The 72,089-nt window shown below is 39.2% G+C and overlaps 2 protein-coding genes and 1 long non-coding RNA gene across 5 annotated transcripts; 2 read left to right on the top strand and 1 right to left on the bottom strand.

The window, feature by feature from the left end:
- Positions 1–931: 931 nt before the first annotated feature.
- LOC104117706 (uncharacterized) lies at positions 932–19,442 on the top strand. 3 transcript variants are annotated; one of them, XM_018778094.3, is made up of 17 exons: positions 936–1,184; positions 1,263–1,448; positions 2,150–2,329; positions 4,745–5,153; positions 5,371–5,489; positions 5,554–5,631; positions 6,172–6,312; positions 6,822–6,866; positions 7,714–7,880; positions 8,041–8,119; positions 8,239–8,321; positions 8,885–9,014; positions 9,310–9,442; positions 12,038–12,104; positions 12,135–12,204; positions 17,814–18,006; positions 18,672–19,442. In XM_018778094.3, exons 1-17 carry the CDS (start codon positions 1,065–1,067, stop codon positions 18,875–18,877), a joined length of 2,406 nt encoding a protein of 801 aa, XP_018633610.1. In that variant the 5' UTR covers positions 936–1,064; the 3' UTR covers positions 18,878–19,442. The 3 variants fall into 3 exon arrangements, 2 of the variants coding, with proteins under 2 accessions (XP_018633610.1, XP_009627084.1); XR_001973553.3 differs by having other exon boundaries at positions 932–1,184; positions 12,038–12,204; positions 17,882–18,006; XM_009628789.4 differs by having other exon boundaries at positions 12,038–12,204.
- Positions 19,443–20,659: 1,217 nt separating this feature from the next.
- LOC104117708 (pentatricopeptide repeat-containing protein At1g79080, chloroplastic) lies at positions 20,660–22,940 on the top strand. Its single transcript, XM_009628791.4, has one exon. It carries the CDS (start codon positions 20,900–20,902, stop codon positions 22,634–22,636), a length of 1,737 nt encoding a protein of 578 aa, XP_009627086.1. The 5' UTR covers positions 20,660–20,899; the 3' UTR covers positions 22,637–22,940.
- A 1,982-nt stretch (positions 22,941–24,922) lies between these two features.
- Positions 24,923–27,206, bottom strand: LOC104117709 (uncharacterized). Its single transcript, XR_691128.4, has 2 exons — positions 27,045–27,206; positions 24,923–25,268 (listed from the first exon to the last, which is right to left on the bottom strand). It is a non-coding gene; the product is annotated as an uncharacterized lncRNA (long non-coding RNA).
- Between the last annotated feature and the right edge of the window lie 44,883 nt (positions 27,207–72,089).

Raw genomic sequence — 72,089 nt, forward strand, 5'->3', positions numbered from 1 at the left:
TGTTAATTTTTCTCCTATTTGATTCTTTTTCACGCAAGTTCGTTCATGCACATAAGACACACGTAATGAGCATATTTTCACTTCAGAAATCATGTGATCTGCCACAACCTACATAAGAAATAATATGCAAATATACTCAAAACATGCAATTTTCATCACTTATCAATGTTCAAATGCCATGTGTCTCAATCTCATTCGTTACTTCACCACCTTATCAACATGTGAATTACACGCATTTCATTTTTTATAGTCATGAATGAGGTGTTCAATATGCTCACTTTGAATGATGTCGAAGTGTATAATAGGTATAATCTTTATGTGAGGTATCTAAATAAAAATTGACACAAACTTTAAGTCCCGTCTATGCATTTGGCCTATTACAAAAATCTATTTATTATTTGATACGGGATAAAATGTAGAATAAGTAATATACGCATTAGCAATATTTGATAAAATATTTAAAGATAAAAATGTCTTCCCAAATAGGTACTTCCTTAACAAACGATTCTTACTATATAGCAATCAATGCATTATTTATTCTTTATATAATAGAATTTATATTATTAACCTCGTATAAACGATCTATGTATTATAATTGTGGTATAAAAATAAGATAATAATTACGGTATACATAATCCTGGAATTGCTAATTCTTTTTTTTTTTTCTTGCTGAGATTGCTAATTTTGAAATTAAAATTCTATCAAATATGAGAATAAAATAATCTGATATTTTATCTCGAAATTATAATACCTTGTCCTTATTACACGAACATGGTTATGAAGTATGTATTTGGATTTTGGCCTAAAATAAAATTCTTTTGAAGCCCGGGGGAAATACAAAGTTTTTTCAGAATTTAAAGGGGAGGCAAGCACAACTAATGAAACTAGAAGTCTCTGAACGTAATTCATACAAAAACATGTGAATGTGTGTAAAATTGCCAACCTTTAAAGGCTTAGAACAGGTAGGGTTTAGGGTTTTGGAAAGAAGACCAAAGTCGCAAATAAAACAAAAACGCAATTCGCCTAAACCACTCTTCTTCTTTTAGCAGAGGAGAGCTCTCAAGATGATTACAGGTGGAAGAAGCTTGGTTTCTTCACAACCTGCGTTTTCAAACGATTCAAAGAAACTTCTCGTATGCACAGGAAACACCGTTTCTATTTTCAGCACCTCCACTGGCTTACAGGTTCGCTCACTTTACTCGGCAGCGAAAAAATGCGTTGTTTAAGGTATTGTAAGTCGTTAAATTATTTTTATTTTACAGATTGCTGAATTGGAAGGTCATAAGGCATTAGTAACTTCGGTGGTTGTAGTACCGTCTACTACTCCAGCTGGCAAAATATTGTGCTACTGTTGGACAGCGTCACATGATGGTACCATCAAATATTGGGACTTTTCAGTGCCGGAGCTGATGAAAAGTATTGATGCTCAGTTCCCCATTTACTCTATGGTAACAGCTTCTCACTTTCAGAGTACTATTTAAAGATTGATTAAGGAAGTGCTTTGCAGGTTTTGTGGCGTAACCACTAGTGTTTTTGCATCAAAATTATGCTTACCTGGTTAACCTCTCAGCAAAAAAAAATAAAAATGCTTACCTGGTAACGATATATAGTTACGTCAAGCTTGAAATATGACTCTGCATCCGGCCAATTTCAGTGCTAAAGCCAAGAATCTTCTGAAGAAGATGTGTATTTTACCATCCAATATGAAAAAAAAAAATGAACTTACAAGGAGAAAATGGATTGTTAGTGAAGCAAAGGATCTAGCATCAGGTAATTCAGGTGCCAGTGGTGTTCTAATTTGCTAAATAAATGCTATGCCGATGCTTGAGAGTTTCTGGAATAATATTTAGGCAAGTACACAAAATATTTAAATGGGACAAAGTCAGGAGTAGTTGGCTGTGGGTGTGTTTCCTACTAGAGGAAATGGTAGGTTCCTAGAGGCCAGGAGTGTGTAATTTTTCAGTCAATCCTGGAAAAACTCATGAAATGCATTACACGAACAAAATGACAATCCTTCATGACAAGGCCTTTGCTGTTGCTTTCTTTTGGTTGTTTGCTACTGCTCAGGTCTAGTAATGTCTCTTTATCAGACTCTGTTGTGCTAGCGTTCCCCATATCTATCTGATCATCCCTCTGTAATCTTTGTCAGGTGATTCCAGGTTTATTATCCCAACCTGCAGAGAGTAGCGAAAAGCCATCTGATCTTTTTGCATATGTATCTACCAGAGAGTTCAAAGAACAGCAAGGACTGGGTAATGCTTTATTCTGGCAGATAAGGAAGTGTAACTTAACCAAGTCTACTTTGGTTGGTGGAGTGACTTTGGCCGAGGTATGCAAAATTGTCTGCCATGCTTTCTTTTATCCGAAGAAAAATTATATGTTCATTGTTGGAATTTGTGCACTAAGAATCTAAGATGGTTCCTCTTAAAAAAATGATTGTGCAATAGGATGGTTTTACTTCGAAAAGAGTGAATTGTTTAAATTGTGACTAGCTTGTCATTATTTAGAACTGTGCCAAATAGATTGTCCCAAATAGAAAATCTGCTGTGAATATATTCTGGACTGTGTCAAATTAGAATATCCCAAATTGAAAATCTGTTGTGAATATTTTTTCTCAACTCGGGGAAGATTGTCTTTAATTCTGGTCAGTCATAAGGCTGTGTCCATTTTCCTCGAAGGGAAGTTCGAATGTGTTTCATAACACAGAAAGATTTTGTTAGACTCACTTTAACTCCTCTCAATACATCCTTTTTCCCCATTTAGTTTTTTAAAATAGATTTCTCATGTTTTCCTAACAAACAGTAAATACTTACTTTTCAGTGCTGCTGTCGTTATTTGTGCCAAGTCAAACTAAGACTCTTAATTCGGAATAGGGGAATTTAAGATTTCTCATTCGGCCCTCTGGTGCCAGGTGTTTTGGTTCTTTTTGTCGCATGCAAGTTTATTTTAGCCGCAGACGCTCAATATGATTTACTATGCAAAGGACAATAAGTTGCTGTAGACATTGTTCTTTGTCCTCATTTTGTTCTTTGTTTCTATGATCGCTTTTATTAGTTTTGGGCCAGAAAGGGCTGGGGTTATCTGGATGGGTAAATGTGATGCGAGGTAAAAATGGCTCCTCAGAATGCATAATGTGATACCAGCTGTTACTGATATAAAAAGGTGATATCGGCTGTTACTGTAAACTATAGAATGTGTGTACATCATGGTATGATAGTATAGGCTGTAACTTTTATTAGGTATCCAGAGGTATTCTTGCAATTTTTCTATTTTGTATGTACTCATGATTTTTATCCATTCCTATCATGTTGTCCCATCATCATTTGCTATCTGCTAATTCATGTCCAAAAGTTGGGGAAGAGGAATCTTATGTACGAGTTCATGGTCTCTAAAGCATAAAATTTACACCAGCATACCTCCAAGGGAAAAAGAAAAAAAGAACTTAATATTGGGTAGCTTCTTGTAGCTGCCATACTCAGATCTAGTTCATTAAAAGTATTAGCATTTCAGATATCTCAGAACCTTGTATATCATTGTAGTTTTAAAACTATCAAGTTTGTTAATAAAGAAATTAAAAGCTAATTTTGCATTGCTACTTGTTATCCATCTCATAGATTTATGCTATTAGGCTTAATTTTATTTGGCAGAGTATGACCATGTCTGACATTGACAGTTCATACAACAACAACAACAACAAAAAAAAAAAAACTAGCGCAATCTCACAAGTGTGGTCTGGGAAGGTTAATGTGTACGCAGACCTTACACCTACCTTGTGAAATTAGAGAGGATGTTTCCGATAGACCTCGGCTCAAGGAACAGTGAAAATAAAGCAACAAACAATAGCAACAACAAGGTAATAGGGTAACTGAAACGAATGACACAACATGTTATAATAACGAACCAGGAATAAGAAAATACAAGAATAGTACTAGTACTACTGGCAAGCCTAGGAGAAACTCACGACTACCTGTCAACCTTCAATCCTAATTCCCGAGCTCCACACCTTCCTATTGAGGTTCATGTCCTCGGTAAGCTGAAGCAATGACATGCCCTGCATAGTCATTGACAATTCATAGATTTCCAAAATTGATGTTAATGATGTCCGAAGAACTATGAGTTATGACAATCCCCTGTAGATTCTCTTTCATTTCCCAAAAATTCTTGTTGCATTTCAATGCAATTCTTAGTCCATTTTATCATCTTTCCTTGTCATCTGCCAAGTTGTTCTATGTGAAGATGCCCTAGGTTGTTCTGTGTAAAAGATTACAGTGAGAGGCATGGTGCTATTTCGGAAAGCATGCATTAAGTTTAGCTAATTATAGGAATTGGAAAAAAAAAATACTTTTTTAGTTAAAGCATTATGAAGTTAACTGTTTCTACATTTATGTATCAGATACCATCACGAGTAAAATGTTATCTAGCTTATAAAAAATATATCAGACCAGCTAAAGCTAGCAATTTTTGTAAGTGTCATGCGACGCAAAATAAGTGATTTCATGTTGAGCTCTTTCTAGCTAGTGTAAAAGTTGTCTTAAGCTATCTTTTGCTTCTAGATAGTCCATACCATTAGTCACTGACAGAAAGCTTTCTTGTTTTACACTCATCTTCTTCCTTTGAAGGGTTGACGATCTTTCACATCATTGTTTTTTCCTTATACTTACCCTTATCTTATTTTACAAAGTAAAGCCTACAATGGCATTTTTGTATGTGATTGAGAATGACCATAGTTTATAATTTCTCTCAGACTCAAGACGCACAATCTATAACACTTAGTTCTTCTGGAAGATACATGGGCATATGTGACAAGCGCAAGCTTCGCGTATGGGAAATACCAGCAAAAGATTCTGATCGAGCAGTGTTTCAGAAAATCAGGTTACATCATACGAAAACCCTGAGCACTCTAGCTTTTCATCCAACAGAGAGGATTGTTGCAGCAGGAGATGTAACAGGAAGGATCTTAATATGGAGGGGTGTTGGGGTGCAGAATTTATCATCTGGTAATAAACAGAGAAATGGAGGACTAATGAAGGATGTGGAGGAAAGGCCCGGAGTTAGGGGAAACGATGATGCTGATTCTTGTACCACAAGGCATTGGCATTCTGCAGAAGTGAAAGTTCTCTTTTTTTCTTCCGATGGTGCCTATGTCTACTCAGGTATAAATTAAATATGAGCAGCATTGTTGGTTGTGTAAAGACGAGTTTAAAACCTTGTACTTATGGGGATGTTCACGTGCATAACTTATTGCATAGAAAAATCATAGAAAGTTCCTACTTAAGCACACCTCTTTTATTTATTTGGAATTCAGACTACAAAACGAATTATATCAATTCGATGTTTACTTAAATTTAGCAACTATTTAACTTGATCCAGGTGGGAAGGAAGGAGTTCTTGTGGTTTGGCAGTTAGACACAGGGAAGCAGAGATTCCTCCCGCGAATAGGATCCCCCCTTTTGTATTTTACCATCTCATCTGATCCTTCTCTGTCCTCTGTAAGCATATTTGTCTATAAAGTGAAGGTAGTGGATTTTGTTCTTACTAAGTAAGTTTGTCCAGATATCTTGTGCAGATAACCGAATCCACCTTCTCAAAATGCCTTCGATGGAGGTATTGAGATCCATTCAAGGAATCAAGGTTTGTTCTTCTCCTCTCTCTGAGGCAAAACACAATTCGAAAAGATTAAGAGTGGAGAAAAAACTTCATGCCTGTCATAATTTCGCTAGGATATTGTGCTGTTTTTATAATACTTATCAAGAGAAAAAAGATCCAGGTTCATTCTATTTACATATAAGATGAGCATCAGAATAGTAAGAAAATTGGATAAGAAAGCTTCGGAGTGTTTTCCAAGCACTAGAACAAATCTATTCTTAAACAGCTGTACCTTTACTTTCGGCTCATGTTTTCCTTTTGGTTTTGTACGTATTTTCTTTATGTGGACTTTCTGTAGATTGGTTATCGTAACTATGAACCGTGTTTATATGAGCAATACTAAAGATTCCTCCAGCCCAATTGTTGCGGTAGGTTGGATGATCCTCTTTGCCCATGTACTGTAATGTCTTTGCTTGGAGTGCTTGGTTAATCCATTTAAAACACTTATCTCCATCTTACCTGATATTTTGACATAATATATTAAAATTTGCCCTTTGGGAGTCCTTACAGCGTTAATTTTTGCAGCTTCGTAGCACACTCCTGGACACGTGTGATGGCTCATCTGAAGGAATTGTTTTTGACTCCGCTACCGGGCTAGTTGCCATACGTTCAGAAAATTACTGTGTCCAGTTTTATAGCTTGTTTGATGACCGTGAGGTTTCTGAGGTAAGTGGATAGATAATAAGTAGCATGAGTTGATATTTTCTTTTCTGTTTAGCACTAAACTTCCCTCATTAACCCCCACCATCACAAAATGGAAGATAAAATTGAAAAAGGAAAAAGAAGTTGGAACCTAATTTTGTTTTACCCTCTTTTCAGTCGCGCACCTTCCTGTGGTTTCTATCTTTTTGTTTCAGTTAGTTTGCATGGTTGCGCCTTTGGGTCGTTAACCTTTCGCTTTGATTCATAGAGAGGGGTTCACCTTTACTTGTCCTTAAATATTTGTAGGTTACATCTGATGTTCCCACCTTTATATAGGAGCTATGCATTCTTATTTTACAGGAAAGCTTTAGATATACCCAAAGATTAGTGGGGGAGGGGGATTAGAGAAGAGCAAGCATTTAAACATGTAGATGTACTTTTGGCAAGCAGTTCTCCTCTTGCATCAATGCTTAAAATATGTGCTCTTTTTACTAGAGTTTTCAGTTGATTTTGCCTAGTCTGTCCATTTGTAGGTTCAAGTTTGTGAAAGAAGCCACCAACCAGCTGATGAAGTCACGGTATAGATTTTTTTCCTGGTTGATCTTCATATTTTATTTGTGAAATCCTGAACAGCTATATCCCAGTATTTGGATCAGTATTATAATTTTTCATATGCTTGTGTGTGTGTGTGTGTGAATGAATGAATGAATGAATAAAAGTTCGTCTCTGTGTGTTCGACTAGTCCACTTCAACTACATATTAACTCGTACTCCTAGAATTAAAAAAGAAAACATTGCCTACATCCTAGAATTAAATAACCCAAGATCCATATGATTTAAGCTACCCTTATGCCAAAATTAAAGATTTTGTAAGCATCTATTCCTTACAAAAAATATGATGTTTTTTCCCTTCAAAACATCTTTTATTTCTCTCTAATCAGATAGTCCACAAAAATGCATAATGGAGAACTCTTTCCCAGATCTTCTTCTTCCCACTTTCTGTCCCTTCCAGCATTGTTGTAAAGACTTCACACTATGGGGCAGAAACTAAACTCAATAAGGCTAGAAGTTCAAAAGCTCAGACCAGAATGTGGATTTTCCCTTTTGTGTATTGGCTATCAAAAACTCTTCTCTCCAACAAATTTTCCAAGGAAAAGTGAAGAACAAAAAAACGTAGCCAATATTGGCATTAATTTGGCTGTTGAACTTTGCCTTGTGCTTCGCATCACTAAACATCTTACCTATTACGCTCCTATCTTGAGTTCCATACTCTTCATACCATACATGACGACTCCTGGGACAAATTGCTTAGATGGTTAGAAGCCCTTCTATGTAGAACAATACTTTTTTTTGAAATTAATATCGTAATATGAACATGCTATTTAAAAGTTTTGAGGGTCGAATTTTTTTTTTCCATTTGTTGCAGGTGGTAGTGAATTTGGTGGCCCTCTCTCCAGAGGGTTCCATCATGATTACTGTAGAAACCAGGCTTGCTGAAGAAGGAATAGGAGGTCTTGTAAGTCTGAAGTTCTGGTCATGCAGCTCTTCAAATAAAGACTTCAGCTTATCCACTGTTGTCAATGAGCCCCACAGGTTCTTTCTTGTCTAATTCTTGGAGCTCCTTTGGTCTCAAATATGTATTAGCTTGTGCTCTAAGCCTCTAATAAACTGGACAGTACTTTTCTCCTGTAAAATCTACCTATAGTCCAGGTTCCTTTCATGAATTGACTTTCAAGCTCTGCTGTGTTTGCAGAGATTCTGGTATTTCTTCCATCGCTTTCCACCCTTCGCGTCACATAGCTGTTAGTACTTCACGGGGTGCTGATTTCAAGGTAAGCAGATAGGTTAAAGTGACTTGCTAAGTAGATAGGTTAAAGTGACTTGCTAAGTAGATAGGTTCATGTGACTTGCTAAATTACCCATTCTTAAATAACACTTTGTTATTTGGTAGGTTTGGGTAGGCAGTCAGGAGATGCAACAAAAAGAGCGGATGCAAAATGCTGGATGGACATGCCATTCTGTTGGTTCTTACAAGTATGTTTGCCTTAAATTTTACATTATAGAGAAGTCACATTGTTGGTTTTATTCTATTATTACTCTAGAATCTCCAAAGAAAAATGACTACAACGGTGAGAATAAACACTGACCACCATGTAGAAAAATCCTGTTTAAGAAAAGAGATTCAAGATGAAAATATCTCTTTCTAGCGATCAACTGGCCATTTAGTGTTCTACCCCCCCCCCCCCCAAACCCCCACCCCACCAGTTTATGTGAACCTTCAGAGTACTAGGGTCAAAATGATTAATTTTTTGTGTGAATTCGGACATAGAATTTTCAATTTTTTTGAAATAAAATTTACATATTAGAAATTACATAAAAAGTAAGTCACAATAGTTAGCAATTCGAAATATTTAAAAAATGTGGTCAACTTTTTTTTGTTTGACTCCCCAAATAGTGATAGGTTCATAAATTGAAAACGAGGGAGTGTGATTATGGCTGCTTGTTTGTACTTTGCCAATGTTGATGACTACAATATAATGAATCGATAAAACCTCTATTTTCTTGTTTGACATGAACCCCCCCCCCCCCCCCCCAAGAAAAAAGCCAATGACAGCTGCGGCCTTTTCTGGAGATGGTTCTGTGCTGGCTGTAGCTGCAGAACGAGTCATTACATTGTGGGATCCGGAGAAGAATATTCTTGTGGCGACAGTTGGGGAGAGTCTTGAGGTAAGTTCTTGACATGCCAGTATCAATGTTACTCTTTTGACCTATCAGAAAATATCAATTTGACACTTCTGAGTTCAAGATTAAAATTATTTGCTTTGGTGAAAGAAAGCTTGTTACCTAGTATTTGAATCCTTTTTACCTCAAGGTGGTCTTTATGACTCAATTCTGAGTTACCGTCCAGAAAATTCCATTGCAGATTTGATGCTCTTCTTGTGGTACTTTGTACACCTCTATTATTCGTTCCATAATATTGATCTGTACAATATTTTCTCATTTAAACTATTTTCTTGTGCAGCCAATCTCTTCCTTAGCATTTATTGGGAAGTCGGAGTATATTGTAACCACATCACAAGGTTCTAATGCACAAGTATCAGTTTGGAGCATGTCAAAGCTGTCTGTATTATGGTCTTACAAGCTTAAGATAGAAGGTTTGTATATCTCTTGTTTCTCATGCTTTGGCAGTTTATAATAATTTGTAATCCTTTTTTTAGAAGGTAATGTATCCAGTATTTTCATAAAATCATCAGCACAGTATATTCTGGAAACCAAAATAGGAGTGTTACATCAAAAGAAACAAAAATACAATCCGTGTTCTTCTTACAAGGAGCTTAAAACATCTAGAATTGAAACAAGCTCATACACCAAAAACAAAAAAGCAGAATACACTTCATCTTAATTTTCTGGAGAGAGTTGCTTATATCTTCAAAACATCTCGGGTTCCTTTCCTTCCAAACTATCCACCAAATAGTTGCTGGGGCAATTTTCCATCCGTCTTTGTTTTTGGTAAAGCTTGCCTCTGAGTTCCAGCTTAGTAAGAGTTCTAAGGTTCTCCCTGGCATTAATCATCTAGTACCTCTGAGGTTGGTGAACAAATCCCATAGCTGGTTGGTCACTTTACGATGTAGAAACAGATGGCTAATTGTCTCAGCATCCTGTCCACATAAATAACACCCAGATACAATTGGTATACCCCTCTTCCTTGGGTTTCTCCCGAGTAAGGACAGCTTCCCTAACCACCAACCAAGAAAAGCATGCTACTTTATAAGGCACCCTTACTTTCCATTTTTGCACCCAAGGCCATAAACTGAGTTGAGAATCCTCCTGGTTCAAATCTTTATATGCTGAGCCGACTGAGTAAATACCACTAATATGTTTCTACCATTTGAGTGTATCTTCACCTTCCTGCAGTCCTTTGCCTTGTTCCAAATGTTATAGAACTCAATTATTCTGGGCACCTCCCAATCTTGTAGGGGTCTCCTGAAAGTCAGGTTCCCACCTTGTGTAGAGTGTAGACCAAAGTTCATTCAAAGTAACCCCCTGTTATTGATTCAAATTATAGATGTCAAGATATAATTGTTTTAAGTTTCCGGCGCCCTACCAGGTGTCCTCCCACAATTGTGTTCTCCTTCCATCTTTCACATTAAGACTCAACTTTTCCTTTAGGCTTGCCACAAATTCCATATGGATCTTCAGAGACCGACTCCATAATGAGTGTTAACCTCTCTAGTCATCCAAAATTTACCTTTCCATATTTTACCCTAGTCACATTGCTCCATAGTGGTTGCTCCTCCTTTGGGAACTCCACAACCACTTCATCAAGAGGGCCTTTTTTTGGATAAGTAAGAGGCTTTTGTTATGCTTTCTTAGATTCCTGACCTCCAACCCCGCTTTTTGTTTGCAGATAGTAAGGGTCTTCCATTTAACTATGGATCCCCTTCTTCTCTTTCTTTCCTTGCCTTCTAGCCTCTTTTCTACACTTGCTGGTAAGGGAAATAAAGACATCATGTAGGTAGGAAGAATATCCAGAACTGAGTTAATAAGTATCAATCTACCTCCCGGAGATAAATAATTTGCTTTCCATCTTGCAAGCTTATTTTAACACCTCTTTAAAACTTCATTCCAAATGTCTTTAGGCTTATCATTTACTTCTAAGGTTCTGCTTCTAGTTCATGAGAAAAATAGACTTAATTAAGGAAGGGGACAATGGCTTCAAACAGTGTTATAAAAAGCCACCGCTTCGTCATTTAAAGCGCTGAAACAATGCGAAGTGGATTATCGGTTCAGAAATGTAGCCATGCGCTTCATAGAAGTGTGCACTTAAATACTGACACACAAAATGATCCTAAGGAGAAGTGGTCAGTTCTTCGAATCTCAACTTCGAGGAATTGGATTAATATTGGCACTATTGTATATGAATACTGAAATTAGTTATGTTAAGTGCAATTTGATCGTTATAGTACTAAATTCATATATGTTTATATTTTTAAATATTATGAAGTGCACTTCAGATTTTTGCTTTCGGAACCAATCCCATCTAAATGTAATTGCCAATCATATTTCCACATTTTTGAAGTTTTTATAATTTTTGCTTCCAAATATATTAGGTTGGCTCTTGAATTTGAATCTTATGCATATGGAATCTAATAATCTTTCTAAAAGTTAACTGAAGCCAAGGGCTACTGGACGTACTGATTAGTTAGTTCTATAGTCTAACCCATGGTAGATAGTGCATTTTGATATTCTTTATATATCGTGGAGGGGTCAAAGTCCCAAAATTTGATGACTAATATCTAAGTCAAGGGGTCATATTCATCTGGGGGAGATTTGCTTAGCTGCAGGCTCTCCTCATGTATCACTGCATTTCTATACATATATTAGAGTTGCACGTATTGGACTACATCTAGTGCACTGTTTTTTTTTTCATGCCAAATTCAGACTGGACTTTTGGGGAAATTTTAAGCTATTTCTTGCTAATGAAATCAGTACCAAAAATTTAATTTGCTGCTTTGGAATAAGAAATCAGGAAATCACAAAGAGACTCAGAAACCAAGCTAAGCTTTCCAAATTAGCGCCTATTATGTGCTCAAAACTAAAAGGTCTGAAGAAGTCTAGCAAATTAATGATAAACTTGTTGGCTGGGAGTTCTGTTTGCACAATCCTTTATATTGTTATGCAGTGTGTCAGACATTACCGCAATTCATTTTTCAATGTCTCATCCAACTAGTACTTATTGATTGCTGCAGCTGTAACTTGTGCGATCGATGATTCTTTATTTGCCATCCTGGCCCTTGGTCCAAAGTCATTTGGATCTGGGATGTCTAATGAAGCCACAACTCTGGGTACGGATGGGGTGATCTTATTATTCAACGTTGGAGATCTTGTTCCCGTGGCTAGCTGGTTTGTAAGAAAGGTAATGATTCCTCTCCTCAATTTTGAGTTCGTTTTTATTTCTTTTCGAAGTTTTCAGTTGGGAACTTGATGTTAGTGATGGGGAATCTTGATTGAAGGCTGTTGAGAAAACAATTACCTTCTCCATCTCTTTGTTTTTATCCGTCTTCATTCTCTCGTGTTTCCTGCACCTAGTGTGTAAGGAAGCACGAGAGAAAATATTATTGATATATGTTAAGTGTTTTACAATAACCCTATTTATATACAATGTTTACATATACCTAAAGCCTTCTATATAATGCGGGACACTATACATGAACTAATTCTAACACTCTCCCTCAAGCTGGATATATAAATTATATGTACCGAGCTTGTTACATATATAACTAATACGAGACCAGGGACTTGGTGAAAATATATGCAAGTTGATCATTTGACTTCACAAACTTTGTAACAATATTTCTTGAGAGAATCTTCTCTCTGATAAAGTGACAGTCAATCTCAACGTGTTGGTCCTCTCATGGAACACTGGATCTGATGCGATATGAAGGGCGGCTTAATTGTCACACACAAGTTCCATCTGACTGATTTCTCCAAATTTTAATTTTTGAGCAACTGTTTGACCCAAACTAGCTCACATGTTGCAAGAGCCATGGCTCGATACTCTGCTTCTGCGCTAGATCGAGCAACTACATTTTTTTTGCTTTTCCAAGAAATCAAATTACCTCCTACTAAAACAAAATATCCAAGTGAGGAATGTCTATCAGAAGGTGACCGTGCCCAATTATTATCTGTGTATCCAACAGTATGCTCATGGCCTCGATCCGCGAATAGTTGTCCTTTGCATGTAGTTGATTATATATCCCGAAGAATGCGAACAACTGCATTTCAATGACTATCGCAGGGAGCGTCCATAAACTAACTTACAACACTCATAGGAAATGAAATGTCAGGTCTAGTCACTGAGAAGTAATTCAATTTGTCAACCAACCGCCTATATCTTGCAGGATCGCCAAGAGGCTCTCCTTGCCCTGGCATAAGCTTAGCATTCAGATCTATATGAATGTCGACAGGTCTGCAACCCATCATTTATGTCTCCTTAAGAATGTCTAAGGCATACTTCCTTTGCGAAATAATAATACCTACTTCAATCTGCCGAGATCCTTAATCTGGAAGTGCTGAAAGAGATGTTGTTTCAGACTAGTATTACCATCTTGATCATTGCTAGTAATAACAATATCAACCACCAGATAAATACAAAGATTAGGAGCATAATGCCGATAAAACACCGAGTGATCAACTCCACTACGAGTCATACAGAACTCTAGAATAACTGTGTTGAACTTACCAAACCAGGCTCGAGGTGATTGTTTCAAACAAGACAACTAAACTCCCCCTGAGCAACAAAATCAGGTGGTTGTTCATATAAACTTCATCCTCAAGATCACCATGGAGAAAGACATTCTTAATGTCCAACTGATAAAGAAGCCAATGACGAACAACATCCATGGACAAAAAAAGACGAACATATGCGACTTTAGCCACGGGAGAGAAAGTGTCGCTTTAATCAAGCCCAAATATCTGAGTATATCCTTTTGCAACCGGACTAGCTTTAAGCCGATTAACCTGGCCATTCGGGCCGACTTTGACAACATAGACCCAACGACAATCGATATTAGACTTACCTGGAGGAAGAGGAACAAGCTCCTAAGTACCAATGTAAAACATACATCTCGTCAATCATAGACTGTCGCCATCTTGGATGAGATAGTGCCTTACTTGTAGACGTAGGAATGGAAACAATGGTCAAAGATGATACAAAAGTATAATGGGGTGATGACAGACGATGATAACTTAAACCAACGTAATAGGGGTTAGGATTAAGTGTGCATTGTAAACCTTTCCGAAGTGCAATCGGGGGACTAGGAGGAGACAAGTCCACAATACGTGCATAAGTTGATGCAGGTAGTGAATTATCTGGGCTGATACTGCACATGGATGACGATGATAAGTCAAGAGTGGTGGCCTTGTGGCAGGTGATATAGGAGGAGCAACTGTAGACTCCTCAAAAGTCAGTATAGGTAGGAGTAAGGGTGGCAAACTGTCGGGTCAGATCAGATATGAGCGTGTCGAAAACGGGTAATTCAAAAAACGGATAAATTATCCGACCCGACCCATATTGAATACGGATAAAAAACGGGTTATCCGGCGTATACTATGGTTATCCATATTATCCATGGCTTATTGAATATGATCACTCTTGGGAGAATTCCTAGTCTTCCAATCTTGAGGAGTCCCCAATTTGAGGCTTCACAAATATAGAAGTTAAACTCATTAGTTATCCATTGGTTATCAATTTGGTTATCCATTTTCTAAGTGGATAATATGGTTCTTATCCATATTCGACCCGTTTTAAAAATGTTCATTATCTAACCCATTTTTAATGGATAATATGGGTGGATAACTGTTTTCTTTTAACCATTTTGTCACCTCTAGGTAGGAGTGCCTGCGGTGGTATTGTTGATGTCAATGGGGATGTAAGAGGAGGAACAATACATTTCCTCACAAGTAGGTACAAGTACGACCTCAAATATATCAAGATGATTAGATGAAGTAAAATAAGGTTGAGACTCAAAGAATATGACATTGACTGATAAGGTTGGTAGCAACGATACCCCTTTTGAAATTGAGAATAGCTAAGGAAGACACACTTGAGAACACAATGAGTTAATTTATCTTTTCAGGGAGCTAAGTTATGAATAAAGCATGTACTCCCAAAAACACGAGCATGAAGAGAGTTATCAGGAGTATTGAATGTGAAATCTGATTTTGAATGGAAGATGAAGGCATCCAATTAATTAAGTCACAATTTGTAAGAACTACATCTCCCCGAAAACGCAGCAGGACATGGGATTAAATGAGAAGTGAGCGAGCAGTTTCAATGAATGCCTATTCTTTCTCTCTACTACCCTATTCCGTTGAGGAGTATACATACAAGATGTTTGATGGATAATACCTTGAGAAGTCATAAACTGCGGAAACTGAGAGGATAAATATTTTAAGGCATTATCACTACGAAAAGTGCGAATATAAACACCAAACTGAGATTTAATTTCAGCACAAAAACTCTAGAATATGGAATACAACTCAGAACGATCTTTCATTAGGAAAATCCAAGTATATCTTGAGTAATCAACTAATCATCAATGAAACTAATAAAATAACGAAATCTTAAGGTTGAACTGACTCTACTAGGATCCCATATATCAGAATGACTAAAAAATAAAAACTCTGCACAACTCTCAACACTACGTGAAAAACACTATGTGAAAATGTCACCCGAATATGTTTACCAAGTTGACACGACTCCCAATCAAATCTAGACACACTAGACAACCTAGGCACCATCTTCTGAAGCTTGGATAAGCTCAGATGTCGTGAATTAGGTCTGGACGATCTGTTGCTGGACATACTGTAGAGGGATTGGGTGAGTTAAGATAGTAAAGGCCTTGTGATTCGTGCCCTGTGCCAATCGTTTGTCCCGTACTGTGGCCCTGCATAATAAAAGAATCATCAATAAAATATATACCACAATGAAGGGCACGAGTCAAGCGACTAACAAATGACAACCAACTCATTTGGCTTTTGTTTGGATTCCATTGGCTAGAGTAACATTGGGAAGAGATTGTGAATAAACAATATTTGACAAAAGTGAGCTATTGCCAGAAATATGATCAGAGACGCCCGAGTTCATGACCCATGGTTTAAGAGTAGTAGACTGGGAAACACAAGCAAAGGAATTACCAACAACAGAAGTATCAGTCTGAGCGACATAGGCTACTTGTGGAGGTGTCTGCTTAGTTGCTCGATACTGAAGGAACTCATTATACTCCCCTTCACATAAAGAAAACCCCTGGTTACTAGTCTCAATCTGAGCAACATGAGTATTTCTAGGTGGTCAACCATGCAAAGAGTAACACACCTCACGAGTGTGCCCAAGCTTTTTACAATAAGAACACTTTGGCCGAGTTCTTCCAAAACAACCTCCTCCTCATCTATTCTCCAACGTCTGAGGTGCTCGATTTTCCACTGTCTGGGATGCAAGAACAGATGAGTCAATTATTTGAGATGGGATCATTGTATGACTAGGTGCTGCAGCAAGGCGAAGTAATCGAGAGAATAATTTATCAACTGTGGGAACAGTCGGACTAGTCAAAATCTGGTCGCGTACTGAATCAAGGTCATCAGGAAGTTTAGCGAGGGTAAGAACTAGAAACATCGTTTATCGTTGCTTTTCAACACTAGCAGACACTGGCATCAACTTCTCAAATTCCTCCATGCACTTGTCCCAAGTAAGTAGACATCTAATTTGTGTTTCTTTAAATTTTTTATCCGCGATATCACATCATGGAAACGAGATATGTCATTAGTGTATATAGTGCGAGCCTTTTCCCAAGCTAAAAAGCATGTTTGGAATGGTCGAAACAAGAGAATCAACTTGGAATCAATAGATCGCCATAGGATACTACATAACTGAGCATCAATCTTCTCCCAAAGTACTTTGGTCTTTTCATCTCCTTCGCAAGCCTTCTTTGTTAAAGATCTTGAATACCTTGACCTTTACACTACAACTCGACATACGAAGCCTAAGCTAAGTAGTTGGAACTTCCCTTTAAAGGTTCCGAGGTAATCACAACATTGGAACTTCCCGAACCCGTGTTCTTAAACAAAAAACTATCAAATCCCAAAGACATCGTTGTATTGGAGATAGGTCTAGCAGATTATCACCAAACGAAGGAAACACTATAATTGTCGGAAAAATTACTTTAGCGGCCGGAAAATCAGTGTAGTCGCCGGAAAAATCTTTGAGTGATCGGAATAAAAAGAAAATAGTATGGGTAGGGTCGAAATTACTAGACGAGACAAATGTCCCGAAGAAACTTTTTAAAAAAATGGCCGGAACAGGTATCACGCGCCGACACATGGGTCTGATGCGCTGTCAACGTTAAAGGTTTTGGAGGCGTGTGAGGGCGCGTGGCTAGGGTTCTGCCGGTGTGTTTTTTGGGGTTTGGTCGCATGAGAATTATGCACCCGGCGGTGGTGTTATTTTTCGTCAAAAACCCACCAGAGAAGTGACACAAAACAGCCTGAAATTCACCGGAAAAAAGGCATGGTGGCTGTCCCGGACTCGCTGGTTACTGCACAACGGAGATTTCTCACTAGTTGCCCTGATACCATATGAGAAAACACGGGAGAAAATATTATTGATATATTATAGGTGTTTTACAATAGCCCTATTTATATACAATGTTTACCTACACATAAAGCCTTCTATATCAATGTGGGTTACATGAACTAATTCTAACATAGTGTACAGATGTTTTTTGTCACCTTCAGTTTAATTTTTGCGCCGCCTCTATTTTGCTGTCATCTTCACTCTTCAGAAGACGCCATTTGCAGTTGTGTTGTGTGTATTTTTCTGACACTGTTTCTTGCCTTCCTAATTTAGTTTATACATTGGGCGACATAATGCATCTTCTAATCTTTCTTCTAAGGTGGAAATTCCATCTTTAAATGGGGTCAGAACTGGATGTCTTTACTTTGTTTGCATCTCATTCTTTCTCTTTATAGGCAAAAGGTGCTTCACTTGCTTTTATTCGCGGAAGTTCTAATTCGGAGGGTGGTGTTACTGATGGCAGATCAGTGGAGTTGCTGTTAGCTTACTTAAACAGTGATCATGAATATGCTCTTTTTGATCCACTTAACAGTCACATCCACATACATAAGATTAGTCGAGGAAGTCTCACTGATCTTGAGGAAACAGGTGTGTACCATTTTGTCTACCTAAGTTCATGTCTAATAGGAGTATGTCAAAAGCTTTTATGCATCTCAGTTTCTGGCCTTTATTACTGTGGGGATATACAGGTGCCTTTTAGGGTTTATTTTATGTGTGGCAAGGTGCTTCAGAATACTCTGCATTAGTGGACCAATACCAAAGTATATGAAATAAACCTTGTTCTTAGAAATTTTAACTGGCGCTACAAGCCTTAAAATGACAGTGCCCTGAGGCAAAGATGTATGTTACTGCATGATGTCTTGTGATAACCTTTTGGAAAAAGAAAATTCGTTGGATCAAGTATATATCTGAGAAAAAGTCTTCATAAAAAATATCCGAGAAAACTATCAAAAATATTTGAGAAAGATTTGTCAAAAATATAGATGAAGCATCTTTTAGCTTTACAACGGAGAAATACTTATCTACTCATTGAACACATCAGATGATGCAATATTTAGCTTTAGAACAGTGAGATGCCGGAGTTTGATAAGGGGCTAAGGGGAAGAGGAATGGCCGCAAAAGGGAATTGAACACCTACCCACAGAGCTGTAGATCAAAATATCTCATGATGTTCGATACTCTGCAGAAAACAGTGCTTTTTAATTTAAAGATGACTCATGACTGATGAAACTATATGCTCTTCCTATCTGCAGGAAAGTTTGGTTATGCATCTATCTACGGGGACCTACCAGAATTTAGCTTAGAGAAAAAACAAGCTCCATTAATCACAGCAGTGCCATCAGAAAGGCATTGGGAGACTCTATTTAGTGGACCATCTCACAATCTTCCTCCTCTTACTAAATTGTGTTCGCTATTTCTTGAATCATTATTGGAGAAGAGGAGTAGTGCAGTTGAATGATCGCCTGTAGTCCAGTTGAGCTTCTGTTGAAAGGTAGAATCGCTGGTGTAGCCGAGGCTGTTGTCATCATTGGGATTTAACCCATTGTAGCTGAGAGAGCTGCCATTCCTGCACATATTTTACTAGCTGGCAGCTCCAGGTTGTAAATGGTGGAATCCACTTATAATCAGGTCCAAGAAGTGAATCAGCCGTTCCATAGAGCTGTCTGAGTTGAAGAAAAAATGCCCAGATTGAGCGGGTTTGAAAATTTTGGTAGCATGAGTTTAGTCTGGATACTACTTTTTTACCATGTAACTTAATGTGCCTGCAAGGATAGCAAGAATGCCAATACTGAATAGATGTATGAATTATCTCTTGAGCAAATGCTTCTTCGGTTAGTCATGTTGTGCCTATTAGTATCTTCTGGGAGAGGTTTCTGTGTAACATTCATGGAGCGCACTAGACTCGCTGTTGAACTGCTTTTGGTTTATGAACATTTCAACTGCCGACTTATGAGTGTAACTGGCTTATAAGTCAATTTCAGGCGAAGAGATGGAATGAGATGATCTGTCTTGTTTTTTCTTTCCATTGATTGTCGATTCCTTGTGGAGTTAAGTTGCACTTCTGGTACATTTGGCATGGAATAATCTGTCTTATTTTATGAAGATTATTATTTTATTGGTGTTCAAAAATAGGTGCATGAATCCTGATAATAACATGATGAAAAATATTATTATCGTTAATGATAAGTAGAAAAAAATAGGGTTCGAGTGATAATGTATATAATATTGGAACGCTCAAATTTGAAAAGATCCAAGTGTTTTTTTGTTGAAAGAAGTATTATCGGTAAGAGTAGGAGTAATTGTAAAGGAAACTCTTGCATAAATAAATAAAAAACTATTTCCTGGTACATGGAAAATAAAAATTTGTGTCATGGCTAGTGTTGATTCCTTGGTATTTCAGTGTGTGATAAATTTAAAAGAAGAAGATTGTCAACTAGTAACTTGTGTGAGTTAGTGATTATGCGATGGCATAAAAGTATACAATTAGTGGACCTCTCAGATTGTTATATATAGTCCATAGGTAAACATGAGGTTCTTCAACAAATGCATCCATCGTGTTTACTCTTTCCATATGATCAAAAACTTCTTCAGGTTGTTTTACTGCTGCAATATTGTTATTTGAGAGTGAGCAATCTTATTGCCTTGTTGATTCTGAATATTAGAGAAGAGATCCACAGCCCACAGGTTGATGAGATTCAGCAATCTTTCCTCCTCCTTTGTACCTTATTCTCAAAGCATCATCTTCAGTTAGTCTTGCTTGAGCCATTAATTATTTTACAAAATATTGCTTCTTCTGTGGCGGGAAATGATCCCAGATACCTGACCTGACTAATGACTCAAACTTTTATTAGCTTCATATAATGAGATTTTTCAAAAGAGAAAACCTATATAGTACTAGTTTTAGTAACCTAACATATATATTACTCCTTTCCGTCTCACTATTTACGATATGCTATCTCAATTGATACAAACTTTAAATATTCACAAAATATATATACCTCATTTTATACCATAAATTCGAAAGTTCTTTTTTCTTTTTAAATTTATGTCCAATCAAATAAAATGAAACTGAGGGAGGGAGCATATAAAAAAAAAACCTTAAAGAGAAAAAAAAAAGGAAAGAGTATCTCGGGAAAAAGGGAGGGGACTTGTATCATTACCTATCTTTTGGATAACATAGGGAGGGAGTGGACAGAGTCGACCCACAACAGATGTAGCTCTAGTCCTTTTTACTAACTTCAAAAAAGAAAGGAGAGCAGTTTTCTTGGAACTGAATATAGTACAATTACAGGCACGGAGAAGAAAAGGCTCTCGTTGTTCCATTGATCAAGAATGGCATAGATTCTCTAGAAACCGCTATTGTATGTTCCTTTTTACTGTTTCCTTGCCTTTCTATATGATTATGGAGAGTTGATTAAGGTTGCTTTCTGGTGCAATTGTTAACATTCCTAAACTAGGCTTCAATCATTTTCGTGATTTCATGGCCGTCCCGTTAAATTCAGTGTCCACAGTAACAAATCCATCACCTGAGAATGCAAGAAATTCTTGTGGATTCTTGACCCACATACCAAAGTTCCTTCCTTTTTTCCACTCTAAGACCATTTCAAGAAATTTTGCTTCTTCCCAAATAAGCCCGCCTCTAAATGAACAAGCTTCAAAGGGGAGCAGTAATATTTTCACTCTGCCCAACTGGAGGTCTGGCAAGAATGACCCAAGAAACAAAGAACTCAGACTTTATGATGCCTTTCTATATTTAGAATACATGGTTGGGAAAGGCCACAAGCCTGATAAGACTCATGCAACTCAACTATTGTATGATCTTTGCAATTGTAATAAACTTAGGAAAGCTGCTAGAGTTATGGAAATGATGGTTACCTCTGGTACTATACCTGATGCTGCTTCTTACACTTTCTTGGTAAATAACTTGTGTAAGAGAGGAAATGTTGGTCATGCTATGCAATTGGTTGATAAAATGGAAGAATATGGATACCCCACTAATACTGTCACTTACAATTCTCTTATAAGAGGACTTTGTATGCGAGGGAACTTGAACAAAAGCCTTCAATTTGTGGAAAAATTGATGCAAAAAGGGTTGGTACCAAATGCATATACCTACTCCATATTGCTTGAGGCTACTTATAAAGAAAAAGGGGTTAATGAAGCAATGTTGCTTTTAGACAATATTATTGCCAAGGGTGGAAAGCCTAATTTGGTTAGTTACAATGTTCTCTTAACTGGGTTGTGTAAAGAAGGAAGAATAGATGAAGCAAAAGAGTTCTTTAGAAACTTGCCGTCGAAAGGGTTTAATCCTAATGTTGTTAGCTATAATATTTTGTTGAGGAGCTTGTGCTTTGAAGGACGTTGGGAGGAAGCAAATGAGCTTCTGGCGGAGATGGTTGGAGAAGAACGTTCACCATCTATAGTAACATACAACATATTGATTAGTTCCCTTGCTCTTCACGGCCAAACAGATCACGCCCTCAAGATTCTGGATGAAATGTACTTTGGAGAACAGTTCAAGCCAATTGCTGCTAGCTACAACCCGATAATTGCACGTCTCTGCAAAGACAGGAAAGTGGATGCAGTAATTAAGTGTCTCAACCAAATGTTAGAACGACGTTGTAGTCCTAACGAAGGAACATACAATTCCATTGCTGTGCTTTGCGAGGAAGGAGTGGTGCACGAGGCCTTTTCAATTCTCCACGCTTTGAGGATTAAGCAGAGCTCCTCCACTCATGATTTCTACAGAGCCGTGATTTCTGGTTTGTGTAGGAAAGGAAACACATTTGCAGCGTTTCAGCTTTTGTATGAAATGACAGCCCATGGATTCAATCCTGACTCTTACACCTATTCATCGTTGATCAGAGGATTGTGCTTGGAGAAGATGTTGGTTGCTGCTGTTGATGTATTTTACATCATGGAGGAAAATGGATATAGGCCTGATGTTGACAATTTCAATGCACTTGTGCTTGGTCTATGCAAATCAAGAAGAACAGACTTGTCGCTAAAGGTATTTGAGGACATGATCAGCAAAGGTTATATGCCCAATGAGATAACATATACCATTCTAGTGGAAGGGATCATACATGAAGAACACAAGGAGCTTGCATCAATAGTCCTCAAGGAATTGCATCTTAAACAAGTAATAAGTAGAAATACTGTTGAAAGACTTGTTATGCAATATGAGCTCGAGGTTGAGGATATATTAGTACAGTGAGTTTTTCACAACAATGGGTCAATATTGGGTCACAGGATGAGAAACTAATAAAGGCTATCTATTCATCAGCAAATGCTAATACACCAAATTCAACAAGAAGATTCTCATGCTGCCGGTCAGATGGAGAACTTTATACAACTAATAACCACTTGAGATAATTGGTTTTCAGATACGATACTTGGTTCATAGTAGGCTTTAAAGAGGTCAGATGAAACATGTTCTGTTACTGTATTTTTACCTTAAGCTTACTCTCTGTTACTGGAATTAATGTTACAGAAATGGCTGAATATCTCCTTTATCTCAAGCTTTCTCGCTATTTTGTATTAGAGTATAAGTTCTACGCACTAACAATGTAAAAGGCAATTGCAGGTGGTTCTCTAAGTAAACATTAATTGAAAATCTTAAAAGAGGGGAAGCAATCTTTCATAAAAGCTCAAAATACACCAATAGTGTAAAAATATAGTTTACATTATCAGTGCATAACTGCATATAACTTAAATCCTTTGTGCCATTATGGTATATACAGTATCTTTTTTATTAAGTGTAACCTTGCAGCTTCTTTCCCCTGGCTATATTGTACTAAGTTTTATACAGAAATAGTAGCAACACTGAAATTCTTTTTGTTATAGTGTCATTCTTAATGTTTCTAAGGTTCAGTTCATGGTTCAGTTCCAACTTAGTCTTCCAACTTCAAATGTAGCTCCATTTTGGTAAGAGGGGTTTGGGCTGAATGCCCTCCTCAGTCTCTTAATTAGCAGTTTCTATGAGGAAAGAGGCAAGCCTAGATAATACACCACGAATGGCATTCTTAGACTAACCATTCTTTTCTTGATGAGGTTAATTTTTTAAAAATAGGGAGAATGTTGAGCATGAGAAAATTGATGTTGGCCAAGGTGTAATCTCCAGCATGGTTACAAGTTACTGTCACGCTATTTTTTCCACAAATGACAAATGTGAAAACTTTAAACATATTTTTGTAAATTCTGCAGCCGCTATGTTGGTGACTATTTTTGTGACATGGTCTGAAAAATGTAATCTGTTTTTATGTGCAGCAAAAAGGAAATAAATGATATGACTCCCAAGTCTTTAGGCGGTTCAACTCATCATGAATATGAAACTAGAGTTTGAAAGTTAAAAGGATTCTAATAGTAGAATAACAAACAACTTTCTTTGCCTAGATACTTTTGGACACTGATTTTTAGTGGCTGTGATAAACCATTTCCCCATAGTTTCATTTGCTACTTCCATTGAATGCAAGGGAAGACAGCTACTTACCTTTACTTCAAATACCCACAATGCCAGAGCTTGCTGCTTGCTTATATTCAGTTTGAATTTTGCCTTCCTTTCCTCTTCTTTGTTGTCACTTGTCCATCAATCTTGTTTTATTCTATTTCATTTTTAAAAAATTTGGAAATATAATCTTATTTTCATACCTTAATTATGGTTGGTCAAGTCTTTGTTTCCTAAATTCAAGAAAGTTTAAGATAGCTAAATGGAGAGTTTTGCTAGCAAGTCAACTTTGCTCTAGTAGGCAGGGGTGGGGTGGACATAAACTGTTCCAATAACTTATATATTGCGCATAGTTGTGATATAATCCCGAACTCAACCCATAAAGCTCAATTTTGCTCTTAGGTTTCCTACTATGATGTTGAATGCAAAAACACTATATTGCGCAAAATCACCACTCCTAATGTGTCTCTTACCATAGTTGGCCGCTTCTCACCTTCCCCTAGGTATCTAACACCAGCTTGTGGATGGGACTTCCCCCTCTTTACCTTTTCTGCAGTAGTCTCCATATTCATTTCCACCATGTTACTCATTCATATTCATCTCCACTATGTTATCCTCTTAAAGCATGCATTGATTTCCGGCTCAAAACTTGCAGCAACTCAGCATAATGATTCGACATGTATTTGTTTAATTTTTCTTTTCATCTTGGCATTTGGAAGTTCTACTCAACATTAATACACTTCTTTTTTGTTCTTGTAAATATAATTATTTTCATGATGACCTACTATATGATTCAGTATTTTTTGTGGAGACTTGATCCCAAGCCTCTATACCTTTTTCATGCCTTTGTAATTCTTGAACACCAAGCAAGCACGAGCTAGACTTAGTCCCTGCCACTGTTTTCACTTCAGCCATGCATCTTGAGGCTTCGGCTCATGTTTAACCCTGGCAACTCGTACCAGAGACAGATGACAGTTCATCTCAAGAACATCACTCCAAGCAATAACATTCAGTCAAACTATAATCAAATGAGATGCAACCCCAGACAAACAGAAATCCTTTCAAGAAAGTCAGCTTAAAAGAGAATAGGTTCAGGATAATCTCCATATATCTTAGGTGGACAAAACTAGCAAGTTGCCCCAAAAACACAAATCAACATCCTTACAAGTAATAGTTTAACTAAACTAAGCTCCTTCATAAAACATAGTAGATTAATTAATACAGCTTCAAACAACAGACAACCACCATTCTCTGGAGCTGCCAGAGAGATAGACAGCAAGAGGAAAAGGGCAGCAGATTCACCCAAGAAAGCGTCCTAGGCATCTAGAACCCTCATCTACTTAGATCTCTGTCTCATCTTTCTGCGCTTCCTCTTCAGTCTTCTCATACGCTTCTTCTTCCACTGCAATTAAAAAAAGAAACATTAGAGGCTGCCGCAGTTACAGTGATAAGAGAGAACAAAAATCTTAGCAAACGCCGTTTTGGTACGCTTAATTGTTATTTGAAGAGGCTAAAGAAAACCCATTGTCTCAGCTTTCCTCTTAATCTCTTTGGCTACATTCTCAATACAACTTCTGAATCCAGACATTCTCTACTCCATTCCAGGGCCTCACACTAAACCAGTACATTCTTTCCCTTTTTTCCCATATAAAGCCCATCAAATACTTCCTTTGGGGCAGAACCAGGACTTCAGAATTTTCTTACCCCAACAACAGATCCCAAAAGGCACAGCACACATCAAATAAACTCTAGTTTACGCACGGAAAAATAGTAGGCTGTCTACACAAATACAAGTTCATCATAGATAGTCCACCACACAAAAGAGAACCTTTTTTATAACCGTGGTGTCAAGGCAGCTTACGCACCTCAACTAATTGTCTAATTCCACGAGATACCACCTCAAATAGTTGTCTAATTCCATGAGATACCACCTCAGCTAATTGTTTAATTCCACGAGATACCTACTACCTCCCACTCCCACCCGGACAGGTATCGAGTACCATTATCCACCAAGGCTTGGACAAATAAGAAATCACCTAATGTTTTTGCCCCCGCATCATTGACCACTAGCCCGCACACTTGGGTGCACACATAAGGGAATTCAGAGTGGCAACATTACGAAAGAACAAGAAGAAATCTGAAAACAGAAGATAACGCTCGCCAACCATATATATGCCATGGTAATATTACTAAAACACGAAGTTCCAGCATCAGCAACTTAGTTTATTAAAGAGTACTGATTTGAATAGTCAGTCTAATTTTATTCCTCTTCCAATTGCAATCTACTACACCATCATATTAAAAGAAGTGCATCTCATATCATACTTAGACTAGAAAAAGCCCTTCTACCATTCTCTCTGTACACTCTTGCCTTGCGCTAGAAGGAGCAAATGATGGAGATGGCTGGGAGGGTAGAGATCTGAGAAAAGGCAATGTGGGCGCAATCTTGGAATGGCACAGATGTAGGCTGACTGACAGGGTTAGGCATGCGAAACAAGAGTGAGAAAGCTCATCGAATGATGCAGGTGAGAAAACAAAGGGAGGACTGATGAAGGAACTCTGGGAATTCACATGCTGGAGAAACCAGTCTCAGCAATTATTTTCTCACATCAGGTCACAAGTATTGCAAGTTTTTAACTAATGGGGCTTCCTATAACGTTCTCAATTTTGCTAACGAGGCTTAGTGTAAGGAGGGTGGATTTGCCCACATAACCAATGGAAGTCTACAAACTCCAGTAAAAATCTTAAGCAATCATAACAGTTGTAACACTGCAGAGCAAAACAATAATAGAGAAGACACTGAAGAGGGCCTTCCAGGGCTCCAACTAGGATCAGCAAGCAGTAGAGAAGTCAAAAAGCAGTGTTTTCCAAATTAAAACTTGCTAAGTTAACAGTTTTTTTCTCCTGGCATATATAGCTAACAACAACAACTATGTCTCAATGCCAAACAAGATAGTTCAGCTATATGAATACCATATATAGCATAGTGCAGGAATTCCCCAGATATGTGGTTTTTTATGACATGAAGTTGGTGAGGATGGCGTAATCCTCTTTCTTATATATTAGCATGTTAAACATAATAGGTTATGATTCTCTCTGCGTAGGATTAGATTCATGATTCCCTTGACCACCTTATAAAGAAGATGCATTATTTAGGATTTGGAATGAGATAACAGACCTTGGCCCTCATCCTTGCTTAAATTTCACCGATGGCTCACTCTTTATCTCTCGACTTTCGCCGCTTTCACGAGGAAACTGTGGCCTCCTCTTCCATTTATAAACAAGGAGGTAACAAACCCTAGCTCCGAGTAGGACATTCTAGTAATAATGGGAAAATTTCACATAAATACAATGGGTTTCTACTTTTCAATTTTATAGCCCACATTTCAATTTATAACCAACTAGCCCAGAAATAATTGGTTAAGATTCAACATTAAAAAATAATAGGTTCTCGAAATTACTATTTAATTTTTAAAAAAGATTGCTCAAGATTTTAAGTTAATTTTCGAATCAGTAACTGTGATTCAAATATTAGTTCAACAAACCAAATCCATTTGGATGGTGAAAACAAGCTTAAATATGTGGATTTAAATTTTGAATTTGATTTTGTGAGAAATTTGGAGTGAGTGTTATTTAGACTTGTTAGAAATAGTATAAGGATGTTGTATATAAAATTTGAAGTCATTTAATGGAGATTTGGACTGGTTTTGAACAAGAATTGCAACTGAAAATCGTGCAAGAAGTTCATCTACAGAAGCTTGTATAAAGGTGTATAAAAGTATATAAGATGTGTTTATACACTCATATACACTATTATACAAGAGTATACATAATTATACAAAAAACTGACTTCGTCTTCTTCCTTGCGTCTTTTCTGAAATTTAACTCATATATTGCTCAAATCACTTCAAATTTAAATTTTGAACTCCTTTTGATATTTTCAATCAATTGGAACAACACCCAATCCAAACAACTAACAAACTCAAAAAATTATATTTTCGAAAGCAAAGCTTTGAATGGCTTTCAATGGTGCACTTCTTGTGATGACCCAAAGTGTCATCTTTAAATTTAATAAGTAATTCTGTATTTTAAGACCTCAAAAATTACTATTTATCATTCCTCGACTTGCATTCGCAGTCCGTATAATTTTCCGGGAAATCTTTGTGTGAAAAATGGATTAAAATATGAAATAGAGTTTTAAAACTCAACTGAATTGACTTTGGTCAATATTTTGAGCAAACGGACTCGGATCAGTGTTTTGACAGTTCCGGTAGGTCTATATCGTGATTTGGAACTTGGGTGTATGCCCAGAATCGAATTCTGAGGTCCCTACCCCGAGATATGGAATTTTGATAAAAAATAAAAAGTTTGAAAGCTTAATGATTTTTAAGAATTTACTGATGTTGGATTTATTGACATCGGGTCCGTATTTGGGTTCTAGAGCCCGGTATAGGTCCACTATAATATTTATGACTTGTCTGCCGAATTTGGTAAGAAACGGAGTTGATTTGACGTGATTCGGACGTCCGGTTGTGAAAATATAAGTTTTGAAGTTTTCTTGAAAATTTTCTTTGATTTGGTGTCTGATTCGTAGTTCTAGGTGTTATTTTGGCGATTTGATCGTGCGAGCAAGTTCGTATGATATTTTAGAACTTGGGTGCATGTTTGGTTTGGAGCCCCGAGGGCTCGGGTGAGTTTCAGATAGCCTACAGACCATTTGAACTTTGAGAAAAATCTGGTTTTTAGCTTCTGCTGTCATCTGGTGCATTGTGCTTTGCGATCGCGAAGCCATTCCTGCGATCGCGAAGAGGAAATTGTGAATCGAGAGTTTTACCCTTCGCGTTCGCGAAGGTAGGCACGCGATCGCGGAAGGTTAACTCCCAGTGCACTTCGAAAGCGTGGGCCAAGCTGTGATCACGAAGAAGGAATGAGGCAGAAGCTGAAGCACCAAACTTGTGCTACGCGATCGCATAAGTCGGTACGTGATCGCGTAAGGTTGGGAAAATGTTCTCTGCGATCGCATGGCCATTTACGCGATCGCGTAGAGTTAATAAAATGGGCAGCCAAAATATGCTTCGCTATCGCAAACAATTATCCGCGATCGCGAAGAGTAAAATGGACCTGGCAGAAGTTGTTCTATGCGATCGCGAACGAATTTCCGAGATCGCGATGAATAAAAATCTGAAAAAAATAGAACTTAAGTTCTGGAAATGGGATTTCGACCCATTTTCAACCATTTCTAATTTTTGAGCTCGGGTAAGGCGATTCTGTCACGACCCAAAACTAACCCCTGTCGTGATGGCGCCTATCGTGGAACTAGGCAAGCCGACTCATTTCCAAAACAAACCAATATTTTCATTTTAAAGATAATTTCAAGGTTATTTGACATAAAACCTCCATTAAAAGAGTTCAAATCAAAGAAAAATAGAAGTGGGGAAAAAAAGCCCGACATCGGGGTGTCACTAGTCATGAGCATCTGCTACAATCTATCTAACAATGTCAAGGCTAACTCAGCTTGGAAAATAACTAAATACAACTAGAGGAAGATAAGAGGGAGAAGATCAAGGGCTGCGATCGCCAAACAGCTATCTTGCTATCTCCAAGAAAATCTGCAACCAGAACACTCAATAACTGCTACCGTGTCCAGCTACACCTGAATCTGCACACAAAGTGTAGGGAGTAACGTGAGTACGCCAACTCAGTAAGTAACAACAATAAATAAAGACTGAGCAGTAGTGACGAGCAATAAAACATATAACGTTCATATCAGAAAATCTCAGTAAAATACCACATGCTTTTAAAAATCAGGATTTGAATCAAACATCTCGTTTAAACCCAGTTCCAGTAAAAATCATTTAAAGACATTTTTCCAACAATTTTTCAAACAAAGGTTCAATGCAAAGGTGAGCAAAAATGGTGAAATCATAAACAGACCCTCGGGCAAAACATCACTCATATACAGCCCCTCGGGCAAACCTCACAGTCACTCGTGCCACTCGGGCATACCTCACAATCACTCTTGCCACTCGGGCATACCTCACAATCACTCATGCTTCCCAGTCACTCAGCACTCGACACTCGTACTCAGTAGGTACCTGCGCTCACTGGGGGTGTGTACAGACTCCGTAGGGTCTCCTTCATCCCAAGTGCTATAATCTGCACGGACAACTCACGTGCTACAATAATAAAGTATGCTGCAGGCGGGCAGCCCCGATCCATACTCATCCTCACAAATCAGGCCCTCGGCCAATATCAAACATAAATATGCTGCAGGCGGGCAGCCCCGATCCACACTCATCCTCACAAATCAGGCCCTCGGCCGATATCAAACATAAACCTCTCAAGACACTCGGGCATTTTAGTAAAACATGGCAATCGGCCCAAAACATTTATATGCATCAAAATAGAGTCATAAAACTGAGTTATGCGGTAAACAAGTATAAACATGACTGAGTATAAATTTTCAATCGAAAACAATGAGAGGATGGTAAGAAACAGCCCCTAAGGGTCCAAACAGCATTGGCGCAAGGCCCAAACAGCATTAGCGCAAGGCCCAAACATGGCATTCAACACAATTTACAGAAATTCTTTCTAAAACATATAAGTATCAAATGGTTTCAACAAAGTATGCAACCTTACAGTTGCTACGGGACGGACCAAGTCACAAATCCACAACAGTGCACGCCCACACGCCTGTCACCTAGTATGTGCGTCACTTTAAAACAATAGAATGATACGAAATATGGGGTTTCATACCCTCAGGACTAAATTTACAATCGTTACTTACCTCAAACCGGTCAAATCTCTAACCCGCAATGATCTTGCCTCTGGACTCGGCCTCGAAATGCTCCGAATCTATTCACAATCAATACAATACCATCAATACGCGCTAATGGGATGAATTCCACAAGAAAAACTACAAAATTAGACCAAAACCCAAAATTGGCTCAAACCCGCCCCCCGGGCCCACATCTCAAAATCTGACAAAATTTACAAAACTAGAAAGCTCATTCACTCACTAGTCTAACCATACCAAATTCATAAAAATCCGACATCGTTTGGTTCTTCAAATCCTTAAATTTCTTTCCAAAAATTCCAAGCCCTAACCCCTCATTTTCACTAATTACTATGATTAAACAACGGAAAATCACCATATATACAAGTATTAGGGCTCAAGTAACTAAACTCAACGAAATACCCTTGATTCCCTCTTCAAATCCCTCCAAAAAGCTCCAAAAACCGAGTTGAAATTGTGAAGAATGACCAAAATTCGCGAAGGGTTCTATTTATGGTTTCTGCCCAGGTTTTTCGCACCTGCGGCCATTTTTTCACACCCGCGCTACCGCACTTGCGGTCCAAGAAGCCGCACCTACGCAACTCACTTAATCACCCAGATTCCGCACCTCCGGACCACTTCATCACACCTGCGGACTCGCACCTGCGATCCCAGGTGCGCATCTGCGAAACCAGTCCACACTCCTCATCTCCGCTCAAGGTTTTGCACCTGCGTGCTCGCAGATGCAGCCAATTCTTCGCACCTGCGTTCCCAGCCTTGGCCCAGCGTCTCCCGCACTTGCGCACTTCCCATGCGCACTAGCGGCCTCGCACTTGGGACCCTTTCTTCCGTAGGTGCGGAAATAGAAGAAGCAGCAGCTCCAGCTGCAATTTCCAACTTCAATAAATCCGTTAACCACCCGAAATCACCCCGAGGCCCTCGGCACCTCAACCAAAAATACCAACAAGTCATATATCAACATACCAACTTAGTTGAACCTTCGAATCACTCAAAACAATATCAAATCATCAAATTACCCTCAGATTCATGCCTAAGAACTTCTAAATTTCCAAATTCGTCAACCGATGCCGGGACCAACAAAACCATGTCCGAATAACCTCAAATTTTGCACACATGTCACAAATCACTATGAACCTTCCTCAACTTCCAGAATTCTATTCCGACCCTGATATCAAATTTTTCACTGCCGACCGAAATCACCAAATTTCCAATTTCGCCAATTCAAGCTTAATTCTACCACGGATCCCCAAATAATATTTCGGACATGCTCCTAAGAGCAAAATCACCATACGGAGCTATTGGAATTATCAGAATTAAAATCTGAGGTCGTTTACACATAGGTCCATATCCGATCCACTTTTCTAACTTAATATTTTTTCAATTATGAGACTAAGTGTCTCATTTCACTTCGAGTTCCTTCCGGACCCGAACCAACTAACCCGATACAACATAATATAGCTGAATGACACAAAAAGTAGTAGAAATGGGGAAAACGGGGCTATAACTCTTGAAATGACCGTCCGGGTCATTACATCCATCCCCTCTTAAACATCCGTTCATCCTCGAACGGGTCTAGAAACATACCTGGAGTCTCGAATAGGCATGGATATCTGCTCCGCATCTCCCGCTCGGTCTCCCAAGTGGCCTCCTCTACAGGCTGACCTCTCCATTGCACCTTCACTGAAGTTATATACTTCGACCTCAACCTTCGAACATGCCGATCCAAAATAGCCACCGGCTCCACATCATAAGTCATATCACCCTCCAACTGAACCGTGCTAAAATCCAAAACATGGGACAGATCTCCAATATACATCCGGAACATGGAAACATGAAACACTAGATGCACACTCGACAAGCTGGGTGGCAAGGCAAGCTTATAAGCCACCTCTTCTATTCTCTGAAGCACCTCAAAAGGCCCAATGAACTGGTGGCTCAACTTGCCCTTCTTCCCAAACCTCATAACACCCTTCATGGGTGATACCTTCAGCAAAACCTTCTCCCCAACCATAAAAAACACATCACAGACCTTCTTATCCGCGTAGCTCTTCTGCCTAGACTGCGCCGTGCGAAGCCGCTCCTGAATCAATTTCACCTTATCTAATGCGTCCTGAACCAAGTCTATACCTAAGAGCCTAGCCTCACCCGGCTCAAACCATCCAACTGGAGATCTACATCTCCTCTCATACAAAGCCTCGTACGGAGCCATCTGAATGCTCGACTAATAACTGTTGTTATATGCAAACTCTGCGAGTGACAGAAACTGGTCCCATGAACCCCCAAAGTCAATGACACAAGCACGCAACGTGTCCTCCAATATCTGAATAGTGCGCTCGGACTGCCCGTCCGTCTAAGGGTGAAAAGCTGTGCTCAATTCAACCTGAGTACCCAACTCTCGCTGCACGGCCCTCCAAAACTGCAATGTGAATTGAGTACCCCTATCTGAAATGATGGAAACTGGGACACCATGCAGGCGAATGATCTCTCGGATGTAAATTTCAGCCAACCGTTCTGAAGAGTAAGTAGTACTAACTGGAATGAAGTGCGCGGACTTGGTCAGCCGATCCACAATAACCCAAATAGCGTCAAACTTCCTCGAAGTCCGTGAGAGCCCAACTACAAAGTCCATAGTGATCCGCTCCCACTTCCACTCTGGGATCTCTAATCTCTGGAGCAAGCCATCCGGTCTCTGATGCTCATACTTTACCTGCCGACAGTTTAGACACCGAGCCACAAACCCAACTATATCCTTTTTCATTCGCCTCCACCAATAGTGCTACCTCAAATCCTGGTCCATCTTCGCGGTACCCGGATGGATGGAATACCGCGAGCTGTGGGCCTCCTCAAGAATCAACTCTCGAAGCCCATCTACATTAGGCACACATATCCGGCCCTACATTCTCAGCACGCCATCATCACCAATAGTCACATCCCTAGCATCACCTCTCTGAACCCTATCCTGAAGAACGAGCAAGTGGGGGTCATTATACTGACGCTCCCTGATACGGTCATAAAGAAAAGACCTGGAGACCACACAAGCCAATACCCGGCTAGGCTCCGAAATATCTAATCTGACAAGCTGGCCTGCTAAGGTCTGAACATCTAATGCCAAAGGTCTCTCTGCTGCTAGAAGATATGCTAAACTCCCCAAACTCTCTGCCCGGCGACTCAAAGCATCGGCCACCACATTGGCCTTCCCTGGATGGTACAAAATAGTGATATCATAGTCCTTAAGAAGCTCCAACCATCTCCGCTGATGCAAATTAAGATCCTTCTGCTTTAACAGATACTGCAGACTCCGGTGATCAGTATAGATCTCACAATGAACCCCATACAAATAATGACGCCAAATCTTCAAGGCGTGAACAATGGCTGCTAACTCAAGATCATGAACATGATAGTTCTTCTCATGGGTCTTCAACTGGCGCGAGGCATAGGCAATCACCCTACCCTCCTGCATCAAAACACAACCAATGCCTATCCTCGAGGCATCACAATACACGGTGTAAGAACCTGAGGCTGATGGGAGAACTAACACTGGAGTTGTGGTCAAAGCAGCCTTGAGCTTCTGAAAGCTCTCCTCACATTCATTCGACCACCTGAATGGAGCACCCTTTTGGGTCAATTTGGTCAAGGGCGATGCAATAGATGAAAATCCCTCCACAAAGCGACAGTAGTAACCCGCCAAACCAAAAACACTCCTAATCTCTGTGGCTGAGGATGGTCTGGGCCAACTCTGCACCGCCTCTATCTTCTTCGGGTCCACCTGAATACCCTCACTGGACATCACGTGCCCCAAGAATGCTATTGAACTGAGCCAAAACTCATATTTGGAGAACTTCGCATAAAGCTTCTCCTCCCTCAATCTCTGTAATACAATCTTCAAATGCTGAGCGTGCTCCTCCTGGCTACGAGAGTACACCAGGATGTCATCAATGAATACAACAACGAATGAGTCCGGCTGGAATACACTGTTCATCAAATGCATGAAAGCTGTTGGGGCATTGGTCAGCCCAAAAGACATCACCAAGAACTCATAATGGCCATATCGGGTCCTGAAAGCTGTTTTAAGAATATCTGAATCCTGAATCTTCAGCTGGTGATAACCGGACCTCAAATCGATCTTGGAGAACACCATCGCTCCCTGAAGCTAGTCAAATAAATCATCAATACGAGGCAAAGGATACTTGTTCTTGACTGTGACCTTGTTCAACTGCATGTAATCAATACACATTCTCATGGAACCATCCTTTTTCTTCACAAATAGAACCGGTGCACCCCAAGGTGACACGCTAGGCCGAATAAACCCCTTATCAAGGAGTTCCTGAAGCTGTTCTTTCAATTCCTTCAACTCCGCCGGTGCCATACAATACGGTGGAATAGAAATGGGCTGAGTGCCCGACACCAAATCAATACCAAAGTCAATATTCCTGTCATGCGGCATGCCCGGTAGGTCTGCAGGAAACACATCCGAAAAATTACGTACTACTGGAACAGAATAAATGACAGGAGTCTCTGCACTAACATCCCTCACAAAAGCCAAATAAGATAGGCAACCCTTCTCAACCATGCACTGAGCCTTCAAATATGAAATCACCCTACTTGGTACATAATCTACAGAACCGCTCCACTCAACCCTCGGAATTCCCGGCATAGCCAACGTCACCGTCTTAACGTGACAATCTAGAATAGCATGACATGGAGATAACCAATCCATACCCAATATCACATAAAAGTCAACCATACTGAGCAACAATAGATCCACTCGGGTCTCCAGACCCCCAATAGTCACCACACATGACCGATATATGCGGTCCACAATAATAGTATCGCCCACAAGAGTAGATACGTATACAGATGAAACTAAGGACTTATGGGGCATATCCAGAAAATGGGCGAAATACGAGAAAACATATGAATACGTGGAACCGGGGTCAAATAATACTGAGGCATCTCTGTGGCTAACTGAGATAATACCTGTAATCACAGCATCTGGTCTGGCAGGGAGAGCATAGAAACGGGACTGACCACCCCCTGATCTACCTCCCCCTCTAGGGCGACCCCTAGCTGACTGACCTCCACCCCGAGCTGACTGGGCGGGTGGTGAGGTAACTGGTGCTGTAGTCGGAGGCTGACTCCTCTGCTGAGATAGACCTCCATGATGACGAGGACACTGCTTCCACATATGCCCCAGCTCCCCACACTCAAAATAACTCCCTGGTACTGGCGGCGGAAACTGAAAGGAACCTCTAGCACCGGGATGACTGGTAGAAGAACCTGGCATGGAAGAGCCCTGAACAGGTGGAGCACGGGACGAACTCTGAACTGGAAGGGAACTAAGTGATGAGTGGCCCTGATGAGAACTATGAGAACCATGGCCAGATGATGCACCTCGATGAAATGGCCGAGCTGACTGAGCCTGTCTGAAATGACGACCTCTACTGTGCTGGAACCAAAAGGAGCACCGCTGAATCCACCCTGACCACGAGGCCTCTTGGCCTCCCTCTCAACCCTCTCCTGACCGCGAACCATCTCAATCTGCCAAGCAATGTCGAAAACCTCATCAAAGGTAGCACCTGAAACCCGCTCCCTGGTCATGAGCAACTGTAGCTGATAAGTGAGGCCATTAATAAACCTCATGATCCTCTCTCTGTCTGTGGGAACCAACCAGATAGCATGGCGGGACAACTCAGAGAACCGCATCTCATACTGCATCACAGACATATCACTCTGGCGGAGCCCCTCAAACTGTCTACGCAACTCCTCTCTGCGGGATCGAGGCACGAACTTCTCCAAAAAGACCACAGAGAACTGCTGCCAAGTAAGGGGTGCTGCGCCAACAGGCCTGCGCCTATCGTAAGTCTCCCACCATCTGAGTGCAGCCCCAGAAAACTGAAAGGTAGTGAATGAGACCCCACAAGTGTCCAATATACCAGCAGTATGGAGTATCCTCTAACACTTGTCCAAAAAGTCCTGAGCATCCTCTCTATATGTACCACTGAAAGGTGGTGGCTGAAGTCTCCCAAACCTCTCCAACCTACGCTGATCATCCTCAAGCATAGCAGGAACCACATAATCCTGAGCAACAGCAACCGGCTGGGCTGGTGGTGCCTCCGGTGTCTGAAGTCCCTGAATAACCTGCTCGGGTGTGCGAGCGATGGGAGTCTGAGTGCCTCCCCTAACCTGAGAAGTGGCTGCGGCCGTCGAAATAGAGACCGCCTGAGCAAGGCCAGTACACGCTGTTAGAATCTGAGCCAGGGCCTCCTGAAGGCCTGGAATCACGATAGGCACAGGTGGTGCCTGAGCTGGTGCATCAACAACTGGAACTTGGTCCTGATCTGGGACAACCGGTGGATCTGTAAGTATTGCTCCAACTACTGTACGGGCTGCACCTCTGCCCCTACCACGGCCTCTACCGCGGCCTCGGCCTCTCGCGGCCCTGGCTAGTGGTACTGGTGGCTGGCCTTCCTGACCGGTAGTACGAGTCCTCACCATCTGTGAGAGAATGAAAGAACAAATGTTTAGTTACTAGAATCAACAGATTCGCACGACAAGAATTCAAGAATGTGGAGTTTCCTAAAGGTTCTGCAGCCTCTCGAAGATAAGTACAGACGTCTCCGTACCGATCCGCAAGACTCTGCTAAACCTGCTCATGACTCGTGAGACCTATGTAACCTAGGCTCTGATACCAATCTGTCACGACCCAAAACTAACCCCTGTCGTGATGACGCCTATCGTGGAACTAGGCAAGCTGACTCATTTCCAAAACAAACCGATATTTTTATTTTAAAGATAATTTCAAGGTTATTTGACATAAAACCTCCATTAAAAGAGTTCAAATCAAAGAAAAATATAAGTGCAAAAAAGAAAAGCCCGACATTAGGGTGTCACTAGTCATGAGCATCTGCCACAATCTGTCTAACAATGTCAAGGCTAACTCAGCCTGGAAAATAGCTAAATACAACTAGAGGAAGATAAGAGGGAGAAGATCAAGGGCTACGATCGCCAAACAGCTACCTTGCTATCTCCAAGAAAATCTGCAACCAGAACACTCAATAACCGCTACCGTGTCCAGCTACATCTGAATCTGCACACAAGGTGCAGGGAGTAATGTGAGTACGCCAACTCAGTAAGTAACAACAATAAATAAAGACTGAGCAGTAGTGACGAGCAATAAAGCATATAACGTTCATATCAGGAAATCTCAGTAAAATACCACATGCTTTTAAAAATCAGGATTTGAATCAAACATCTCATTTAAACCCAGTTCCAGTAAAAATCATTTAAAGACATTTTTCCAACAATTTTTCAAACAAAGGCTTAATGCAAATGTGAGCAAAAATGGTAAAATCATAAACAGCCCCTCAGGTAAAACATCACTCATATACAGCCCCTCAGGCAAACCTCACAGTCACTCGTGCCACTCGGGCATACCTCACAATCACTCTTGCCACTCGGGCATACCTCACAATCACTCATGCCTTCCAGTCACTCAGCACTCGACACTCGCACTCAGTAGGTACCTGCGCTCACTGGGGGTGTGTACAGACTCCGTAGGGTCTCCTTCATCCCAAGTGCTATAATCTGCACGGACAACTCACGTGCTACAATAATAAAGTATGCTGCAGGCGGGTAGCCCCGATCCACACTCATCCTCACAAATCAGGCCCTCGGCTGATATCAAACATAAATATGCTGCAGGGGGGCAGCCCCGATCCACACTCATCCTCACAAATCAGGCCCTCGGCCGATATCAAACATAAACCTCTCAAGCCACTTGGGCATTTTAGTAAAATAGGGAATTCGGCCCAAAATATTTATATGCATCAAAATAGAGTCATAAAACTGAGTTATGCGGTAAACAAGTATAAACATGACTGAGTATAGATTTTCAATCAAAAACAATGAGAGGATGGTAAGAAATAGACCCTAAGGGTCCAAACAACATTGGCGCAAGGCCCAAACATGGCATTCAACCCAGTTTTCAGAAACTCTTTCTAAAACATATAAGTATCAAATGGTTTCAACAAAGTATGCAACTTTACAATTGCTACGGGACGGACCAAGTCATAAATCCCCAACAGTGCACGCCCACACGCCCGTCACCTAGCATGTGCGTCACTTCAAAACAATAGAATGATACGAAATTCGGGGTTTCATACCCTCAGGACTAGATTTACAATCGTTACTTACCTCAAACCAGTTAAATCTCTAACCCGCAATGATCTTGCCTCTGGACTCGGCCTCCAAATGCTCCGAATCTATTCACAATCAGTACAATACTATCAATACGCACTAATGGGATGAATTCCACAAGAAAAATTACAAAATTAGACCAAAACCAGAAATTGGCTCAAACCCGCCCTCCGGGCCCACATCTCAAAATCTGACAAAATTTACAAAACTAGAAAGCTCATTCACTCACGAGTCTAACCATACCAAATTTATCAAAATCCGACATCGTTTGGTCCTTTAAATCCTTAAATTTCTTTCCAAATATTCCAAGCCCTAACCCCTCATTTTCACTAATTACCATGATTAAACAACGGAAAATCACCATATATACAAGTATTAAGGCTCAATTAACTTACCTTAACGAAATCCCCTTGATTCCCTCTTCAAATCCCTCCCAAAAGCTCCAAAAACCGAGTTAAAATTGTGAAGAATGACCAAAATTCGCGAAGGGTTCTATTTATGATTTCTGCCCAGGTTTTTCGCACCTGCGGCCATTTTCTCGCACTCGCGCGACCGCACCTGCGGTCCAAGAAGCCATACCTACGCAACTCACTTAATCACCCAGATTCCGCACCTGCGGACCCCTTCATCGCACATGCGGACTACATCTGCGGTCCCAGGTGCGCATCTGCGAAAGCAGTCCACACTCCTCATCTCCGCATATGCGCTCAAGGCTTCGCACCTGCGAGCTCGCAGATGCGGCCAATTCTTCGCACTTGCGTTCCCATCCTTGGCCCAACATCTCTCTCACCTGCGCACTTCCCACGCGTACCAGCGGCCTCGCACCTGCGACCCTTTCTTCCGCAGGTGCGGAAATAGCAGAAGCAGCAGCTCCAACTGCAATTTCCAACTTCAACAAATCCGTTAACCACCCGGAATCACCCCGAGGCCCTCGGGACCTCAAGCAAAGATACCAACAAGTCATATATCAACATACTAACTTAGTCGAACCTTCGAATCACTCAAAACAACATCAAATCATCAAATTACCCTCAGATTCAAGCCTAAGAACTTCTAAATTTCTAAATTAGGCAACCGATGCCGAAACCAACCATACCATGTCCGAATAACCTCAAATTTTGCACACACATCACAAATAACACTACAAACCTACCCCAACTTCCGGAATTCCATTCCGACCCCGATATCAAATTTTTCACTGCCGACCGAAATCGCCAAATTTTTAATTTCGCCAATTCAAGCCTAATTCTACCACGGACCCCCAAATAATATTCCGGACACGCTCCTAAGTCCAAATCACCATACGGAGCTATTAGAATTATCAGAATTCGAATCTGAGGTCGTTTACACATAGGTCCATATCCAGTCCACTTTTCTAATTTAATATTTTTTTAATTATGAGACTAAGTCTCTCATTTCACTCCGAGTTCCTTCCGGACCCAAACCAACTAACCCGATACAACATAATATAGCTGAATGACACAAAAAGAAGTTAAAATGAGGAAAACGGGGCTATAACTCTCGAAACGACCGTCCGGGTCGTTACAGATTCTTGGGCAATTTTTACGGAAAAACATTGAGGTAAGTGTTCCTTATCCTATATTGATTGTATTTCATGATTCCATACTCATTTATATCATGAATCCGTGAAATTTTGGGAGAAAAGTTAGATTTTTATAAAATCTTTCAAAAATAAAAAATTAAGATTTGAAGGTCCATTTGACATCGGAATTTGATGATTTTTATATGGTTGGACTCGTCTCGGAATAAGTGTTCAGATTTCGTAAGTTTTCTGAGATTTGAGACACGGATCCCACTGTCATTTTTTAAAGTGAATTTTAGATTTTATCCGAAAAATTAGTAAATTCATATGGAATTAATTCCTATGATTCGTATTGAGTATATCGAATTGTTTGTGAATAGATTTGACACTTTTTTAGACAAATTCGAAAGGAAAAGATGTGGTCGAGTAATTGATTGAAATTGCAAAGCGAGGTAAGTGTCGTGGTTAACCTTCACTTGAGGGAATAGAACCCTTAAATTATTTGTTATGTGAAATGCATGTGAACGACGTATAGGCGGTGTGACGAGTGTCTATACATCGTCAAATTAATTGTTTGCATGATTATTTGAAAATCATAAATTTTTCTAAGACACTAATTAATTATTATAATCATCGTTTCTCTCCTATTCTTTGTCAAATATTAATTCTGGAATTTCTGCAATAATTGTTACATGCTATTTGATTTATGTGTCTTAATTGTCTCTTGACATTTAGCATATTAAATGTTAAACTGCCTATTTTCTCCACAATTTTCATAATTAATTGCTAATTGCCATTGTTTGTTCATAAATAAATTATAATTATTGTGTGCCTTGATGCTTAATAGTTTCTCATTAGACGTGGTATTTATTGGAGTAATTTTTATTATATTTATGAGTTGTTGAAATATATTGGGAGAACGGGTTGCACGCCGCAACGAAAATGAAAGTAAATATATATATATATATATATATATATATATATATATATATATATATATATATATATATTGAGGGGTCGGATTGCACGCCGCAACAGACTTATTTAAAAGTCTATATTGGGGGATCGAATTGCACGCCGCAATAGACTTATTTAAAGGTCTATATTGGGGGATCAGATTGCACGCTGTAACAGACTTATTTAAAAGTCTATATTGGGGGATCGGATTGCACGCCGCAACAGACTTATTTAAAAGTCTATATTGGGGGATCAGATTGCACGCCGCAACATATTTGTTTAAAATTATATTGGGGGAACGGGTTGCACGCCGCAATGGAAACAAGTTGAGGAGTTGTGACTGCTGAGTTGATTTCAATTATTAATATTGTTTACTGGTCCTACTAATATTCCCGTTATTATTATTGTTGCTATTACTATTATTGCCTACAGGATAATGTAAGTGAACCGCCTTAGCCTCGTCACTACTTCGTCGAGGTTAGGCTCGGCACTTACCAGTACATGGGGTCGGTTGTACTGATACTACACTCTGCAATTCTTGTGCAGATTATGGAGTTGGTCCCAACGACGTACCATAGACTTGCTCGGATTTCAGCTACTCAGAGGAGACTTTGAGGTATAACTGCACAACGTCCGCAGTTTTGAAGGTGTGTATTTGTTTCTAGACAGCTTTATTTTATTCAGACCTTTATTTGTATTATTCTAGAAGCTCGTGCACTTGTGACACCAACTCTGGGATGGTATTTAGACAACGGTATTTTTATGGATTATTCACTATATTTCAGACTTTACTTCCGCATTTGTTTCTTTGTTATTAATCAATTTAAAATTGTTTTAAAATGAATAATATTATTCTAACGTTGGTTTGCCTAGCAAGTGAAATGTTAGGCGCCATTACGGTCCCGAAGGTGGAAATTTCGATTCGTGATACTTCTACTCTTCAATTTTCTTACATTATAACCAGGTGACACATGGGGGAAGCAGGAAATACATGGCCCCCTGAAGCATATGTAGAAGATGTGAGAAGAAGAGAGAGTGAAACCAATGGTCGTGAGAACACAGATTTAACTCCATAGCTTTTAGAAGCAATGGTTGTAAGAACACATATTTTGAATTTTCTAGTACTTTTAAAATATGTACAATATGGGCTAGGTCGGGTAAAATTTAAAAACATGGATAATTTTTTATTATGGTGTGAAGTCACGTGTATTTTCTTGTAATTCTTTTAGTAATTTATGGTCATTTTGCCCTTCGTGTTCCTTTATTTTTCCCCTTTCTCCAAATCAATTGTGGAAGACTTTTGAAACTTGCGATCTTAAAAGATAAAGGGGTAAAAGTTTTGTGGGGCCATGATATTTGTGTGATTATAAAAACTTCTCATTAAGGGTAAAATTGGTAAAATAAAAAGTTTAAAGTTGAATTATTTTCAATTATAGAAATGTGACATTCATTTATTTGTAAGTAATATTGTAAAATAATTGACATATTTTTTTTAATTAATAATATTTTACTTTAATTAATTATTAAAAACTAAAAGTACATATTTTGTAAGAACATCATCGACTGCATGCTTGATAAAAAGATTAATATTTATAAATATAATATTATAACATTACTCAAATATTTTACGAAAAAATAATCTATCAAATCTAACTGAAAAATGAATATTATTTGGTTGCACAAGTGTAATTACACAGTTAGATTAAATTTTAAAATATAAATTAATTATCAAAAATTAAAAGTTAAGATTTAACAAATACATTCCTTTATAAATAATATTAAATTTGACATTTACGATATATATTGTTTCTTGAAAATATATTTATTACTAATCATTTATTTGTAAGTAATATTGTAAAATAATTGACATATATTTTTTAAAATTAATAATATTTTACTTTAATTAATTATTAAAAACTAAAAGTACATATTTTGTAAGAACATCGTCGACTGCATGCTTGATAAAAAGATTAATATTTATAAATATAATATCATAACATTACTCAAATATTTTATGAAAAAATAATCTATCAAATCTAACTGAAAAATGAATGGCGTGCAATCTGAATTAATAAGTCAATACTACTAAAGCAAATAAAATAGAATAGTAAGTATAACATAACATAAATTCACAATCCAAAAGAAATTAACATAATACTCTTATGTAAAATTACAAAATAACATAAAATAAGTTCAACATAATTTAAGTAAATATAATTCATATTAATATTTATAAATATAATGTCATAACATTACTCAAATATTTTACGAAAAAATAATCTATCAAATCTAATTGAAAAATGAATGGCGTGCAATCTAAATTAATAAGTCAATACTACTAAAGCAGATAAAATAGAACCGTAAGTATAACATAAATTCATAATCCAAAACAAATTAACATAATGCTCTTATGTAAAATTACAAAATAACATAAAATGAGTTTCAACATAATTTAAGTAAATATAATTCAAAAGAAAAGGAAAACATAAGTCTATAACCTCATGCAACAATGGGATTCCACTTTAATGACATCACTCATTATATGCCAAGTTTATTAATCACTTATTATTTCTAATATTAAGAGGTGTAGTTTTAAAACTAGAATAATAGCACAATTATGCTCAATGAAGAAAAATAAAAACTATGAGCAACTACATCGAATCATAAAACATAAAGGTTGGAGTTGAGAATATTATTTAAATATTAAAAAGTATTCTATAATTTTAACATAGTTAAGTTGGCATATAACCCCATCCAATAATAAAATTTAACTTTAATGACATAAGTCATTATAAGTCAAGTTTGTAGATGACTTATTCTTTCTAAGATTACGAGATATAATTTTTTAAAAAAAGAAATTAAAATAATAATAGAACTAGGTGTAATAAAAAAATAAAAAAAATAATTAAGAAAGAAATAAAATATGAGAAATTATGTAGAAGCACGTGAAGTAAAGGTTGGAAAATGAGAAATAAGAAAATAAAAGATAAATAATGTAAAATAATAATATTTTAAAAAAAAATTTAAAAGTTAAAATAAAAATAAATTAAAAAGAATATAAATAAAAAGTAAATTAAAAAGAAAAGAAAAGAGACTAATAAAATAACTTTGTAATTACACCATGTAATTACGAGCAATTCTCAGCCCCCCATGAGAATGGCCAAGTGTAATTACATCCCCTCAATTACATGCTGACATTACTTGGTCACACAAATATGACTCTTATTCGCTCTTACGGTTTTGCTCTTGAGGCGCATGTTACGTTAGTGTTACTAACGTACGCCACCAATCGGAATGACGGGGAAAAAATGGCAGGTTGCTCCAGCGCCAACCTCACCTAAAGTCCATGAAGGTTCATCTAGGCAAATAACACCAGAATCAGGTGTTCCCAAGTCCTTAGTGTCGATTCAATTGATGCATTGGATGCCAGGGATGGAAAGTGCTCTGATGGTGCTACAAACAACAATTTCGCCATTGAAAGAAGAGACTCCAAATGATCCAGACGTAGGTGCTTCAAATACACTGCAAGGAAACTAACTTTCTCGGCCAAATCTAGCGAACTTAAACCTACTGTGGTAGAAGTGGTCAAAGAGAATTGACAATAATAATTGGGTATGAAGCACGAATAATACCCGCCGGCATTAAAGGATGGTATCAAGGTAGTCAAATTGAATCCCCAGGATATTGCGGAACAGAACCAGAAGTAGAGCTTAGCCTTAATTGGATATGTGATTAGAGGGAACCCTACATTTAAGGAGATGCTAAAATTTGTGTATGGAGTATGGAACTTTGTTACTACCCTACTACCCCTCAGGTGTTTCTCCATAATGAAGGGTACTTTATATTAAAGTTTGATAGTGAGGAAGACAAGACCACAATACTGCAGAATGATTCCTATCCATTCAATTACAGATCTCTAGTGCTTAAGCAATGGGATCCAGATTTTTAGATGAGTAATGAGCCTAACCAAATCATTCCTATGTGGGTAATATTTTCGAATTTGCCTATCCAATTCAGGACCACTGGGAATTTAGGCAGAATAGCTAGCTAGCTGTCTAGGGAGATCAGTTTGTATTGATAGGCTCACAACACATGAAAATAGAATTGCCTATGCTAGGATGCTCATATAAATGGACATCTCCCAACCATTGCCAGGCATAATTTCACTAAAGATGTCTAATGGGCAATGTCAAATGCAACTAATGAAATATAAATGGAAATCCATATTTTGTCAAGAATGTCTTCAAATGGGACATGTCATAGGTAGTTGCAAGAGGGCACTAGATGATACTGGTAATCAAGGAAAGCACCCAGTAAGGGGGAGGAAATAACAGAAGAAGGAGTGGAGAACAAAGTCAGACCCCAACCAAGGCCATGGTATGGGAAATGTGCATGTGCTGGACCCAACAACTGGGCAACCTACTAGTTCTAATGGTGAGGTTCCTCTAGCCACAAATACTCAACAACCTGAAGCTATACCAGTGGAGAAAGCAGATAAAGTTGATAAAGGAAAACAACTAATCAAGTCCCCAGAGAAGCAATCTCAGGTACAAGCAAGCATTGTAATGGAAAGGATGCTAAGGCATAATATATTCAGTGCTTTAAGTATAGATATAGAGCTAACCACTAACAATGTGGTAAAGGCTACTAGTTCAATCAAAAAGAACCCCCATGATATTCGGATCATGGAATGTTAGAGGGCTGAATAAGGCCTTCAAGCAGAAAGAGCTCAAATCCTTTATGCTAAAAAATAAAGTGGTTATATTAGGTTGTCTTGAAACTAAGGTTAGAGCAAGTAGTACTGAGAGAGTACAGAGGAAGCTAGGGTCTGATTGGCAGGTAGGTACACATTATATCAAGTCCAAGTGGTAGGATATGGATATGTTAGAAGCCATAGTATGTAGTGGTCAGTATACTACTGTCACAACCTCAAGTGGTACACTGCTATGTGAGAGATAAATGCTCCAGATTTGCCTGCTATTCCACTTACATATATGGTTATAACACTATTGTGGGTAGAAAGGAGATTTGGATTCAATTGAATATGACCAGTAACAGCATGACATAACCCTGGGTGGTACTAGGGGACTTCAACACTATTCTATCAGTACACTGATAGAGTTAATGGGGCTCCTGTTTAACAAGTAGAAACGCAAGATTTTCAGGAATGCATAGATGAAGTTGGACTTGGCCAAATTAGAAGAAAGGGCTGCCAATTTTCATGGAGTAATAAGAGAGACCTTGAGGATAGAATCTATAGCCTAATTGATTGGGCTTTTGGCATAGCTTAATGGTTCAACAATTATGGTAATCTGGAAGCTAGTTACCTTAATTCGAACTGCTCAGATCATTCACCTATCCATATCTCTACTATAGTGTCTAAATAGAGGCTACCCAAGCCTTTTAGATTACTAAATCTCTTATTGCAACAATAAACATTCAAAGAGGCTACTCAAACTGCTTGGGAGGTTAACATAATTGGGCATGCTATGTATAGAGTATGTAAGAAGCTGAAGCATATTGAGTTTGTAACTAAACAAATGAATAAAGAGATGTCATCCTTGGACCACAGACTTGAGGAGTTACAAGCAAAGCTAAATGATGCACAGGGTGAGCTAGAGAATGATCCCTACAACCCCCACTTGATTCTGGAGGAGAAAAAGATTCTACTGGAACTAGAGAGGTGGTCTAATATTCATGAAAGAGTACTTAGACAGAAATCCAAAGTTGTCTGGATCAATCACGGAGACTCCAATTCTAAGTTCTTCTATGCTCAACTCAAAGTTGGACAAGCGAGGAATAGTATTGTATCTATATGGAATGACCAAGGAGTGAACTAACAGAACATACACAAGTGCAGAAAGAATTCACAGATTTTTTTCAAGGTCTGTTGGTAACCAGTGCTCAAGAGCTGCCTTATCCTAACACTTACTTTGCTAAGGATGGACCATGTCTACAAAGGGAACAACAATAAGATCTTATTCAACATGTCACTAGAATAGAAGTACTCCAGACATTAAGGGATCTACCTAATGATAAGTCTCCTGGAATAGATGGGTTCACTGCAGAGTTTTTAAAGAGTATTGGGAAATAATAGGGGAGGAAGTCACTCAGGCTATATTATAATTCCTTGACAATGGAAAACTCTTGAGAGAGATCAACTGCACTACCATAACATTAGTACCCAAGGTTCCCAATCCAACCCATGTGAAGGAATATAGGCCTATAGCTTGTTGCACTACCATTTACAAGCTCATAAAAAAGATTCTTACTGCCAGATTAAAACTAGTAGTGGAGTTTTTGGTTGGGCCATCCCAATCAACTTTTATAGCAAAGAGAAGTATTCTAGACAATGTTACATTGGCTCATGAACTGGTTAAAGGCTATAGTCAGAAAGGACTGTCACCTATATGCCTTATTAAAGTTGACATAAGGAATGCATATGATTCAGTAGAGTGGGGGTTCCTCAAGAGTGTACTGTTAGAATTTGGCTTGCTTGGAAAATATGTGGATCTGAATATGGAATGTGTCACTAGAGTAAGCTACTCCCTAGTGATTAATGGAGGACTTACTCCTAAGTTTGTGGCAAAAATGGGCTAAGGTAGGGGGGCCCTATGTCTTCTTACCTTTTTGTATTATCTATGGAATATTTTAATAGGACCCTCAAGCAATTGCAGCATAATCCCAACTTTAACTATCATCCAAGATGTAGGAAGTTGAAGTTGGTGCATATCTGTTTTACAGATGACTCTTAATGTGTTGTAGAGTTGTAACGACCCGGTCGGTCATTTTGAGAGTTGTAGCCCTGTTCCCCAATTTATTGCTCATTTTATGCTTAATAGTTATTATGTGACTTGCTGGAGTATTTGGTTCGGTTCCGGGGATGTTTTAGAATGTGATGAGACACTTAGTCTCAATGGTTGAACGCTTAAGTTGAAGAGGTTGACCGGATGTAAATTTTGTGTAAATAACTCCGGAATGGAAATTTGATGGTTCCGTTAGCTCAGTTAGATATTTTGGACTTAGGAGCGAGTCCGGATAGTGATTTGGAGGTTTGTAGTTGAATTAGACTTGAAACGGCGAAAATTAGAAAATTAGAATCTTTGAAAATTTAAAAGTTTGACCGAGAGTTGACCTTGTGGTTACCGGACTCAGATTGGAGTTTCGGAAGTTGGAGTTGGTCCGTTGTGTCATTTGTGACTTGTGTGCAAAATTTTAGGTTAACCGGACTTGATTTGATAGGTTTCGGCATCGAATGTAGAAGTTAGAAGTTTATAAGTTCATTAGGATTGAATCAATGCGCGATTCGTGGTTTTATTATTGTTTGATGTGATTTGACACTTCAAGCGAGTTTGTATGATGTTTTAGGATTTGTTGGTGGGTTTGGTTGAGGTCCCGGGGGGCCTCGGGTGGATTTCAGATGGTTAACAGATCAATTTTGGACTTGGAGATTGGCTGAAGTTTTTTGGTGTCTATGATCTGGTTTCCTTATACGCGATCGCGTGGACAAGTCCGCGATCGCGTAGGCTTAATTGGGCATAGGAGGACTTTGCTCTACGTCATGAAGAGAGCTGTGGTTACGTAGCTTTGAGAAGCTGTGCATCGCGAACGCGTGGGGTAGGACGCGTTCGCAAAGAGAAAATGAGGTAGGAGTTGAGTCCACGCGTTTGTTCTTCACGATCGCGTGAAGAGGGACACGATCACGTAGGTCTAAGGAGGCAGTGGTTCGCGTTCTCAGGTGTAGTGTCGCGGTCACGTAAGGTTAAATTTTCTATGCAGCTGAGTTGTGCTTTGCGATCGCGAAGAATTTTCTGCGATCGCGATAAAGGGTCGTCTGGGCAGAACTTAAATATTTCAAAACGAGGGTTTGAGTTCATATCACAAATTTGATTTTGGGAGCTCGGTTGGAGGCGATTCTTGGAGAGATTTTCAAGGGAGTGATTGGGGTAAGTGATTATTACTTAGTTTTGGTTAAATTCCATGTTTATGTCTTTGATTTCATCATTTAATTAGTGATTTGGATTGGAAAATTAGGGGGAAATGGAGGAAAGTTCTTAGGCCAAATTTTAGGGATTTGATCGAGATTTTGGTATCGAATTTGAGTAATTTTGGTATGGGTGGACTTGTGATTGAATGGATGTTCGAATTTTGTGATTTTTATTAGATTTCGAGACGTGGGCTAGGGGGTTGACTTTTGAGTTGACTTTTGATTAAGAATTTAGTATTTTCTTATGGAATTGATTCCTTTAGCTCGTGTTGATTATATCGAACTGTTTGTGGCTAGATTCGAGATAATCGGAGGCCGTTTCGCGAGGCAAGGGCTTGTCGGAGTAGGGATTTGCACAGTTTGAGGTAAGTAAAACTTCTAAATTTGGTTCTGAGGGTATGAAATCCCAAATTACGTGTTATGTGATTGTTGTTGAGGTGACACACATGCTAGGTGACGGACGTGTAATCGTGCACCGTAAGAATTGTGACTTGGTCGATTCTATGGAACTGTATAGTCAAAAAATCTTATTGTTACCCGTATTTTCACCATGTGTTAGAGCGATTGAGCTACCAGTCATGTTAAAAATCCTGCATAGGCTCCGTGTTGGTACTGTTGAGACCCACAGAGATCGTGTTACATGTTGAATTATTTGCCTATTTTGTCATTTGTACTGAGTCACAGCTATTTTTTGCATAATATGTCTCAGCCTCTGTTGTCCTTTATTGATATCATATCATCATTGTTTGGGCTGATTATCATAATTCTTGTGAGCCTGAGAGACTGAGTGATTAATGACTGAGTGAGGCTTAGAGTCCATTGTGAGTGATATTCATGAGATCGGGCTGCACGCCGCAACAGAGTTTATTGATTCATGCCAGGATTTGGCTTATTATAGCGTTTGGGCTGGATCGCCCCCTCCAGAGTATGCACATCCATAGTGGGCGTAATGCTAGCAGTTATTTACATTTGGGCTGGATCTGCCCTAGTTTATTTGCATTTGGGTTGGATCTGCCCTGTTCTGTGTAAAGTTTTATTGCAAAACCTGAAAGCATATCTAAATTCTTGTACCTTTACTTGTAGATTATGAATTACTAAGATATCACTGCCATATTTTTCGTAATTTCCGTACTCTTAATACTGCATGTGGACTATAATACTTTAACTCGTCACTGCTTTCAATCCAAAGGTTAGATTTGTTACTTATTGAGTTGGTTGTACTCACGCTACACCCTGCACCTCGTGTGCAGATCCAGGTATTTCTGGTCACGGCGGGTGCTGATTCACATAGTTCAGATATTTGGAGATCATCGAGGTAGCTGCTTGGCATCCGCATACCTTGACTCTCCTCCCTTATCTTTCAATTATTCATTCAGTTCTACTTTCTAGACAGTGTACCAGACTATGTCATTATGTAGATGCTCATGTACTCAGTGACACCCCGATTCTGGGAAAACTTATGTATTGAGTTATGATATTCTATCTTGTTTTATGAGATTTTTATTTATTTAAACTGTTTCAGTATATTTCAGAGATTAATAGTGTTGGAAATGTCTGAGTAGTCGGCTTGCCTAGTCCCATGATAGGTGCCATTACGGCAGGTTGGGTTTTGGGTCGTATAGTGAGATGCATACATACTGGTTAGGTTTTGGGTCGTATAGTGAGATGATATGTGCTAGACTACAAAGCTATTTTCATATAGTGATAGATTGCAACTGATAAAAAATGTGCTCTTTAAGATGCAGACATACTGGGCCCAAGTCTTTCTATTACCAAAGAAAGTAATACAATTACTCACAAGCATTTACAGAACATTTCTTTGGACATGCAACTGTGATGCATCGATGAAAGCCTTAGCGGCATGGGAACAATTATGTATGCCCAAGTCTGCCGGAGGCTTGAATATTATTGACTTTTACACATGTAAGTTGCTTTGTCAGTGCTCGTAAGGAAAAAGTCTCTCTAGGTACAATGGATTCATGGGTTCTATATAAAGAGAAGGGACATGATTACCATGCAGACGCCTAAACTAGCTTGTTGGCTTGCGAGGAAAATATTTGATGCTAGATATTGGTATATGGATAAGGATCTTACTGTGGAACTTCAGCAGTGTACTACTAACGATGGATTCAACATCAAGAAAGCCTATGTGTTCCTATGTCCACAGTACCAGAAGGTTCCTTGGAATCACCTTACTATGGGGTCGAACTTGATACCACGCCATCAATTCATACTCTAGCTTGCAATTCGACAATGCTTGGCTATAGTTGATAGACTGGAAAGGTGGAGGATTCATGTTCCTAAAGATTGTGTCTTGTGTAACTCAGATGAGGATGAAACATTAGCACATCTCTTCTTTGGCTGTAACTACTCAAGACATATATGGGCTACCTTACTACGATGCATAGGAGAACCCGCAAGTAAAGACATGGAATGAAGAAGTATATTGGATGTCTAAAAGAACATGGGGCTGTAGAGCTAGACAAGAAATTCTGGGATGGCTATTTGCTGCTACTGTTTATCACGTCCAACATGGCATGAACGAAATGCCCGAAGGTTCCAACAGGAAAAGTAAGAAAGTGCATACAAACTGAGAGAAATTGTCCTACAGTTGCATACTAGAGGACAAAGATGTAGTAAATGGCGGAAAATATTAGAAAGTTTAAATAGTTTTCCTACATACCAGTAATAGATTCTAAATTTTCCATTGTATAATTGGCATACTACTTAGATAGGTAATGAATGGAGAGGTCTAGTCCTAGAGTACAAAAGGACTAGCAAATGTACATATATACAAATGGTTGAATATATTTTTTTATTGTTTGACAAAAAATATATGCCAAAACTGTAAAATTACACCCGAATCTAATTATATGATGGCTTTCCAAATAGACCCTTAATATTATTCGATAACCGACCAAATCACCATATTCGTCCTTGCCTAACAGATTATTAGGATCTTTTAAGTAAAATCATAGATTTTGATATAAACTTATAATCAATAAATAATTATGATAGGTCTTTTATTTTCTAAAAGAACTAAAAAAATATGAATCGAATCGAATATGTATTTGAAATATATTTTATATATTTAAAAATAACAATATACAAATTTTTGAATCTTGAATATTGGGATGGATTTAGATAGAAATAACTAACAGGTAAGACTAAAACTCATTCTATTACTATTGAAACAAAATTAGTTTTGACAATCTTCAGTAGCAAGTCATCATGTTTTCTAATTTTTTTTTCCTGTTCCCCTTTATATCTTGTAATATTTGATTCAGATAGAAACGATTAAAAATAATATTACACAAAAAAACCGTGGAACAAACTTACTCTACTACTATTGAACAAACTTTGTTTTGACGATCTTCAGTAGCAAGTTACCAAAGTATATTTTCTGATCTTCTTTTTTTCCTCTTTATATCTAGTAATATTTAATTCAGATATTAACTTTATATTTTTAGTAAAAAAACACCTTATTTTTTAGATTTTATGTCTATGAACTGCGCATTTTTTATTAGCAACTAATAATAATTCTAATATAGAACAACATGCCTCTTAGGTAAAGAGTATGCTGGAAGTGCACACCATGCATTGTTATACCATTGCCCTGTAAATTGAAATATTTTTTGAGTATTTTAGTTATACAAATTATTTTAGTAAAATTGTAGTTAATGAACCAAAAATATTCTTCGTAAATGTGGTGAGTCATTTTATAGTGATACTGTTAGCAATTTAGAGTGAATTGAGGTTAGTACAAATTTTATCAGACCCATCATATGTACACAGTGTGATTCAAATAATGTCTTAATTTATATTTATAGATTATATTAAAATACATACCTAACAAATGAGACATCATAATGACAGTGCAACTCTTATGTGAAGTTTAGAAAAATTATCAAAAATTAAGTAAATCACACCGATATAAAAAAAAAATCGAAATGATTAGGAGGGTTTCAAAAAGTCTAATTTTGAATACACAATAGAACTGTCACGACCCAAGATTTCCAACTAGTCGTGATGACACCTAATCCAACCCGCTAGGTAAGTCAGTTAACCACTAACCAATTCCAATAACAATTAATAATTAAATAAAGAAATTATCTAAATCTTATACGTTCCCCAAGAACTGATAGTACAAATTATGAACTTCTAAGAATAGAGTTTACAAAACTGAAATAACATAAATACATCATCTGTTTGAAAAGTACATAAACATAATTTTTATAGATCTAAGGCTACCACGAACAAGAGGCAGCTACAACCAGAACGCAAGTACATCTTCAAATACAGCTCCCATCGAACACAGCAACATCAACAACCAACATCTGCACGCAAGGTGTAGAAGTGTACTATGAGTACAACCGACCCCATGTACTCAATAAGTAACAAACCTAACCTTAGGTTGAAAGTAGTGACGATCTAACAAAAAGGTCGGGTCCAACACCAATATTCTACAACAGTTCATAACAGCATAGTACAAGTAACAAAAGAGTATCTCAGAAATAAAAGGCTCAGTTCATTCACAGTTCCAGAAAAGTAGGCATTTCTTTTCAAGTATCTGAGTGAAAACCCAAATCTTTTACCGAAAAAGCCAAAATACGAGTAAGTTTAAAAACTGGAATTTTTCCTAAAGGTCCTTTCAACAAATAGTAAGATGTTTCATTTTCAGATAGCATGAGAAATGTAATTCTCTATGCCTACATGTCAAGATACAGGTAAAATCATAAATGTCTCCAAAACTGGGTAGCAGAAGAAAATGCACCTCTATGCATGTATCACAAGTACGCATGTCAAATGCAATGCATCTCGATGATGAGCTCATGTACTCACACTCTCAGAGTACTCAATCTCACTGTCTCACATTCTCTCTCACTATGCTCAGCACATTCAATCACTCAGCACTGTATAATACCCGCTGTGGCGTGCAACCCGATCCATATTTATAGTCGACTGCGCTCACTGGGGGTGTGCAGACTCCGGAGGGGCTCCTTTCAGCCCAAGCGCTATATCGCTGCGGCGTGCAACCCGATCCCATAGAATGTAATCAATATATCGCTGCGGAGTCCAAACCGATCCCATAAAATGTAATCAATATAACATGCTACGGCGCGCAGCCCGATCCCAAAATATCACTCTCACTCGGACCCTCGACCTCACTCAGTCATCAATCTCTCCAGTCTTACTCACGGGTTCACAATGTCATGAAACTAGCCCGACAACAATGATATGATGTATCAATAAATAATAAATGAGACTTAAATATGGTATGAATGCATGCATATGACTGAGTATGAAATATCAATAAAATCGGTGAGATGACAGTAAGAAACGACCACTATGGGTCCAAACAATATTGACATAATGCTTAAACATGATATCTAGCATGATTGAAAGCTTAACTACTTTATCACATAGTAAAAACACGGATATCAACAAAGTAGGATCACTATACAGTGCCATGGGAACAACAGATACTCAATTCACATGGTGCACACCCACACGCCCGTCACCTATCGTGTGCGTTACCTCAACACTAATCACATAACACGTATTTCTAGGTTTCATACCCTTAGCTCCAAGATTAGAAGAGTTACTTACCTCGAACAAGCCAATTTCAATACCGAGCAAGCCAAGCAATACTTCAAAATGCCATCACGCACGTTCCGACATCCGAACGGCTCGAAACTAACCAAAAACAACTCAAGTACATCAAACAATGCTAAATGAACCAATCTCAATAAAAAAAAGATCAAATCTTGAATCAAAAGTCCAAAACCGGACAAAATCTCAACTCGGGTCCGCACCTCAGAACCTGACAAAATTTACAAAATCCAATAACTCATTCAATTACGAGTCCAACCATACTAGTTTCACTCAAATCCGACTCCAATTCGATGTTCAAAACTCAAAAATTCATATTATGAAACTTTAGGCCAAACCCCCCAATTTCCTCTTTAAAATTCACAATGCAATTGCCAAAAACGAAGATAGATTAAGAAAATATAACCAAAACCGAGTAGAGAACACTTACCCCAATTTATATGGTGAAAATTGCTTCAAGAATCGCCTCAATTCGAGCTCCATAGCTCCCAAAATGAAGAAAGAACCAAAACCCTCGATAATATAGCTTCTGCTGAGCGATTCCGCATTTGCGGACAATTCATCGCATCTGCGACCACTTCTTTTGCGGATAAACATCGCATCTGCGAAAAATGGCCTTGCCCAGCAACCCCCGCACCTGCGGTATCAAACTCCGCATCTGCGAAGACATTCGCACATGCGCTTCCACTCGACGCACCTGCGCATCCGCACCTGTGCCCTATTCTCCGCCTCTGCGGGCCTCCTCATCCAGCTCTCTGCGATGCCTTTGTCGCTTCTGCAGCCATCGCACATGCGCAAACCAACCGCATGTGCGATCATACCAGAACCAGCAGCCTTCAGCAATGCAACATGAAGTGAAAATGATCTGAACCTCGTTCAAAACTCATCCGCGTCACTCGGGACCCCGTCCGAATATACCAACAAGTTTCATAATGCAATACAGACCTACTCGAGGCCTCAAAACACACATAACAACATAAAAATGACGAATCACACCTCAAATTGAAATCTATGAATTTTAAACTTTCAAATTCAATAACCCATGCCGAAACATAGCAAATCAATCCGGAATGACTTCAAATTTTGCACACAAGTCACATTCGACATTACGGACCTGCTCCAACTTCCAGTATCGGAATCCCCCCGATATCAAAAGGTCTACTCCCAATCAAACTTTCTAAAATTTTAACTTTCGCCATTTCGAGCCAAATTCAACCACGAACCTCCAAATCACAATCCGGATGCTCTCCTAAGTCCAAAATCACCCAACGGAGCTAACAGAACTATCAAAATTTCAATCCGAGGTCAAATACTAAAAAGTCCAATAATATTATTCTATATAAATATATCAAAATTTTAAAAATATTAATAGAATAAATATTTATCATATAGCCTAAACTTATGCTTGGTTAACTTCTCGTAGTTGTATAATAATATTGATTAGTATGCTATCAAACTATCCACCTTCAAATAATAAACCATATTCTTTAGATTGATTCTAACGATAACACGTAATGCAATAATACATAACATTAGATTATATTTACCATAATATATTTTGTTACATGACAAAAATATGTGTTGCACATAGATATTAATCTGGGTAATAATAGTGTTGGTCACCATAGAGCAACCAAACCATAAAAATAAACATATGCTTAAAACATGGTCTTAATTACATATTAGGTGAGATAAAATATATTTGTAATGACTCAACTGGTCATTTTGAGTTTTAACACCTCATTCCTATGATAATTTGGGACTTGAGAGTATGGGTGGTACGGTCCCACTTTTAATGCATTGAAAACTTATTATTGGGCCAAGTGACTTCTTATTTTATTATCTATACCCGCTCAATTAAATTATAACCTACCCTATTATTGACCCGTCCCAACTCTATTATATATGGTCCCTTTTTTTCTATTCGTCTACTCTGAAAAGATAATAATTTTTTCTTCTTCTTTTTCCTTTCTTCTTCTCAGGGAATATAATAAGAGTGAAAAGAGTTGTCTAGCCATAAGGTCCAACCAGTTGGTAGCATAAAAGTTATTTTAAAAAAAATGGGAGAAAAAATTGCTAAATGCAAAAGAAAGATGAGGAATGAAAGCAAAATCTTGAATTTTAGAAATTAAACTAAATATAACTATTGAGCTAGTTTCAGCATCCAGTATAAATCTGTACAACAACTAAATCAATCATTGAGTTGGTTTTCAACCTCGAAGGTGGGTGAGTTAAACCTGGAGATATAAGCTTGAATTTTTGTGAGGATCATTCCAGCGGAGGTGAAAGTGAGGACGGTGGCATCAGTTTGCTAGAGTTGGGTGGAAATATTGGTTGGATCATACTAGGTGGATATTGACTTGGAAATTTGGTGCCAGAGATGCTACATTACTGAAAAATTTTACCTCATTGACCCTATCAAACATACAATATTGTTCGCCGGAGCAGGTTCACTTTACGACGACTCTCCACTTACCCATCTCGACAATTTTGTCTTATCCATCGATGCGAACTGGTACTATTCTTCTCACTGTTTCCCCATCAATTATCGATGGAGTGAACAATAGCGGCGGAAAATTTTGTCAAATTGGGTAAGATTATTGAAATGCATTGGAACAAAAAATTAAGAACTGGAACGAATTGGGGAATATGGTTAGATTTGGGACGGGTTTAACACATGGGGCAAGTATAATTCAATCTGGTCTAGGGTTGTCATGACCCAAAACACCCAACATGTCGTGAAGACGCCTAAGTTTCTAGGCAATCCAAACATAATAAAAGCAGAACATAATAACATAAATAATGGAAATAGTATGAATCCAAAGCCAACTGACATTAATAAACTGTGTCAATACATACAATCTCCCAGAACTAGTAATACAGAATCATGAGCTCTAAAATAGAAGTACAAGCCTAGAATACAAAATGAAAAATACTCTCTGATTGAAAGAAACAACACTGAAATAAATAGAGACAACAAGGAATGCAGTTGAAATGCAGCTCTACCTTGTCTCTCGGCAACTCTTAGCCACAATCACATCGACTCACGGCTCGGTCCAACACCTGGATCTAAACAATTAAGTGCAGAATGTAGTATGAGCCATGTACTCAGCAAGTATCATAACTAACTTCGACGAGCTAATAGGGAAAAGAATTATCAATGATACTCACTAATAACCTGATTAGTTCATAAATTCCACAAGTACACAATAATGATGTTATCAAGTCATAAATCACAGATAAAGTTACCTCGATACACGAGATAAGGTTACAAGCTCTGTATCAATTAACAATCCAGCATATAGAGAAGATATGCACAAAAGGCATGTATACATTCATGATCTAGCATATAAAGAAGATATGCGAATAAAACATGTATACATCCAAGAAAATTACAAGTAGAGAAGAAATGTAATAACCAAACCAAACACTGATAAGTTTCCTTATACCGCGTGTACTGGTCTAAAGAGAAATATGAGAAGGTAACCGTAGGGGGATGGATCCTTATCCCCATGCTGCACGGATAACTCACGTGCCATATATAACAACTGTACAGAAAACTCACGTGCTAACATAACTCAGATCCGCACGAACCACTCACGTGCTATCAACCCAGTCCATGTCACACATAAAGCATATACAAGAATACATATACATTATAAATGGATATCAAATTACATGGTCATGGACTGATTTAAGTGACATGATAAGGTGGAAGCATGTGCGAAGTGTACTATCATAGTTCTAATCAGGTGATTATGCTGCAAGAAAAGCAATTAACATGTTTGAATATGAGATCAACCAACAAATAATCTCTAACATGATTCAATTAGCTCACAAAGGAGTACAACATAAGAAGCACGATGACATGAAGATTAACAATCAATTCAAGGCATATAATAGCTTAATCACTACCCAAGCATGGATAATACCCCGGTGCACGCACATGGGCTCAATCCCCTAACATGTGTGCCACTCATAGCACGTAGCCAACACTAATAACTCACACAACTAGTGCCTCAATCAAATTTAGGTAAGATACTTACCTCAAGCAAGAAATATCAGTACTCTAGAAATCCCTTTTCGCGTGAATCAACCTTTGGACAGCTCGAATCTAGCCAAAATAACTTAATAACATCAATAAAAGCCACAAGAAGCAAACCCTAAATAATAAAGATATGATCTTGATGCAAATATACAAATTCAACCCAAAAATTCAACCTTGGGTTCGCACCCTAGAATCCGATAAAACTGATAAATCCCGAACACGCACTCCAATACGAGTCCAAATACATGTGTTTCATCTAAATTCGACCTCAAATCGACCCCCCGAATCACCAATTTATACTCTCCAAAAACCATAGCACCTCCCCCCCCCCCCCCCAAATTTCTCCTTTAATTCACATAAACTAGATGTAATAATCTACGAGAAAATAAGATCTAACATCAAAATCGAGTAGAGATTACTTACCTTTCAATTCCTAGTGAAAAACCCTTAAGAAATTGCCCCTAGACGAGCTCCAAAACTCCTAATAATGAAAAATAACCAAAACCCTTGACAAATATAATCTACCTAGCAATTCCACATTTGCAGATCCAAATCCCGCTTCTACGAAAAAAAACCTTATAGATGCGGAAGTCACTTATCTTCCCGACTAGACGCACATGCGGCCCCACTTCCGCAAAAATGCTTATACTATCAAGGACTCGTAGATGCGCAACTTCTTTTGAATTCTCAAAATAACTTTCGTCGCTCCATTCCTGCAGGGGCAGCAAAAATCGTCGTTAACTCGGCTGTGCTACCAGAGGCTCTGGGGAAGTTGAAATAGGAGAGCACTCATCTTGGGTCATTCTATATTGCATGGGTCCTCTCACCAACCGCTTAAACCTCAAGATGACGAAGACTCGCCCTCTTCGAGATAAAGAAGAATGGATGAGGATCGAGATGGATTCTGCATTTGCAGGGGTCTGCTCCCAGCCATCCTCCTTCGCTTCTGCACACACAATCTCGTAGGTGCATCTTCACACCTGCGCTCCTCCCTTCCTAGGTGCGATTGCACTAGTCACACCTGCGCACCTCCCTTTGCAGGTGCGATTGCACCAGGTCTGCCAACTATCAGCCAAGGTCAACCACCTTTCAGGTGCTCCGAAACCCACCCGAGCCCCTTGGGACCCTGTCCGAGCATACCAATAAGTCCCAAAATATCACACAGACCTACTCAAGGTCTCAAATCAGCCAAAATAATATCAAAACAACGAATCATACCTCGATTCAAGCCTAAGGAACTAATCAACTTCCAACTTTCTAAAATTCATGTTGAACCATGTTTAGTCAACTCAGAATGACCTCAAATTTTGCGCACAAGTCTCTAATGACATAATGAACCTATTCCAATTCCCGGAACTATAATAAAAATCTGATATCAATAAAGTCAACTCTCAGTCAACAAAATAACTTGGGAACTTTGGAAGAGGAGAAACAAAATGAAACATGGAGGAGCTGTTTCAGAAAAAAGGGTAATACATAAAGTGAACAAGACACTCTACTTCCTGGCAAGAGTCAGATATCCTTGGCTGACAAATATTCCAGTATTATGGATAGATATGATCAGATATTTTGAGAGCTACAAGCCTTATGTAGTTAGCAGAAGAGTTACCTGGCATCTGCCCAATGCAGGCTGGTTCAAATGCAACTCCGATGGGGCATCTAAAGGGAACCCAGGCCCTATTTCATATGGCTACTGCATAAGAGATAGTGCTGGAGATTTGCTATATGCTGAGGCTACAGACATAGGTCACACAACCAATATAGTTGCTGAAGCAAAAGGAATCTTACATGGCTTGTTATACTGTGTGGATAAACAGCTCCATCCTCTGATCATGGAAACTGACTCTTTAGTAATAAAGAGATCATTGAAGGGGAATGGGAATGCCCATGGACAATAATAGCAGATGTCAAGAAGATAAAAGAGATCAAGAACAACTACAATGTCCTGTTTCAGCATGTGTTAGAGAAAGAAATATTGTTGTTGACCTTTTAAGCTAACTTGGTTTTTTCTTCTGTATGTAATTCCATTTTTCACCTATTCGAAAGTCTGCCTCCAGCAGCAAAGACACTCATCAACATAGACAAGTCACAGATCCCTAACATTAGGGTAAGAGTAGCAAAAAGGATCTACCAGATATATTAAGACATTCAGTGCCATATTGCAGGGATATATTGGTTGCTGTTACAAAAACACAAGGCAACATGACTGTTATTAACAAGGCAACAAGACCAGTGTGTGAATGACTTGAAGATATTCAACAAAAGACCAAAAAAGAGCACCAACAACCGACATCCAATTAGCTTCAAAGCTCCCAGCACACACAGGAATCTGGGAGCATAATATTACTCCCAAATGTGTTTGCTTCTGTGTGCAGGCACCAGAGAGAGGATAAAACTTATTAGGCAATTATACAAAGGGGTGCTGACATTACAAATACTCTGTACAACATCATCACATAGCAAGGGGCCAGACATAGCCCTGGATTGGAGATAATTACCATAACATACAACATACTGGAGAATTTTCTCTCTAACCTGGTTGTTATAGTTTGCAGGAACTGGATATAAGTCAATACTCTTACTGCAGGGATCTTTGACCCCTCGAACTGGAGCAATGATATACCCTACAACTGGAGCAATGTTTGAACACTCACAACAAACACAGCAGTATAGATCAGTACTGCTTCTACAACATATAGCATGTCAACAAATTACAACAACTCATCAGCAACACAGATAACAGTACTTCAGGATCTGAAAACTAGAAGCAATTCTGCTTCTCAAGTAGCCAGAATTACTCAGCAATATGCTATCTTTACTCAAATAATAGAAGAAGCTACATATGTGGAGAAATCTATCTAAAACTGTAGAGCCAAGCTTCTTCAGCGCTCCTAGAAGACACAAACCTGGGAGCACAAAACCTCATTATTAACTTTGTTTGAGTCATTGTGCAGGTACCAAGCAGAGAACAACACAGAATAGTATGGCTACTCGAGCAGACAAGCACATCAATACTTGTCTACAACTCATTCACAAATGTCTGCATTTAACTCCCAGTAGTGGACAATAAAGGATCAATCATAAGTAGATTCTGCAGCAGTATACTCAGCACTGCCTCTGCAGCATATAACATCAACAAAGCTAGAACATATCAACACACTTTCTGTACAACTGTCAACTATTAGCAACAAGGCAGCTTTCAATACAACACACTGATCAGCACCTTCAAGGAACTGTTAAGCTACATGTGTAAGGCTGCACACATGAGCAGCCTCACACCAGATGATACAAAAACTGCTGTTGCAATCTATTCTTAATTAACACAGTATAATGTTTTGTCATTGTCCAATGGTATTAGTGTGCATGCATGCTCAATCTGGAGATGAAAGAACACTATATTGTCCTCATATTGCAAGCAAGTAGTACTGCCTCTTTCTGCATTCATCAGCTGCAGGTACAACATCAAAGGTGGAAGCAAATGCTCAATGGAAGCTAGTTTCTGAAGATAGCTAGATGTTAGTTGGTGTTCAACTTCCCAGTGGTATTAGCATGCTACCATGGTCAGCCTGGGGGTTGCTCAACAACTATCATCGACAACTCTTCAACATTACACTGGAATCAACAAAGGTTTCTTCAACATATATGGCAGTGAACAAGAGACTGCTGCTCTAGCCACCAAACAATAAGAACATGAAAACTGAAATTCCATTTCTTCATCGACCTTCTGGAGATGATATATATCAACAATGCTGCTGAAAACTTCAGCCCCAAGTTCACAATGTCCAAGCTGATTCGCGTCACAACTGCTGGATATAAACATACCTACTCTGTTGGATTGCAACAAATGGCGCCTGGTGAGAGCTTTGTAGGTACTACAATAAATTGTTAGCAACTGGTGTGTGAATTCAGGGTTGTCGACAACAATTGGACATTTCAAATTTATATATTTTCACTATTAATTTTCATTACGCTATTACTACATTGTATTTAGTAGTTAAAGCCAGTGGAGTTATTAGTGGTATTATTTGATTGTAGTTCACTTGAACATCTTGTAACTTCTACTCAATTTGGGGTTTATTATATATAACAACTACTAGTAGAATATTTGCTATAAAAAAAAAAACTCCTAGTCAAACCTATGAACCTTCCAAACCTTCAAATTTCAAACTTTCGCCAAATAGAACCAAATCAACCTAGGAACCTCCAAATCTCAATTCGGACATATGCCTAAGTCCAAAATCACTGCATGAATATATTGGAACCATCAAAATACCATTTCAGGGCGTCTATACAAAAGTCAAACTCCGGTCAATTTCTTACAACTTAAGCCTCCAACCATGGAATCAAGTGTCCCAATTCAATCCAAAACTTTCCCGAAACCAAACCAATCGCTCCCGCAAGTCACATAATGACAAATATACATATGTAAAGCATCAAATAGGGGAAACAAGGGTAAAATACTCAAAACGACCGGCCGGGTTGTTACATTATCCCCCTTTAAAAAAATTATTCGTCTTCAAATGAGTCTAGAAACCTGAAGTGCTAAAAAGGTGAGGATATCTGCTCAGCATATCATGCTCGGTATTCCAAGTCGCCTCCTCGACTGGTTGACCCCTCCACTGAGCCTTCATCGAAGCAATATTCTTCGACCTTTGCTTGCGAGCCTGCCTATCCAAAATGGCCGCTGGCTCCTCATCATAAGTCAAATCCTTGTCTAACTGCACCGAGCTGAAATTTAAAACATGTGACGAATCCTCATAATACTTCCGAAGAATGAAAACATAAAACACTGGATGAACTCCCGATAAGCTGGGTGGAAAAGCAAGTCTTTAAGTCACCTCACTAACCCTCTCCAAGACCTCAAAAGGACCAATATACTGAGGGATCACCTTGCCCTTCTTCACGAACTTTATCACACTCTTCATGGGAAAAAATCTGAGTAGAACCTTCTCACCCACCATATATGCAACATCACGAGACTTTTTTTCGGCATAACTCTTTTGCCTAGACCGTGCTGTACAAAGCCGCTCCTGAATCAATTTCACCTTCTCTAAAGCATCTCAAACTAAATTAGTGACCAATAATCTAGCCTTCCTAGGATCAAACCAAACTAATCAGAGAATGACATCACCTCCCATATAAGGCCTCATACGGTGCCATCTGGATAGTCGACTGATAGCTGTTGTTGTAGGCGACTTTACTAGTGGTAGAAACTGATCCAACTAACCCCCAAAATCGGTGACACATGCTCATAACATATCCTCTAAGACCTGGATAGTACGCTCGGACTGCCCGTCCATCTAGGGATGAAATGCTGTACTCAGCTCGACCTGTGTGCCCAACTCACGCTACTATGCTCTCCAAAAATGCGATGTAAACTGAGTGCCTCGATATGAGATAGTCCACATAGGCACACCATAACATCGAACAATCTCTCTAAGATAAATCTGAGCCAGCTACTCTGAAATGTAGTGTCATGACCCAAATTTCCCCTCTGTATGACGTCGTGACGGCACCTAGTCTCTACGACTAGGTAAGCCTAACATTTGCGGAATAATGAAATGAAAACATAATTTTAACAACTAACTATTCAAAATACACATCAATCCCAAAACCCGGAACATCGTGAATCACAAACTACAGAAGGAAAATCTAGTGTCTCTATACATCAGAGTCTAAAAAGGGAAAATACAGAAGATAATGGACATGAGAGAGAGTAGAAGGGGACTCCGATGTCTGCGGACGCGGCAGATATACCTTGAAGTCTCCAAAGCTGTCCCGGCTCACTGATAGTGTGACTGATAAGGAGCACCTGGATCTGCACATGACAAATATGTGCAGAAGAGTAGCATGAGTACACCACAATCGGTACCCAATAAGTGCCAAGCCTAACCTCGGTAGAGTAGTAACGAGGTCAGGTCCAGGCCCTACTGGAATATGATAATATCGCAGTAAAATAAAGACTGAAATTTAATAAGAAAGAATTTATAGAAGGTAACAACTTAATACACAAAGATAACAACAAGGGGTCTCCCGAGATACCGTCTCGTAGTCCCAAACGTAAATGTGCAGGGGGATCTCCCGAAATACCGTTCCGTAGTCCCAAAGTAAAGACATGGGGGGATCTCTAGGAATACTGTTCCGTAGTCCCAAAGTAAATATGTAGTATATGGGGATCTCCCGAAATACCGTTCCGTAGTCCCAAAGTAAATATGCAGTACATGGGGAATCTCCCGGAATACCGTTCCGTAGTCCCAAAGTAAATATGTAGCGCAAAAATAGAAATACAACTATATCATGAAATCTTACGATTTAGACTAAGTACCAGTCAAGGAAGAAGCAGGAAATTCACTAAGCATGTTGCGCATAGTTCACATAAGCAATTAAGACACATAAACATGTTGTATTATACTAAACATGATAGCTACACATATTTGAATAACTCAATTAAGAATGAAAATAGGTTAATACTCATTAAAATGGTATAAATCAAAATAAAAGGAAAACAGGTTGTTGCTCAGTAAGAAAATCAGGGTTTTTCCACGACTAGCCCGTGTACGTACTCGTCACCTCATGTACATGGCGCTCACATAGCACAATAGTTCCAAAGCTTAAGGGGATTTCCCCCACACAAAGTTAGGCAAGCCACCTACCTCGAACCAAGCTCAATCAATCGGTCACAATGCCCTTCCCACGAATATCCGGCTCCGAATGGCCCAAATCTAGCCAAAAGCAATTACATATCATAAATACAACCATAATAGACTCATCTAATTAATGAAATCAATACTTTAACAAACATTTCGAAATTAACTCAAAATTCGCCCGTGGGGCTCACATCTCGGAATCGGGTAAAAGTTACAAAATACGAACTCCCATTGACTCACGAGTCTAACCATATAAAAATTACTCAAATCCGACCAAAAATACCCTTTCAAAACTTTAAATATTTGTTGAAGAAGTTCTTCCAAAATTTTCCCAATTTCAACCCCAAAATCCGAAATTAAATGATGAAATTAGCCATAGATTAGTGGAATATAACTATAAAGGAGTTAGGAATCATTACCCAAAAACTTCCTCCGAAAATCTCTCCAAATTTTGCCTTCTACCAAGCTCTCAATCAAAATTTTGTGTTATGAACTCAACCCTCGTTTTTGAACCTTAAATTCTGCCCAGGTGCGTTCTTCTTCGCGAACGCGACATCACGAACGCGATGCACAATCTTCCACTGACCCAAAATTCCTCCTTCGCGAACGCGAGGGGACTCTCGTGAACGCGTACCTTCCACTGACGGACCCTTCACGAACACGGGAACCTCTTCACGAATGCGTAGGCTTAATGCCCGAAGCTCCCTCTGCCCCGTTCCTCTACGCGAACGCGAGGACCATATCGCGAACACGTAGGCTTAAGGTCCCACACCTTCGCGAACGCAGAAATAACATCGCGAACGCGAAGAACAACTTAGCTGCCTTTCCCAAATGCTCTACGCAATCGCGAGGCACCTCTCGTGAACGCGATGAAGGATTTTTCTGCAATAAAAACACCAGAAATCTGCCACTTCTCTAAGTCCAAAAATGACCCGTTGAGCATCCGAAACATACCCGAGGCCCCCGAGGCCCCCGAGACCTCAACTAAACATACCAACAAGTCCTAAAATACCATACAAACTTAGTCGAATCCTCACACCACATCAAACAATGCTAAAATCATAAATCATCCTGTGATTCAAACTTAAAGAACTTGAAACTTTCAAATTCGACAACCGATGCCGAAACCAATCAAACCACGTCCGATTGATCCCAAATTTTGCACACAAGTCATATTCAATACTGCAGACCTATTTTATCTTCCAGAATCAGATTTCGACCCTGATATCAAAATTTCCACTACCGGTCCAAAACTCTAAAATTTCGACTTTCGCCATTTCAAGCCTAAATGAGCTATGGGTCCCCAAAACACATTTCGGACTCGCCCTTAAGCCCAAAATCACCCAACGGAGCTAACAGAATTGACGGAATTCTATTACGGAACCGTCTTCATACAATTCTGACTATAGTCTAAATTCTAAGACTTAAGCTCTCATTTAGGGACTAAGTGTCCCAAAACACTCCGAAACTCAAAACCACTCATCCCGGCAAGTCACAATAGCAGAAATAGATATGGGGAAAGCAGTTAATAGGGGTTCGGGGCTCTAACTGTTAAAATGACCAGCCGTGTCATTATATGTAAGTAGTCATAACTAGAATGAAGTGTGCAGACTTGGTCAGTCTGTCCACAATGACCCGGTAATGACCCGGTCAGTTATTTTGAGTATTTAGACCTTTTCCATATTTGATGCTTTATTTATGTATATTTAAGGTTTCGTGACTTGTCGGGGTGGTTGATTTGGTTTCGGAAAAATTTCGAAGTAAATGGATTTGGAGGTCTGTAGGTTGATTTGAAGCTTTTTGGTAAAAGTTGGAAAGTTTCTAGGTTTGGAAGGTTGAGAAGTTTGATCGACAATTGACTTTGTTGATATCAGATTCGGATTTTGCTTTTGGAAGTTGGAATAGTACCATTGTATCATTTGGGACTTGTGTGCAAAATTTGAAGTCATTCTGGGTTGGTTTGATTTGATTCGATATGAGTTTTGGAAGTTGAAATTTCATTACTTCATTAGGCTTGAATTATGGTGCGATTCGTGATTTTGATATTGTTTTATGTGATTTAAGGCCTCGAGTAGTTTGTGTTGTGTTTTGGGATTGGTTGGTGTGATAGGACGGAGTCCCGGGGGCCTCAGGTGTGATTCATATGGGTCTCAGACCATTTCTCTATGTGTTGGATTGTTGAACTGATGTTTGGTGTCTTCTTCATCGCGATTGCGACACTAGGGTCGTATTCGCGAAGGCCTTTTTGGTGCAACAATTTTTTCTCTATGCGTTCACGAAAGGAGGATCGCGATCTTGGAGCTTCGGGATTGTGTACAAGGCTCGGCATTCGATTAGAAGGGGGCCTGGTGGGGGTTAGTCAGTTCAAGCCTTTACGTTCGTGGAAGAGGGGACGCGTTCGCATAGTCATGGGATTATGGTCATTGCGTCTGCGACGAGTATGTCGCGTTCGCGAAGGAGGTTTTGGCAGCTGGAGGATTTTGTTCTTCGTGATCGCGAAGGCTTTCCCGCAATCGCGAAGGGTATACATGGGCAAACTTTAAGTACTCTAGTTTTTTTAGGGTTTTTGTTATTTTAACATATTTTAAGTTGTGGAGCTCGGTCTAAGGCGATTTTTGGAGACCTTTTCATCACAATTGAAGAGGTAAGTGATATTTACTCACTTTTGATGATAGATATTGATTACCCATTGATTATTACACCTAGATTATGTGGATTTAAGGTGAAATTTGGGGATTTTAGGCTATGTTATTGGAGAGTGAGATTTGATGATTTAGGGGTCGATTTGTTGTTGGAATTGGATGAAACTGGTATGGTTGGACTCGTAATTGAATGGGTGTCTGAAATTTTTAAGTTTGACCAGGTTCCGAGGTACGGGCCCAGGGTTGACTTTTTGATTTTGGTTAAAGATCTTGGCTTTATCATTTGGAATCAATTTCTATGGCTTTTATTGATTATATTAAGTTATTTTGGCTGGAATAGAGCCGTCCAGAGGTTGATTCACGCATGAAGGTCTTGTTAGAGGAGTGATTTGGCTTTCTTGAGGTAAGTATCTTACCGAAACTTGGTTGAGGCATTAGTTGTCTGAGTTATTTGTGATAGCTACGTGCTTTGGGTGCGCATATGTGTGGAGGTTGAGTCCATGTGTAAGCACCGGGGTATTTATCTATGCTTATGGTAGTGCTTAGGCTATGACATGTCTTGAATTGATTGTAAGCTTTAAGTTGTGATGTTTCTCATAGTTGTAACTCTGTTGTGAGCTATTTTTGATCCATGTTTTGAGGTTATATAGAGGCTAATCTATTGATTGAACTTGATATTTGCTATTTTCGTGATGAAATTTCCAATTTGAGCTATGATAGCACACTTTTCATATGCATACACTTTAGCATGTCACATATACCAGTCTAGGAGCATGAAAACATAAAATACTAGATGAACTCCCGATAAGCTAGGTGGCAAATCAAGTCTGTAAGCCACCTCACCAACCCTCTCCAAGAATTCAAAAGGACCAAAATACCGAGGGCTCAACTTGCCCTTCTTCCCAAACTTCATCACACCCTTCATGGTCGAAACTTTGAGTAGAACCTTCTCACCCACCACAACAACAGAATCGCCCACTGGCATGGACACATATACATGAGCACCCAAAGACTCATGAGAGACACCGAGAAAATGAGCAAATAGAGATGAAACATATGAATATGTAGACCCTGGATCAAAGAGTACTGAAGCCTCTCTAACGCAGACAGAAATAATACATGTGATCACGGCATATGAGGCTACTGCATCTGTTCTAGCTGGAAAAGCATAGAACTTAGCTGGAGTGCCACCTGATTGGCCTTCACCTCTAGGGCAACCTCTACCCACCTGCCCCCCGCCTATGGTTAGCAAGACGACTGGCACGGTGATCATGGGCTGATGGCCCTGATGTACTACCTTGACCCGAAGCCTGAGGCAGAATCTCCTCATAGGACCAAGCTCCTCGCACTCATAGTAGCCTCTCAGTGCGGAAGATGACTGACCCTGAGTCTGACCCTGGGGACCTGAACACCCATTGGAAGAACCCTGAATAACCGGTAGACGGTAGGAGCTCTCTGAAATGGCGCTGAAGTAGGGCCGCACTTGAGCACCTCGAGAAGGCGGTGGTGTTGAATACGTGGGCCTGCTAGACTGGCCTCTCACAAACTGCCTCTACCCCCAGACGGACCACCACTAAACCCTCCAGAATATTAAGGCCGCTTGTCTCTCGGTGCCTACTCTTGGCCCTAGTGACGAATACCCTAGATCCTCCGAGCTATCTCCATAACCTGCTTGTAAAGAGTCCCCATCTCAACCTCTCAGGCCATAGTAACCTGGATACCATTGTGCAAGCCTGCCTCATAATCGGTCACAGAGTATTATAAGTGCATGATGAGACAACTCAGAGAATCTCGCCTCATAATCGGTCACAGACATCTTACCCTGCTGGAGCCACTCGAATTGACCCCGTAACTCTTCCCTATAAGAGGGTGGAATATATCTCTCCAAAAAGAGATGTGTGAACTGGTCCCAAGTCAAGGGAGGAGAACCTGTTGTTCCACTGAGAAGATAAGACCGCCACCATCTACGGGCCCTGCCCTCCAGCTGAAATGTGGTGAAGTCCACCCCGTGGGATTCCAATACTCTCATGTTGTGCAGTCTATCCCTGCAACATTCAATAAAGTTCTGGGGATCCTTATGTCGCTCACCGCAAAAGGCAGGAGGATGTAGCTTGGTCCATCTATCCAATAGCTTCTGCGGCTTGCCGGTCGTAGCTGGTCTAGGATCTGGTATAGCTGCTGCAACTAGCTCAGCCCCGCCAGCAGGTAGTGCACTTGGGGTATGACATACGGCAACAACATGCACCTAGAGCTTGAGCGGTAGGGGTTTGTGCCCCCCTTCCGCCTGAGATGTGGCTGGGTCCGCTGCAAATAAACCAGCATGCGTCATAGAGTCCATGAACCATAACATATAGCCAATGACATCCTAAAATCCCAGTGCAAACATGAAATCCGTCGGGGCTGGCTCAGATGCAGGTACCTCATCCTGCTTCTCAATAACAATATCCTCCACAAAATCCATCGGTGGCACAACAGGAGCAACTCTAGAATGCCCTTATCTTCTAGCAGGAGTTGGAGCCTTCCCTCGGCCTCTGCCTCTAGCAATAGAGAAGCAACCCCTCCATCACCTGGTACATCTGTCATGCGTGTCCTCACCATCTGTGAGAGAATAAGAGAAAGATACTTAGCAGAACATCAGCTGCACAATAAGAGATGAAGAAAGAGAAGTTTCCTAACGCTCTATAGCCTCTCGAAGATAAGTACGGATATCTCCGCACCAACCCGCAAGACTCTATTAGGCCCACTCATGACTTATGAGACCTATGTGAACCTAGAGCTCTGATACCAAGCTGTCACGACCCAATTTCCACTATAGGCTGTGATGGCGCCCAACGTCGCCGCTAGGCAAGCTAACTGTAATGACCCAACCGATTGTTTTGAGGATTAGCGTCTTGTTCGGTGGCTTCAGGTCTCGAGTAGCTTTGTATTATGTGTTATGACATGTGTGCATGGCCGAGTTCGGATATCGGATGATTCAGGATTGATTTGGAAGAAGGATTCTTGTTTTAGAAGCTTAAACGGTAAGAATTGATCGGAGTTTTGACTTTTATGTATACGACTACGAAATGGAATTTTAATGATTCCAATAGCTTTGTATGATGATTTTGGACTTAGGTGTGCATCCGTATTTGGATTTGGAGGTCCGTAGGGTAATTTGATGCATTTTGGCGAAAATTGGAAAGTTAAAGTTTTGGACGATTAAGAGGTTTGACCGGGAGTTGAATTTGTATATATTGGGCTCGGATTGCGATTCTGAGAGTTGGATTAGCTCCGTTATATCATTTGGAACTTGTGTGCAAAATTTGACGTCATTCCGGGTTGATTTGATATGTTTCGGCACGTGTTTTGGAAGTTGGAAGATTTGAAAGTTCATAAGTTCGATTCGAGGTGCGATTCGTAGTTTCGACGTTATTTGATGTGATTTGAGGCTTCGAGTAGGTCCGTGTATTGTTAGGGGATATGTTGGTATATTTGGTTGTGGTTCTAGAGGCCTCGGGTAGATTTCGGATGGTTAACGGCTTGGATATTGGACTTAGGAAATTTCTGGGCTGCTGGTTGTGGTGCGTCGCACCTGCGAGTTTTGGTGCGCAGGTGCGTGACCGCTTCTGCGAGATTCTTGGTCACTTATACGATGTTGGTGTAGGTCCTGTTGTGTCACTTCTGCAGAGAGGGGAGCGCAGGTGCAAGCTTGTATCTGCGGACGGTCGATCGCAGATGCGTGATATATGTTCCAGGTGGTCATCCGCTTCTGCGGTGTTTGTCACGCATCTGCGCAATCGCAGATGCGTTTATTG

The sequence above is a fragment of the Nicotiana tomentosiformis genome, chromosome 11 (assembly GCF_000390325.3).
Source record: "Nicotiana tomentosiformis chromosome 11, ASM39032v3, whole genome shotgun sequence".
Lineage (NCBI taxonomy): Eukaryota > Viridiplantae > Streptophyta > Magnoliopsida > Solanales > Solanaceae > Nicotiana > Nicotiana tomentosiformis.

What these genes read in the sequence shown, in the direction of transcription:
- LOC104117706 (XM_009628789.4), top strand. Translation starts at nt 1,065, where the DNA reads ATGATTACAGGTGGAAGAAGCTTGGTTTCTTCACAACCTGCGTTTTCA. An exon ending in GTGGAGTGACTTTGGCCGAG is followed by an intron (nt 2,330 to 4,744) that starts GTATGCAAAATT and finishes AATTTCTCTCAG; the next exon opens with ACTCAAGACGCACAATCTAT. An exon ending in CATTCTGTTGGTTCTTACAA is followed by an intron (nt 8,322 to 8,884) that starts GTATGTTTGCCT and finishes CCCCCCCCCAAG; the next exon opens with AAAAAAGCCAATGACAGCTG.
- LOC104117708 (XM_009628791.4), top strand. Translation starts at nt 20,900, where the DNA reads ATGGCCGTCCCGTTAAATTCAGTGTCCACAGTAACAAATCCATCACCT.